Source organism: Protopterus annectens, chromosome 1.part1, assembly GCF_019279795.1.
Source record: "Protopterus annectens isolate FY-2018-M chromosome 1.part1, PAN1.0, whole genome shotgun sequence".
NCBI lineage: Eukaryota > Metazoa > Chordata > Ceratodontiformes > Protopteridae > Protopterus > Protopterus annectens.
The window spans coordinates 459,529,068-459,601,156 of record NC_056726.1 but is presented as its reverse complement, the minus strand read 5'-3'; positions in this window follow the sequence as shown (position 1 = coordinate 459,601,156).

Genomic DNA, 72,089 nt, shown 5'->3' with positions numbered 1-72,089 from the left:
GCTAATGGAAAGGTAAAAACTGCAAGGAACCACCATGAAAAATAAATAAAATACACAGTTTAATGGAAAAACAAGCGCTTTCACGCACACTCAGGTGCGCTTCATCAGGTTAATGTTTGAACAATAAAAGCCATTCCTTTATATACAAAAAGGATCTTCAATTAATCAATCAAATAAAACAATTATTAAACAGTTAAAACCAAAGCAACTTCAAGTTACGGAAGCAGAGATTACTTGAATAATCCAGCATCAAATTTTGATCACACTACAGATAGAAATATGTAATCTTGTCACCAATAAAAATATATATATAAAAATATATATAAAAAAAATATATATATATCGTAAATCAAGCAAGAATTTCATTATTTAAACTTGCCTGCAAGTTATCCACTAGACTATATGTCATTTTTGATCAGGCGATAAGTTCAACACAAATTTGTGTATAAATAAAATCAAGTTAAAACATTCATCTCATGCTATCGCTTACTGGTCAAATGCCTTAACACTGAATGTTGGAATTTGATGAAACGTCAAATCCAAAATCAACATTTGTTAGCCGTGTTCAGTTGAGCCACTAAATAATAAATGCGTTGATACTGTGTCTCATATTTGGAGTCCATACAGTTGATAAAGCATAAGACTCGCACTATTTCATTGTAGAATCTACAGTCATAACTAGGTAATGATACTATTATATGAATAAATATAGCGATGCCCTATGCACAGTCAAACAAGTCATATGTATAATGTGGATTGTTTTCAGTCAAGCCAAGCACAAAAACATTAATAATACATAAGGACAATGAAATATGATGAAGTGTAAAGAGATATAAGTCAGAGTATAAAATCATCCACCATCTGATTAGTATAATCTGTTCCCGTTCGAACAATAAACACTACAGCTAGGATTAAATGATGTCATACTATCTATGTAAATATTTGATCATTCCATCATATAAAGACATGGATTTTATCATATAAAGGGATATATATGGTTAGAGTACATCCGTATATTCCTTGATTTACAATCATGGCCACAAGTTAAAACTATAAGTGTATATCATAAAGTGTAAATATGGCTCATAACAAAATGAGACCTAAGTCATATCTAATGACCTGAATAATTAAGGCTAATACATAATAAATAAATAAATAATTAGACAGGTTATAATTATAGTTTGAACATTCTGGGCAAACCATGTAACAGCCTAAAAATTTTTTACATAGATAATCCAAGGTCAGGCTTATTAGAACAATAAATACAAGACATTTTATAAGGATCCCAAAAGAACTGGACGAATGCTAACAGTTGAATTAAGTCCTGGTTCTATATGTGCCTTTAGTCTCAGTATCCATCTGAGTTCAAACAATTCGAGGGTACCTATGTGGTCTCCTTCCCTTCTGTTGGGATTCACAACCTGTAATATCAAGAAGCTGAAATTGTGCTGAGGTTTATCGTTACAGTGCATGGCTAAGGCATTGGTAAGATTATTCTTCCTAATATCGTATATATGGTTGTAAATACGATCCTTAAATCTACGTGATGTCATCCCTACGTAATAGGCGTCACATAGATTACAGGTTGCCAGGTAAATGACATTGCGCGTGTCACAAGTAGCATAAAAGGTAGGTTTGAAAGTCATACTTATACCAGGAATCTCAAAATTTCGTGATGTAGAGATATATTTACATAGAGAACACTTTCTACATGGATAAGTACCTGTCTTATAGTTCACCCTAATATCAACAGGTTGGACATCCAATTTTTCTTTGCAAAGTTACCTCTTAAGGTTTAAACAATTATTAAACCTGAACGTGGGTTCCTTTCCAATTAATTGTGACAAAAACGGGTCCAAAAGCAGTATCTTCCAGTTATTTTTAATAATCCTGATTAAGTGTTCTACATCATTTGTGTATTTGATCCCAAAGGCCAAACACTTCTTGTTCCCTCTTGTATTAAAGGTATAACCTTCCTTCCTTTTACATTTTGGCGTTTCAAATAGTGTATTTGTTAGCCTGTCAATCATATCAGGAGGATAACCCCTATCAATGAAAAATTCTGCCTGGCATTTTATCAAGTCCATGGCATCTTGCTCATGGCTACAGAGTCTAAGTATTCTGGTCATTTGTCCTTTTACAATGTTACGAAACACATAACGTGGATGTAAACTATCATAATGCAAAATACTATTTTTCCAACAAGGTTTTTTATACAAGGTGGTGGTTATACTATTATCCATCTCCTTTTTAATAGTGATATCCAAAAAATTGACACTAATGGTGGAACACTCATATGTGAAGCTAAAGAACGAAGTGGTGGAGTTCATATAGCATATAAACTCATGTAATAACTCCATACCACCATTCCAAAATAACAAAATGTCGTCTACAAAACGCCTATATAAAATAACGTTCTTGAACCTATAATCACTGAAAATAAAATCTTTCTCCCATTGATGAACAGCCAGGTTGGCATAAGCATTGGCACAGGGAGTGCCCATAGCTACTCCCCATGTTTGGGCATATACCTTATTGTCAAAAAGAAAGATATTATTGTTCAAGACCAAATCAAGTAGACAACAGATTGTCATTTGTTCATTACTATCCATAGTGCCAAGTTCAACAAGGTGAGATCTTATAGCGTCAAGGCCATATTCATTTGGGATGCTGGTAAACAAGTTTTTAATGTCCAGTGTGACCATTAAAGTGTCTTCATTCATATCATTCCTTATTGAATCATGCTTAAAATCACACAAAAGATCATAAGTATTTTTTAGGATAGTGGGGACATCATTCACCAAAGTACCTAGTTTAGATTGTACATATAATGAAGCGTTTTCAGTGACCCAGTGTTTGCCAGACACTATGGGATGTAAAGGGGGAGGATCTTCATTTTTATGCATTTTGGGAAGTCCCTTGATTAAAGGAATCAGGGGGGAATCTATGATTAAAAAATCATATAAGATTTTGTCTATACATCTAGTCATAAGCATGTCGTATATCGTATCATGTACATAACTAACAATGGACCCTACTTTTAACTTATCTATTAATTTATAGGCCTTTTCATTGTTAAGCAAGTTGTGCATTAGTTCTAAATAAAGACATGTATCTAGGGCAACAACACCCCCCTCCCTTGTCCGCTGGTTTAAAGACAATTCCCGTATCACTGGAAAGATAATCAAGTGAGCATTTTTGTGCATGGTTCAAATTTACATAAATCCCCTTACGTTTTTTCTCTTCAAAATATGAATAAAAATCACACTCACAAGAGCATAACCAGAATACGGCAGAGGTCATGGGCATCTATGTCCATACCCCCAGCAACCCTAGCGGATATTGAAGTCAGCCAGTACCCACTCTGTAGTGGAAGCTTTATTCTATGAAGAAAGTTGGATATGGATGGGAAGGACTCCATTGTTCTGCTCACTTCAGCACTAAATCTGGCAGATCTGTGCAGGTCGGAGTTTATACTTGAGGATGGCACATTCCCAATACAAGCAGATGTGTGCCCTTAGCTGTACACGTTACATAGGTCTATTGGCACCCCCACTAAAGCCAGGATTGTCCCCCTGGTGTATTGCCTAAGGACATGTAAAACAGAGTCTGCATACAACAATATGTGGGATATGCTTATGGGTATGGCTGCAGATCAAGGATTCACACCACATCCATGCTACAGTATGACAGATTTCGAGACGGCAGCAATCCATACCAGCCATAAGGCATTCCCCAAGAGTATTTTGAAGGGTTGCCTATTCCATTTTGCCCAGATCATTTGGGGCCAGATCCAGGATTACCACCTTGTGGCCCTGTATGATACGGACACTGCATTCTCAATAGCCATTCACAAGCTGATTGCACTGGCATTACCAGTAGATGATGTTGTCCCGGCATTTCTGGAGATTGTGACTACCCTACCAGACTATGTTAAGCCCATAGGAACATTTATGAACCATCATGTGTGTGGCCAAACAAGGAAATATGCATCCCGCTGCTCAGCACCACAATGACTGCCATCTTTGTACCCTTTGAAATTCTGGAATGTGTGTGATGTGTCTGACATGGATTTCCCACAGACCAATAACCAGGTGGAAGCATGGCACCATCAACTGAAAGTGTTACTTGGATGCCCTACAGTAGAGTTTCCTGACCTTCTGTCTGTTTTGCAACAGGAACAGAACCTGACAGATAAACGAATGGAATCACTTTTGAGGAGGATGCCAGTGACACCGTGTAGATTCATAGATTCATAGATTATTACTAGGCTAATTGCCCTTGCAAGCCATTTTAAGCCTAGCCCAATTATCCCTTGTGAGACTTGAACCCTGCACCTTGTGTTTGTAAGGCAAACACCTTAACCATTAGGCCATCCTTCCACAATAGGAAGGCAATTGTTGTGAGAGAGCATCGCTTAAAACACATCCTGCAACACAAGTGTGACTACAGCAATGTGCAGGATTTCTTATGTGCTATAGCACATTTTTACAAGTTGTGACTATATCTGCATCTAGTACAAACAAAACACTACACACACCACTTTACATGTTGTTTTAATAAAGGCTTTGCCCAAAGTACACCTGTTTCACAGTACCACCTTCATGTCCCCCTGGCATCCAGTTACACCCCCTTGTACTGCAGACAGTGATATCTGTTGGCTTCCAGGGGTGCAGGATTTCACACTATTAGGATTTGAGTTTGCCACCTACGATCATGGTGCAGGGGGATCTACTATGCCCACAGGGAATTGTCCACAGCATTTGTCAGTGCAGCTAAACTGACATCCTGCCATGTGTCCACATCCAGCTGTCTCACAGGGGGGTTTCGCACTGTGTAGGTGCCTGAATCCAGTGTGTTATTTTGTACAATGCTGTATTATCTATTTGGATTACATGTATTCAGAATGCGTAGTTCTTCAGAAGCTGTTGGAGTGATAGATCTAAACAGGCACTGTTGTGACAGTTGTATGGTGTCCAAAACTCTGTAAAATTATGCTTCAGGTGTTTGGCTGTCCTCCTGCCTCTAGACCATCAAGATTACATTTCCCCATTTGGTGTAAACCATAACTGAAACTTGGATATTTTTTAAATAAGTCTTTCTCTTCACTGAAGAATTTATACTTTGGCCTAAAATTAGTGTGCAAGCATACTTCATTGAAATGTATGTTATTCCCTTTTCTGTCTGTCAACACATCTTATGGTTTGACCTCTTTTGAGAATAAAAACACTACCTGGCTTCAGCACCAGTAGCAGCTTCACCCCATCTGTAATAAATCCTTCCTTATTCATTTTGAAATTCTCCAACTCATCTTCATTTACATTGTTGAAGTTCTTTGTTATCATTCCCAGTAAGTCACATCTATCCTGACTTTACAAAGCTTGTAATGGTGTACCCTTACCTAAATGCCACCATCCACAACTAGATCCAGGCCTTTATGACTCTGGGTCCTTTCTGTAGTGCACACACAGCCCTGTTGTAGTACAGATTGTCTCCCATTTCAAGCTATTCATTTGTTGTGTAAAGTTGTTTCTGTGGTGCTCTCTGAATTGTGTCTGAACATTCAGCCTCAGAAAAATGCTCCTGTTGATGCAAGTGTTAAAAATATTTTCTCCATTTGCCATGTTCCTTGTAGTCTCTTCTAGAACAGTTATGTTATCAATCAAAATGAAGAGAGATTTCAGTTCTGAATAAGCACAACCTATATGGACTACAGTCATAGACAATTCTGCAAAGTATTTTTTGCCATCAGACTCCAATCTAATTCCATTTCCCAGTCACATCAGCTAAAACTTTTCTTTTAGCTGACCATCAGCTCCTCCTCTTGTTCACCTGGTCTACAGGACCCACCTTAACCTTGACTGTGCTCAACCTGCCCCATGTTCAGGACTAATGAGGATATCAAGGAGTCTTTGCCAGTGAGTGTGATCTAACCCCATCCCACCCTGAAATAGCCTGGCAAGTTTCTCAGTTGCTACCTATGGGAGGTGCATGCTCAATTTCTGGAATGTGTAACAACCAGACCAAGCAGTATATTACTTACAGAGTGAATATCACCTGGCTAATAATGCTGCTGCTGAAGCAAGCCTTGGTGGTCTCCCTTGCCAAAGGATGGGCACAATGAAAGAAAAGGTGAGACTCCGATGGATGTTCCACTGCTTTATTAAAATACACAAAAAGTTGTATCCAAAACTGGTAAGAAACTCCAACAAAATAAATATCCACTGACAAGTGCTTTCGGGTTAAAACCCTTCATCAGATCACATACTAAAAACACTTCCTAATATTTAAAATACATGTCAACCAATGAGAGTTAGTAAAAAGCCCGCCTTTTCTGCAAGGCTGGTTTAAAGGTACACAGTCATTTAAGCCCGGAGTTCTGTGGGCCATCAATTCCAAAATCCATTTGGACTCCATAGATTCAGTTAATAGTTTAACATCACCCCCCCCTATTGTTCATGACAACATTAACCACTGCTTTGAATTTAAAATTATGTGTGGGGTGGGTCTCAATATGCTTATATAAAGCATTATGTGCATCTTTATTCCTAATTGAAGACATATGTTGCAATATTCTTACCTTAAACATATTGTTGGTCTTGCCAACATGAAACATATGCATTCAGTGCACTCCGCTATGTAAACTAAATTACTTGTCCTACAGGTAGCTTTTGCTTTGAAATTAAAGACATGTCCACTGACTGGATGTGTAAAGGTGTGATCTTTATTTATAAATTGGCATGCTTTACAATATCCACATGGGACACTGCCAATTTTTTCTTTTAGGATACAAGTTTGGGTTACTGTTTTCTCTTTACAAAGGATATCTTTTAGATTCTTGTTTCTCCTATAACCAAATTGTGGATAAGCCCCCACTATATTTCTTAACTTGTTCTCTCCCCTCAAAATATTCCAGTTTCTGTTGACAATATCCCTGATGTCTCCTATATTACTACTATATGTAAACAATACCCTTGGTTCATTAAGTTTGTGTGTGGTATTAGTGGTTCTTATTTCCCCTTTATTACATTTAAGCCATGGCTTAAATCTATTATCTCTTTTTGTGTGATTGGTATCAACCACTCTATTAACCAGTTCTCCTCTATAGCCCCTTTCTAAAAAGTTGTTCTTCAAATTAACCATTTCACATTCAAACATCTTATCATCCAGATTCAATCTGGAAATTCTGCCAATCTGGCCCTGAACAATATTTGAAAACATATATCGGGGGTGCATGCTATCGAAACAAAGCATTGTATTTTTCCAGCACTCCTTCCTATATAGGCTTGATGAAAAGCCAGCTTCATTTTGTGATATACATACATCTAAAAAAATCAATATTTGTGGTTGAACATTTCTTAGTAAACTTCAGGAATGTAGTAGTGGAGTGTAGATAGTCTAAAAAAACATCCAAAGATGTAACATCATCCTTCCACAAAAAGAAAATATCGTCCACAAAACGTGTATATAAATGTATATGTTGCATCCATTCTGGCTTATTAAAAATCATAGCCTTTTCCCAATGCCAAAGGACCATATTGGCATAAGTATTGGCACAGGGAGTGCCCATGGCCACCCCCTGTGCCTGTCTATATGTATGTTGTGCTCCTACAAACACATTATTTTCTAGAACCAGGGTTAATAAAGTGCTGATTAATGTTATTTTCTCCTCATCAACATTCTGGTCTGCCAATACCTCACTAACAGCTTGAACCCCATAGTCATTACTAATTACAGTAAATAGGTTTTGAACATCTAAGGTAACCATCAAAAAATCTCTATTTATTTGTGTCATCCCTCTATTCACATCACCCAATTTAAGCAAAAAATCCCCTGTATCTTTAAGTATGGTGGACAATTTATCTATAAAAGGATGTAATGTATGTTCCAGCCATATGGAAATATTTTCCGTCACCCACCCTCTGCCAGAAACTATGGGTCGTAATGGTGGGTCATGAAGAGACTTGTGTATCTTTGGTAGACCTTTGAAGATGGGAATGACGGCCTTGTCTATCAATAAAAATTTATATGTATCATCACTGATTTTCATTTCAAAAGCAATCTTTTTAAACAATTATGTACTTTATCTACTATAATTTTTACACCCACAGGATTAATCTGTATATATGTGTGTTTATCTGATAGCAATTCTTCTATTTTTCTGACATACATAATAGTGTCTAATACTACCACCGCTCCCCCTTTATCAGCTGTTTTGATGACTAAATTTTTGTTGTTACTTAAATCAGACACTGCTTTCTTCTCTTTTTGTGTCAAATTATGGTATTCATTAAACACCCTATTCTTAAAATATTCCTGTAAGTCATGTTCACAGCTACTTATAAATAAATTAAGAGCTGGAGAGAAAGGTGGTATATAACAGCTTGGCTGTCTAAGGGTTGTGTTATATTCATTATTAACACCAAAAGCACATTTCAATGCTAAATTTCTACAAAAAAGCATGATATCAAGCATAACTTCATTAAAAGCATTAAGTCTGTCCGGTACAAAGGTCATGCCTTTGTTCAAGACATATAATTCTTTGCTATTCAAAATATAAGAAGATAAATTAAAAACAATACCATCATCATGGTTAAAAGTCAATCTAGTATCTTCCTTCTTTTGTTCGGGTCTCTCCCCTCGCTCAACGAGCGTTTCCACGCTCCTCGTTTCTTCATGGGAGCTGGCAACTGCTCCAAAAGACGTGTGGGACCTTGTGTGTGTTTTGGATGAGCTCCTAAACAGGAATTATCTTTCGTGGCAGTGTCAACTTGAGTTAATGCGGCACTGTCAACTGAAACATGCTCAGAGGAAATATCTGAGTGGGAACCCAATAATGTATGTATAGGTGCCTTGTCCTGAATGGACACATTAAAACCCTCTGCAGTCGACGAGTTGGTGGTTTTCTCTTGCCTGTCATTCTGTAAGGTGCCATTGCAGCCATACATCGTACTGCCGACTGGTGCTACAGATTCCCTTAACTCGCCCCTCCCATTCTGGTGATGTCGGGGCGCCTTCCTATTGGCCCCATCACTGGGAGCAGAATTCGAAGCATTAAACCTGGGCCAAACAAAGATGTTGCCTGTGGTAAAATCTTCATAATCTCTCCTTAGTTTACTGATCTTCTGTAAACGTAGCTTATTGTCATTATCAGATATAGTGTCTAATAGCTCTCTTATGCGTGCCTTATGGAACGGCTCACCAAATTGTGTTTCTAGTTGGTTACGTAAAGCTTCAACATCTTTTCTTAATACCGCCATCTCAGGGGCAAAGAAGTTATTTAGTATGTCCATGTACTTGAAACTTGTTTGGATGTTCAGCCTCTGCCACTGGGCTAAAAGTTCAGGGTAGCGTTCTCCCTGTGCAGGCATGCACATGATTCGCATGCCTCTTGGAACAATACCATAACTTTGACAGGCTTCAAAATGAAAAGTCTGCCAGCGTAACCGTTGTAGTCTCCCAGCCTTGTAGCTTAGATCACGAATCAAGTTGTCAAAACTTTTACCAGTCACTACAGGAACTTTATCTATAGTAATGTCAGTTCTATTAACTACAAAGCCCAGATTTAATAAAGGGTTATCTTCTGTAAGAAAACCTTTATCAGCAAACCGTGTAATTGGTTCACCGATGGCTCCATCACTGTTCAGTGCTGCTAAAGAAACAGTCAAATTCTCACCATCCATAGCTGGCATAGCAAAAACGAACCAAAAGAAATAAATGTCCAAATAATGTTCTTTGCTATGCCTCAGACTCACCAAACAGCCGAAAAATAAGTACAATGAAAGAAAAGGTGAGACTCCGATGGATGTTCCACTGCTTTATTAAAATACACAAAAAGTTGTATCCAAAACTGGTAAGAAACTCCAACAAAATAAATGTCCACTGACAAGCGCTTTCGGGTTAAAGCCCTTCATCAGATCACACACTAAATACACTTCCTGATATTTAAAATACATGTCAACCAATGAGAGTTAGTAAAAAGCCCGCCTTTTCTGCAAGGCTGGTTTTAAAGGTACACAGTCATTTAAGCCCGGAGTTCTGTGGGCCATCAATTCCAAAATCCATTTGGACTCCATTGATTCAGTTAATAGTTTAACATAACCCCCCCTATTGTTCATGACAACATTAACCACTGCTTTGAATTTAAAATTATGTGTGGGGTGGGTCTCAATATGCTTATATAAAGCATTATGTGCATCTTTATTCCTAATTGAAGACATATGTTGCAATATTCTTACCTTAAACATATTGTTGGTCTTGCCAACATAAAAACATATGCATTCAGTGCACTCCGCTATGTAAACTAAATTACTTGTCCTACAGGTAGCTTTTGCTTTGAAATTAAAGACATGTCCACTGACTGGATGTGTAAAGGTGTGATCTTTATTTATAAATTGGCATGCTTTACAATATCCACATGGGACACTGCCAATTTTTTCTTTTAGGATACAAGTTTGGGTTACTGTTTTCTCTTTACAAAGGATATCTTTTAGATTCTTGTTTCTCCTATAACCAAATTGTGGATAAGCCCCACTATATTTCTTAACTTGTTCTCTCCCCTCAAAATATTCCAGTTTCTGTTGACAATATCCCTGATGTCTCTTATATTACTACTATATGTAAACAATACCCTTGGTTCATTAAGTTTGTGTGTGGTATTAGTGGTTCTTATTTCCTTTATTACATTTAAGCCATGGCTTAAATCTATTATCTCATTTTGTGTGATTGGTATCAACCACTCTATTAACCAGTTCTCCTCTATAGCCCCTTTCTAAAAAGTTGTTCTTCAAATTAACCATTTCACATTCAAACATCTTATCATCCAGATTCAATCTGGAAATTCTGCCAATCTGGCCCTGAACAATATTTGAAAACATATATCGGGGGTGCATGCTATTGAAACAAAGCATTGTATTTTTCCAGCACTCCTTCCTATATAGGCTTGATGAAAAGCCAGCTTCATTTTGTGATATACATACATCTAAAAAATCAATATTTGTGGTTGAACATTTCTTAGTAAACTTCAGGAATGTAGTAGTGGAGTGTAGATAGTCTAAAAAACCATCCAAAGATGTAACATCATCCTTCCACAAAAAGAAAATATCGTCCACAAAACGTGTATATAAATGTATATGTTGCATCCATTCTGGCTTATTAAAAATCATAGCCTTTTCCCAATGCCAAAGGACCATATTGGCATAAGTATTGGCACAGGGAGTGCCCATGGCCACCCCCTGTGCCTGTCTATATGTATGCTGTGCTCCTACAAACACATTATTTTCTAGAACCAGGGTTAATAAAGTACTGATTAATGTTATTTTCTCCTCATCAACATTCTGGTCTGCCAATACCTCAGTAACAGCTTGAACCCCATAGTCATTACTAATTACAGTAAATAGGTTTTGAACATCTAAGGTAACCATCAAAAAATCTCTATTTATTTGTGTCATCTCTCTATTCACATCACCCAATTTAAGCAAAAAATCCCCTGTATCTTTAAGTATGGTATGCCAAAGGATGGGCAAGCTGCATTGCTGGAATATGGACATCATGGTTGTGGAGCTTAAAAGTATACAGATCCTATTTATTTAGTTTGACAATAACATTTCAGACTAAACTAGGAGCAGAAGCAGCACAGCCTATTTCTGACATGTGTGCCTGGAACTACCGCTCCGTCACCCCCCCCCCCCCATTAATAAAGTCCTAACAAAATGGCTTCAGCTATTCAATTCTCCTCATCTGCCCCTCCAGCTATTCAGTCTCTTCAGCACCTGTGATGATAGTCAAACCTGGGTTATCTGCAGTATATTAATGAATTCTCCAACATTGTCAATAAATAACATTTAAGATGGACCATGCTTGCTTATCCAATGATGAATATGAATATATACATATATATATATATATATATATATATATGTATAAATTTGTGATGGTCACTTTGCATTCATAATGCTTCCTAGCACTGAGACATGTAAACTGGTTCAAAAACAGGGTAAGTGCACAGTAACTGTCTCATTTTACTCAGAGACTAGAGGCATGCCAACAAATGAGCATAGGCTTAGTCCTGCTATACTTCAGGCAAACCTCACAGCTGTCAACAATTTGTTTCACAGCAGAAATACATTTATGGTCCTTGTTTTCTGACTACAAAGACATTTCTGTAGTCTGTCCGTGGAAGAATGTCCAACTGAAGGTGTAGTTGCTTTAAAACTTTCTGCTTTTCCCCTGGTCATGCTGTCCAGAACTGTGAGGGACTTTCCATAACATCCTTTTTCTAGAATGTTGACACAATGATTTTCAAAATTAGTGAATTTGAGAGTCACTGGTTGTTTAAATATCATAGAGTTTTTTACTTCTGGGACTATTCTTGCTTTTTTTCAAGGATGTCTTGAAAACAAAGCTATCTTATCTTGAACTACTTATGTTCCAATATCACACTTAACTTGTTTTATTTTTACATGTATTTTCATTCTCCTCGTAGAGCACACTACTTTTTTATCTCCAGACTCATAAGACAAACTGCTGGATGTAGCTGTTTTCAAGATCTTTTGTACCACAGTATTCTGGTGCCCTGTGTAGTTCCCTGATCTGACACCCATTCTCAACGTTAAGTTTATGAGCAAAGAAAAAAAAGAGATCATTTTGTACAGGAGGACCAAAAAACTCTTTCTTCTCTTTTAAAACTCTAGTAAACTATTATCTACAGCTTATACTACACACAAAGCACTGCTCAAGTGCTTTAGCCGTGACCACTAATGCAGTATCGGCATTCATTTTTGAATGTTGGTACTGCTCAACTGACAGACTGTCATCTGCCAATCATGTCCTCTAACACATTGCTCTGAGGGTGACTGTCCCTTTTGCCCCAACCTAGCTATGCAGTATCGATCACAGCTTATGCAGAAGATTCTACTACAAAAAAACCCTCTCTCAACAGTAACCAACTCTTGGCAAATAATGTTGTGCTGCGTTCTTGCATATCTAAAGGTACCTTGCTTTCATAGGAAGTTACTAGACTACTGGCCATGAGGCCTTTACAAGCCTAGCCAAAGTTTTGCAGCCATGTTTCCAAGGTCAGCACCTATCCTCCCTGTCAAGCAGGGACATACCCATCCAGTCATCCAGGTTACGCTTGAACAAGGACAGAGAAGTACTCTGCTTAACATGGAGAAGCAGTCTGTTCCACAAATGGACTAGACTCACTCTCCACATTATTCCTGCATAATTTTAACATGTTAGCCCAGGTATTGGTACTGTGACATACAGCATATACGTATCACCTGCCACACGTATCTTATGGATTCATACCTGCTAATGGTGGTCTCACAGAACATTGCCTGCCAACCTGCTACTTCATTCCTGCTTTGTGAAATATGCTGTGTCTTGACTTAGGATAATGCCTACAGCACTGGCTGATGCCTTTTCTCCAAAAATATGCTTTAGGGCTGACTTCAATCAGGCAGACGTATGTAGTGCATGCTGCTAATGCCAACTGTCTGTCTTTTGCATTCAAGCAGGCAGAATCTAACAGCGGAAAAGGAAGTACTGCATCTACGAGCACCATATTATGTCCACATATGACTATACTACTGCTAAAAGCCAGTTATATAAGCTGCCAGAAAAACTATGACTAATAATCCAATCAAAATCAGAGTATGCATCATAAAGCCAATCTTTTTCCTCTCTAAAGAGCGTATCATCAAGTCTTGTTCTTAAAGTGGACATACCTTCATCTGTGTTCAAACCCTGTGCTGAAATTTCCGTATCAATGTCACTTGTTCTCTCAGTAACTGAGACTGCAAATCCAAGGGCATGCTTTCATTTTTTTTCAGTTTAGTAATCACAGATTAAATCATAACCTCATTTTCCAGCTTTACTGGGCTTAGTTTCAATAAATACAAGCGGGATTCTATAACTAGAAACCATGCTCTACAATACATTAGCTGATTTTTTCAAGACAAGGAACTTTTGATAACAGCTTAGAACCTTAATCCTCTTCTCTGCCAGATCCCACTGAACAATGTCTAACATTCTAGTTCAGATAAGAACAAATTGGCTCAAACTGCATGCATCACAAACTATTACGATAGCTTTCCATCCACCTTAAGTTCTTCAACAGCTGTTGTTTTTTCTTGTAGCATCCCTGAGGGCAACACCTTGGAGTTTGTGTGCAAAATGTGTACTCCCAGCATGAACATAGATGATTAATAGTCTAAACTGCAGCAAAACATATATAGTCATTGCCAAGAGCTGCTGCAAACAGTCATAAAGTAAGTGGAAAGCATGTTGCAAAAATAGTCTTCTTCAACGCTGATCCAGCAGTGAAGGTCCCAAACAAAGGCAATAAATGCAGACTTAAAAGGTCATGTCCCCAAACTGGATAAATAGCCGATCAGTAGTGGTCCTGGGCCATTCATAATCTAAACTGCAGCAAAACATACATAGTTATTGCCAAAAACTGTTTGAAAACTGCCATAAAGCAAGTGGAAGACATACTGCAATACTTGTCTCCTACAAGATTGATGTAGTAAAACTGAAAGTACTGCAAACTTAACAAGTCATGTTACCAAACTGGATTCCAAGAGTTAGTGGCAGCCCTTAGGCAAACATGTGGAAGACTGTGAAGTCTATTAAGGAGAGGGTTGTACAATCACTGGTAAGTCTTCTGAAGAAATAAGGTGCTTCATACGGGTGATGTTCTTTGGATGGTTATGATTGAAATGAACAATGCTCACCCTGCCCTGAAAAGTCAGCTGGCTGTCAAAGATCATGCTGAGAGTACATGTCTTGCACACAGTCTCCAAGTTGTGTACCCAAAGAGAATATGGAGGGAAAGAAAAGGAGCTGTGGAAGAACTTAAGGTGGCATAAAAAATATTAACAGTTTGTGGGGTACACAGTTTCAGCCAAAAACATTTGGGTGGGTACAGTATGAGACAGTTTGTGCTTATCCAAATTAGAATATCAGCCAGACAGCACTCAGTGGGATCTGATAAGGTGGCATGCTGCTGAGGAAAGAACAGGCATAGCTGAGTGTCATCCACGTAGAAGAGGTACTGTCAACCTCTCTGCTGAACTAAGTGGCAACAAGTACATGATGAATAAAAGTGGACTCAATATGTAGCCCTATGGGATACTCCAATACAAAAGGTAAGCAGAGGAGGAGGAGGAGTGGCGGAGGAGTTAGCTTCTGGAACTACCCTGTGAGTGTGTCAGAAGAGGAATGAGGTAAGCTACACAAGATTTGTACTGGGACCCCCACAGTAGGTTTTTAAGTGCTCTGAGAAGTTCAGGTGATCAAATGTGTTGAATGTGGAAGAGAGCTTAAGATCCACTAATTCATAGGGAGTGGGAAAGCATGTGTTTCAGGAGACCACTGAGGAACCTATCCCTGTTTCCTAATTACCACAGTGCACAGCCTGGTTAAGTAACTTGCTCAGAGTCAGAAAGTAGGAAAATGGAGGTTGAGGGAACCATCAAACCTCTTACTACAGGAAGCAACTTGTTAACAGCTCACAGCCCTAATCCTGTGCATTAACTACCAGATTAAAGAAAAGGGCTAACCCCAAGTCTTCTATAAAATGACTTACAATGTCACTAAAAAGGAAGGGATCAGAGAGGTTAAGACCAGAATGGGAAGAAGGAATATATTAAAGAATACAAGAAGGGATGGGACATTTGGAGAAATGGGAAATAAAATGGGAAAGATCAAAGAAAATCAGAATGGTAAATCTTTAAAGGATATGCTAGACAGTCTAATTGTTTTTGTCTGCCATCACAAATGCATTCAAGGTATGTTTTGCTCTGCAATACAAAACTTCTAATCTTTGCCCAAACGTCACAGGGATTTTCATTTTGGATTCATCGAATCTCAAACATGTTTATGTTTAACATAATGTAAAGTAAGTAAGTAGTGGTAATTATTGTCTTTTGCATTCAAGCAGGCAGAATCTAACAGCGGAAAAGGAAGCACTGCATCTACGAGCACCATATTCTGTCCACATATGTCTATACTACTGCTAAAAGCCAGTTATATATTATGACTAATAATCCAATCAAAATCAGAGTATGCATCATAAAAGAATATTCATTAATCCATTGTCAAATCCCTGTCCATGGTTTCAACTCTATTCTGAAAGTACACATACGTGCACACCCACAAACATACATTATACACATATTCAAATATATATATATATATATATATATATATATATATATATATATATATATATATATATATATATATTATACAAGAATATTTGGGTACTATACTACAATTAAGGAGACTCTTTGATAATATGATATAATTAAAAAAAACTGTTAATCTACACATATTTAAAAGGGAAACAATCATATCATACATTTGTTGTATACCTTACAAAAGTTGTCTCTCTCTCTCTCGATATATATATATATATATATACATATATATATACCTTACAAATTACAAAATGTGTCTATATCTCTTAAATCCATATTGCAAAGGATGCAGACCTTCTGACCATTAAATCTTGTCTAAATCTGTGCAAAAGAACATTCCTGAAGAAAAAAAAAAGTATATAAAATGAACAAGCATCACTCATTTTGTAAAGAAGCCCCTTCTTCTTTGGTTTTAAGTTTATAAATATTAATCCAGTTAGTGTCTTGCATATACCCTGGAATACCTACCTTATCAGTCATGCCATACCCTTTTTTGTTCAGAATTACTGACAACCCTTAAAAATGCATTCAGGGCATGTTTTATTCTACAAAACAAAACTTCTAAACTTTGCCCAGTTTTCACAGGGAGTTTCATTTTGGCTTCATCAAATCTCAAAACACATAAGGAGATAGTGCTGCCTTAACTAAACCAAAGATTTCATATGATTAACTTTTAATTTCCCATACCTACCTAATGATTCATTACATAACTGGGCCTAAACAAATTTTCCAGATTAAACCTTAAATAATTACAACATATCACCATCCCCCAACCTGAGTACCTTTTATAAGTGGTACACAGAACACTTTGTTATTAAATGGAATTGATTTTACTCCTACCCAGTATTCTGCAAATGATAAACCTAACCTAGATTATGTGTTGTGGGAATTAGATCTACATTATTTTACTCAGTAAAAAAAAAACAATAAAAGTGTTTTAATTCACTCATTTTATCCTTTTTAGATAAATTCTGTTGCAACACATTCTTCAGTGTGGTTTCTCCTTGCTTTAGAGTATCCTACCCTTCTACAGTTCAACCAGTTTACAGTACACATAAAATACTCCATCAACCTGATAACAACACTAACCTCAAAAATATTCTCACCCCTCATAGTGCCCCCAGGCCATTACGCTCAGCTGATAAAATAATAATACTGACCCAAAAATCCAACAACTCTGCAGGCGATGCTATATTTACCAACTCAACCGGTAAAATCTGGAATCTTCTCCCTACTACCGTTACCAAGGAAACCTCACTACCCCTATTTAAAAGAGAACTCAAAAAATACCTCACATCTCATTGGTTGTGCTCTTGTTCTAAACCTAACAACTTCACGAATACATGTCTTGCTACCCAACCTGCTGTTTAGCCAAGTATCTATGCCTCATAGCATTTGAATGTCTAAGCATTGTGAATTATGAGATCTAATTGTATTCCATGTTCACATTTTCTGATACGTCTTTGCCAATCAGATGTAAGTCTGCACATTGTGCATATTGATATCTGCCTGTATTCTTTGTCTATATTTTTCTAAACATATCTGCCTGAGTTTATCACTCTGTGATGTATGTACTGTCTCTTTTTTGGTATGTGGAGCTTTTCTCCCCGGGCCTCCGCTGAAAATAGACATATAGCCAGTCGGACTATCCCGGTCAACAAATGTAAAATAAATAAAAAATAAAATAAATAAATAAAATCTCAGATCAGTCTTGCCAGTTTTTTTTTTTTGTTTTTTTTTTTTTACAGTGGATACTCTACAGTCACACATCCAAATCCTTTTCCTGTGATTCATTTATACTTCAGCCTACTTGTTTTTAGCAGTACATAAAAAATATATAATTCTACCCTGGTCTTCAGTTTATTCCTTCCATACTGTTAAATCATCTGCATAATTCATAAATTTAAATAAATTAAAGGCTGGCCTGATTTTTCCTTTTACTATAATATGGAGTAGCTTGCCTTATAACTGGAAAGGATGTTATTAAAATAGGAATTGACTAATTAGAAAGGTTTGCTGAAGATATTTAATGGCCTTTATCTTAGCCCCAATAAACCCATTTATCATACAACTCACATAAGCATTTCCTAGAAACCACAACAACCTAATCTTGTAAAATAATTCATATACTATCAAATGCTTTATCCATGTCAGTTTTTCATCCTCAAACATTGATCAGACCTCTAATTTATACAAGTAATGATTCATTTAACATAATACCCAGGCACTATAAATTCCTACCTCTTTTTTCTTTTTTTTCTTTGGGGGGGGGGGTTAAACTACTTTCACTCCCCTGTCATCTGATAACACATTCATGCTCTTGAGGAAGAGTCCATTGGGTCAGTCATTCATTCATTCATTCATTCATTTATTTATTTATTTATTCACCTTGGAGGTGGCAGCTAAGCACCAGGGAAGAAATATAATTTTAAGTCCCTATCTAGAATCCATAATCCCCATGCCATGGCTGTGATGCCTACATATGGTTTGCAGTGCTAAGCACTGATAACCCTGCTACAAGTGTCATAGTCCTCCACACTAAGTAGTACCTTCCACTATGGACAAAACTACAGCCCCTCCACTACAGCGCCTTCCACTATGGACAAAACTACACCCCCTCCCCGATGAGGGTGAGGTGACATTAGATGTTTAAAGCCACCCCCCTACACCAGTAACTCTATCATCCAAGATGCTAGTCAAAGTTACAGCATGGAACTGATGATAATTTTATTTTTGCACTCCCCCCAAAACTAAGCCTTGTAAATCTACTGAGAAATTTGAATTTTACTCTTATTACACAAGATCTTGATCAGTATTTTTCAATTTGAATTGCTTAAGACAGGCTACCTCCAGTTATCAAAATCCTTTCATATTACTTTCTAGTGGGCTAAAAATTATCCAAGTATAACACTAGTGTTCTCTCTGCTCGTCCAATAGTTCATTAAAAATGACAAGCTGCACAGTTTTGCTTTGACTGTTATGTTTTGCAAAAATGGAACCAAGTCTTCTCCTGACAACCACTTTTTTTAGATTTTCATTAACAACTTCCAACCTCCTATTTATCCTGTTGTACTAACATAGAGTATTTTCCTGTACTGTATAGTCATGTAGTCTTCCTAAGCCACAAAGTTTGCTGGAAAAAACTTTATACCAAATTATATGTTAACCAGGGTTTACTGTCATAAAGCTGAAGTGCACTTAATTGAAAATGGAATTCTTGAATGTATTGTGTAAAACATGTTGAAATGTCATACCTCATTATTTTGAATGTATTTTAATGAAGGAATGGATTCATTCAGTAATGAGAGGTCGACATTATGTCTGCTGCTGTGTTTTTGCTTGCACACCAGATGTTTTTGGGCTGAGTCATGATTTAATAATTGAATTGAATTATAAAAACAGCAAATGTTGACCTTTGCGTTATATAACTTTTGATATTTCATACATTTGGAACTTCAAAATGCATATTTTCAATTCATTCTTATTTATAAAATATGTGCTGTGATTCATTAATATGATAGTAAACTGCTGACCAGTCCTTACATACCTGCTACAGAAAACTGTTTTGCCCCTTCACCATTAATTGCATCATGTTTTTTCTACCTATGCTCTAATAACATTCAGAGGATCTAATTCCCCATCCACGAAACATATTTTTTCATATAATAACATATCTCTAGCTCTTCTGCATTGTATACATGGTGAGTGATGTGACAGGTGCATAATCCCTACCACTATCACCAGATTAATATGTGACAGTCTGCGGCTATGACTTCCATGATCCAGAACTCTGATCACCAATTTATATATGATGAATGGGTCTATAATCCCACTTTCTGGCACCCAAGTAATATGGAAAGGGTGACTAACTTTAAGAGTGTATGGTTAATGTGCACTGCTGCCTTAGGAAATAACCACACCCAAATAAGCTTTGCACTGACCAGCTGCATAGAAGAATTATAATCATTATCTCTGTAGGCTATCATCAACTTCAGAATGAGTCCAATACCTTCCAAAGCAATCTTATCAAGACTAACTGAAACTTGGTCACAATTATTGTTATACAGTTAACATTTTCTTCATGGGGTTAATGGTATTTCTCCAGTGCCAGTATTCCCTTCCCTGGTTCAAAGCAATGCTGCTACCAGCTAGACAAGTTAAGCATACCAAAATATACATTTACTGTTTACCCTTAAAAATGATGCACATACCAAACAGCTCCATGGCATTGCAGGCTAAGGTCCCAACTTCAACTCAGGTGACGTGAGTTTAACTAATGGTAAAAGTACCTGTATGAGCTAGCAAGTGAGGATGGGAGTGAATGGACTCTGACTGATTATCCATCTTGGGGGAAGGGATGGCTCTGGCTAACTACTTGGAAGACACCTAGTTGGAGCACGGTGTGTGGAACTTGTGAAGTACAAGCCTGTGAGTATGCACTGCCTGTGTGTATGCATGTAGGCCATAACAGCATGCAGAGACATGCTACATATGGCTTGCAAATCTGAAGTGGAGTTCAGTCAGTTGTTCCAAGAGAGAGGGGAATGCTTCAAGTGGGGGTAGGCCAACTCACTGGACTGATTAACTGGCCCACTCCAACATACCCAACTCTTGCCATGGGGGAATAAATGGGCTAATAATACATCACAAGATTTACAACCAAAGCTTTTATGAAAAAATGTAATTACAATACTTTATCTTATTGCAATTTCTTCACAAGTGATATCAGCATCTTGGCTAAAATGCATTTATAGTTCCTGCATTTAGTCCTCTCATCACATCATATCTCATTGTTCATATGTACCACATTCATTATTATTGTAATATATTTTGAGCTGTGATTTAAGATGCCATCTCCCTTTCTAATCTCTGTTGTCAGTCCAGAATATTCTCTGATATAACTTTGTGTACCTTTCAAATAACCAGTCATTATTTCTGCCTTCTCTTCTACCACCCAAATTCTAATCCTTAATGAAGATGAGTTTCCATGTCTCTACTTCCAGGATCCTCATACATATCTGCACCCCACTGAATCTTTAACTTGTTGACAGATTCTACATCTAGGAAAGCATTGTTTTTATTATAAAACAATATACTAAACATGGCCTTTTCTAACTTTGCAGACTTTTGAAAATAAAACCTATTTCTCTCATCTCCATTGTCACTGATGTTCATCAACCAAAATTTATATTGACTTAGATTCCAAAACCTTTTCTCTCTCTGTCCTGCCTATGTGTGTCAAGTCCCCAAGTGACAATTAATAAAGTAAGTAGAAAAGCCTCAATTTTATTTTATCCATTATTTTTAGATTTTCAACACCTTGTAAAATATATATATATATATATATATATATATATATATATATATATATATATATATATATGGATCTACTACCAGATATCAAAATTACACTATTTTGAAATCTGGTAGTAGATGCCCACTAACGTGAAAGTGCACTTCACTGAAAGTGCACTTTCATGAACACCACTTGAGCGAATGGTTACGGACCTTAGGGTTAGGGCTTGGGTTAAGTATAGTGGATAGCTAGTAGAGCTATCCACTATCCTTAACCCAAGCCTTAAACCTAAGGTCCATGACTACCGCACCACAGTGGAGGAAATTGTATGTCCTCCATGGTGCAGTAGTCACGGACGTATGTCCTCCACTCTGGTGCAGTAGTCACGGACCTTAGGGTTAGGGCTTGCGTTAAGGATAGTGGATACCTAGTAGGGCTATCCACTATCCTTAACCAAAGCCCTTAGGTCCTTGACTACCACACCACAGTGGAGTACATTGCTCGTTCATTCTAGTTCGGTGAAGTGCACTTTTGCGTTAGTGGGCATCTACTACCGGATTTAGATCTCCGGTAGTAGACCTATATACATATATATATATATATATATATATATATATATATATATATATATATAGCTAGCTATCCACTATATATATGTTTACAATCAAAATTCTACTTGATCTAGCTCATACACCCACAGGCTATTCTAGTGAACATTAAAAACAGTTTATACTTTTATACAAACTCCATCTGTAGAAAATATCAAAAGTTGTTGCCACAAACCCCAGACTTTAATCTAGACATGATCAACAGATTATGATGCTTTGCCAGACATGGCCAGCATCTGTCTCCCTTGGGCTTTAGGCTTCTGGCAAAGGCTCTTGCCTCCCCCATATTGCCTTTGTTAGGCAATGTCACGAGGTCAAAACTACCAACATGAAAATTTCATCAAAACGCAAATTAAAGGTCATACTGATAAACGCTATGGGCGGCCCATTGGTGCAGAGTTAGCATTGCCACCTCACAGCAAGAGGTTCTCTGGTTTGATCCTCAGTTGGGGTGTCTTCTGTGCGGAGTCTGCATGTCCTCCCTGTGGTCGTGTGGGTTTCCTCCGGGTGCTCCGGTTTCCTCCCACATCCCAAAGACATGCTGTAAGTGGATTGGACACTCTAAATTGGCCCTAGGTGTGAGTGTGTGCATGCGTGTGCCTTCTGTGGAAGGTTGGGTGCCGGGCTGGCAACTCGACACCGTAAAACTCCACTGCCAATCATGAGCGGACAGGTGATCTGCTGTGGCGACCCCTAACCAGGAAAAGCCAAAAGAAGAAGACTGATAAACGCTATGAGTCTAAATATGAAATTGCACTCATTGAAAAGCATTCTTAACCCTGGAAGATGCTGACATTTATGCAGTCAGAGAAACCAGATTCAAAGCTGCAGAGAGCACCCCAGCCATACAATGTTACTCATCCTATCATGCATTCAGACCCCAAACCGTGGGCAGCTTCAATATATATTAAAGACATACACATCTCCAGGCTAGTCAAACAGTATGATGCACAGGAAACACTCCAGGTGCAGTTAACCATTGACAAGACCCCTATTCCAATCATAGTTAGCTACTGGCCCACAACTTTGACTCAGGGTGCCCACTCCACCTATCTGGACCTCTTTGAATCTATCAAGATTCAACCCTTTACCCTGATCCTGGGTGACTTTAACTATCCAACCGCAGATTGGAAGAACTTCTCATGCCAAAACAGAAATGCCCAGAGATTCCTTGATTTCTTCAATGCAAATGCCTTGGACCACCTACACGAGGTAATGATATTCTGGACTTGGTAATAACTAACATGAATAACCACTGCAGCATCCCTACAGTGTCATCCTCCCCTAGTAGGATCTGACCACAATGCACTCACTTTCGAAGTCACCATCTCCCCTGACTCCCCCCATAGTTAGAGTCAAACAAAAAAAAAATTCTTCAAAGCTGATTACAACCTTCAGAGGGAAGGTATAAACAGCTTCACAGCCCCCTCCACCTCTGTAGGAACTGGCACAAATGTCCAGACCTACACCAAAGTACTATATGAGCATTTATACAGTTGCATGAAATCAGGAATACCAGACAGGACAAAATCCTCCTCCTCAAGGAAGAGTAAACCTGTCTGTTGGACATCTAAATAAATAAACTCTGTAATAAAAGGAAAAAAATTGCTGTCCAGGACCAAGAAGGAGCAGATGCCTAATTGGAAACAATCTATCCTTAGCCTGAACAAGCAAATAAGAGCACTAGTGAAATCCTCAAAAGCAAACTTCGAGTCCAAACTGGCCACATCTACTAAAGACAATCATAAGGCCATCTTCACATATGCCCTCAGTCTCAAAGGAAGCACTCAGATCTGCTCAGAACTGCTGGTCAAGGAGACCACATACACACATGCCGTAGATATAGCCAACCTGCTGGCAGACAAGTTCAGTGAAAACTTCACCCCTCTGTCCCCCCATCAGTAAATCAGGACATCCCAAGCACCTGCCCCCTCGCCTTATCCCTAGGAAGCAAGTCATCACTGTCCTCTCAAAGGCAAACAAATACAACCTCCATAGGACCCAATAACATCACAGGCTGCATCCTACTTGTACTCAGGCAGGAACTTGCAGCACCATTAGGCACCCTATTCAACCAAAGCATGAGTACTGGCTTCATCCCAGCTGAATGGTGGACAGCCATTATCATCCCGTTACATAAAGGTGGAGCATCCACCAATCCAGGAAATTATAGACCCATCAGCCTAACTAGCCTGATCTGCAAGGCCATGGAGTGGATTATCATGGACCTCTTTAACAATGACACTGGCGACCTCCATACACTTGAAACCACAGTTTGGTTTCATCAAGGGAAGGTCATGCCTGTTAAAATTGGTTGGCTTCTTTGAGACAGTCACCAAAGCCATGGATGAAAGGAAGACAGTGCACCCTGCCAACCTTGACCTGGCCAAAGCCTTTGATACTATTCCCCTCGGGTATAATAGATAAACTCTCATCTAGGCAACAATCCATATGTTACTAGATGGGTAGCAAACTGGCTCATTGATAGAACCAACCTAGTCAAAATGGGGGAAGCCATCTCAAGCAGTAGACACGTAACAAGTGGTATACCCAGAGATCTGTCTTGGGGCCTCTGTTGTTTGGGTTATAATTTTCTGAGGTGCAGGCCAAAACCAGTGGGCTATGGCTGACCAGGTTTGCAGATGACTGCAAGCTGGGCGCTGTCATCAATTTCACTAGTGATGTGGACATCGTCCAAGAGAGTCTCAACCAAACAAATGATTGGTGCCAGAAACATGGCCTCAAACTGAATGCCAAAAAATGCATCATCATCCCCTTTGGGGAGAGTGACATCACTACAAATTATCACATTGATAACAAGGTGCTAAGCATGTAATCAGTCATGTGAGACTTGGGCACTCAGTTTAATAGCAACCTGACTTCTGACCATCAGAGGTGATCTCTGCTTAACATACAAGGCCATGTCAAACCCAGAGCTGTTGGACAAGAAATCCCAATCCCTCAGAGCCACACACTCCATGGATCTAAACTTTGTCATCACAATAAACAAAACATGCTGGAGGGATAGGTTCCTGACCCAGAGACTCCCCAGACCCTGGAATAGATTGCCCATACATGTCAAGCAGAGTGCCTCTTTGGCCCTCTTCAAAAGGAACCTTGATGATTGGATGGGAGAAAGGAAATTCACCCCAGGGATCGTGTCAGTCGCCCTGCTAGACAGGGGTCCAGGGAAGTAAATAGTGTGGGAAGAAATAGCCAGGGAATTGTTATGGCTAGGCTTGTATAGGCCCTAGGGCTGCTAGCCTAGTACCACCCTATGAACCTATGAACCTATATTGCCTCTGTTGTATGGAAGGCTTTCTGTATGGCCCACCTCATTATAACATCCCTGTATTCTTCTCTTGTAAGACCCATTATTGAGTACAGTGCCCCTTTCGGCATGTACCTCACAAAGCACATGCAGCAGCTGGAGAAACCACAGAGGTTCCTCACCAGGAGAATCCAGGGCTTCAAACATCTACCTTACACAAATAGGCTAAAAGCCCTGTACCTCTACTCAGTCTCATACAGACTCCGGAGAGGTGACTTCTGTCTGGCATACAAAGCAATCTCAGACCATGCCTTGATGGGACTGCTGCATATCCGCAAGTCAAGCTCCACTCAAGAAACCGGCACGCTTGAACTCAACCTAGTCTATGACATCAGTAGAACTTATTGGCAGAACAGATTTGTGTCCCAGAGACTCCCCCTTCTGTGGAATAGACTCCCTCGCCATGTCAAGCAGAGTACTTTATTATCCTTTTTTAAGCACAACCCGGATAAATGGATGGAGAGCAGAAAATACACCCCTGGGGTTCCACCTATGCCCTGCTGGACAGGGGCGTTGTGTGCTGACTTGTCAAAAGATGGTTCAAATTCTTGGCTAGGCTTGTAAGGTCCTCAGGGTCAATAGCCTACTAACTTCCTATGTTCTTATGATCCTATGACTCTATTTATTTTTGCGTTCTTTTTGCTTCCCTGCCTGCTGAACATCTGCCCCATCAAATGTTCTTCAATTCATTCATTCATTCCTTGGGGAGAAGAGACTTGCCTTGCAGTATTAGATTGCCCACATAGACAGAGAATAGCATCATTATCAACATCACTCCAATGAGTTAATGGTCTGCCCTAACTCTCCATAAATCAAAGCAACCCATTGTTCCCAGGCATGAGAACTACCTGATGCCCCTGCCTCTACAGATTTATCAATCTTTGAGGCACAGTTTAGGGGCACTTTTAGTTAGTCTAAACCTGCTCTGGCAGTTGGTGTGCACACCTGCATAATCACTGGGGCTTGCAGTTCCCCCTATCTGTGCATGTGTACTTCCACATGCTGCTCATGGTGTGCACTGTTGCTAAGAAGACAGTGCTTTCTGAAGGTCAAGGCAGTTACTCTGGGTATTGTTTCAAAGGGAAGAGTAGGCCTGTCTGCTGAGATCTGTAGCTGGCCCATTTCTTACCACCTGATTCTCAACATAGTGAAAACAAATGGTCTAATGGGGTTCCCCAAACAGAAACTAATGGTAAGTAGGCCTTAGGGTCTCCAAAAATATCCAAGTGCACATTACTCCTTGTTCTTAAGTACTGTAGCCAACTTCTCAAGCTTTGTTTTCTGGGTGCAGCATTTTGGAAGAGGCTGAAGACCCCTTTGGATATTTTCCTGGACATCTGTGCACTCCTGTTATACTTGGATGACCTTCAAAAGCTCATGTAGGAAAACCTGCTGTTTAGATAATAGGGCTCTCAGTCTCCTGTGCCATGCTTTCACAGAGTTTTGCATGCAAGGCACAACAGACATGACACTGTGAGATACATTCCAGAAGGCAGGTGAAAACAAGGAAGGGAGGTGTTGTGATATTGAGAAACATGTCCTACACTACATTTGTCTTCCCAGTAAATAGCTGTACTCCAGCCACATATGGAATCCAAAGGCACTGTCAGGGAACTTGTCTTTTAACTGCTCAAATGTTGGACCAATTTCATCTGGACACAGGAAAGCTAGTGCCAGCAGCTATTTTACAAATGCCTGGAGACTTATGCTTAATGCCAGATTATTTGGCCAAAATGGACAGTCTAAAGATGATGAATAGTTACACTGTCTTAATGGCTGCCCTTTCAAGGTCAGTAACAACATAGGCTGGGTAATGTCTCAGTCAAATGGACTTTGCCAAATCACACACACTGTTTAGAACGGTTTCATAGGCAGTCTCTGACTTTCTGCTCATTAGGGCATACACCATAGGCGGCACTCTGGTATTACTTTCCATGGTTAGTTTTCCAATTATATTGTATAGTTGTTTGTATATTGTAGCTCTGATTAGGAAAGTGCTATCCATTAACCAGAAACTGAAAAGTTCCAGGTCTACCAGATTCTGTCTGGTGGTAAGCAAAAGCATTTTAATGTTGTCATTTTCATTATAGCCTTGGTGTACAAGGAAATTTCCCTTTCATAAGGGTGGTCTGCAGGGTCAACATCTGAGATGGTCGGCTGTTTTGCAATCATCTGGAAACTTGCAATTTGACCATACTCACAAGCTAAGTCCTGGTTTGTCATCACCGCTTGCTATTTCCTGATGATTACCTGTTTCATGGCATGTGTTGCAGGAAAGTGTTGCACATTTTTGTGGTCAGCTTTAGCAGTAGCAGTATATATTATTGCTGATGGAGCACCTGTTGTTGTAGCAGATAGTTTCTTCATGTTATTTATTAGTCACCCAGATTGCACACTGGCTGCATCAGGGCATCGGTGGTGCTGGCAAGATCAGATTAGTTCCTCTGTTTGTCTACAGTTAGTGTAATAAATCAACCATGACTCTTCAAACCACAGCACCAGTTATCTTTTCCTATTAACCTCATGCTCTGTATGGTACTCATAGCCATCCACAATTAATTTAGGTTTCATTCTCTGGCTGACAAAGGTCACATACAATTGACCAGGAAAAACGTAATACTCTAAAGACAGTGAACACCCTGGCAAAGTCTCAACTTCGTCTTCTCACTCAGGAGTGCCATCTATCCTGTCTGCACATTCCATCTTCTGTCTCTCTCATCTCAACACCTTCTCTCTTCCAGCTCTGTGCACTTCTGTTTCTGGATAATACCCCTGTCTGCATTTTATTGTACTCAGGGAACTCAGAGGTTCTTAGGTTCATATGTATTTACTAGACTAATGACCACAAGGGCCTTTTTAAGCCTAGCCATGCATCACAAATGTCTGACTAGTTATGATACCCTTGATAGGTGTAAGCATGGGCCTGGGAGATGAACCATTTACAGGTTACCTGTGTCCATTAGAGACACGTGCCAAACCAGGGATAATTTCCAGTTTTGCATCCAATTGTCCAAGCTGCACTTGAATTGGGTTAGGGAGGAACTCTGCTTGACATGGATGGGGAGCCTGTTCCATAGATGGGGTAGTCTCTGGGATACATACCTAGCTCTCCAGCAGGTCCTATTTATATCACAGGCAAGGTTTAAGTCATTAGAATGGGCAATTCTGGTGCTGTGTATTTTCTGGACATACAGGAAGTCCATCAGATTGTGATCTGACAATGCCCTGTATGCCAGGCATAGATCTCCCCTCAAAAGCCTGTAGGAGACATAATACAGGGATAGGGTCTTGAGGTGGTCTGCATAGGATATTTTACTTACGCCCTGTATTCTTTTAGTGAGGAACCTCTGTGGATGTTCCAATTGCTGGATATGCCTCTTTAGGTACATACCAAAGGGGACATTGTACTCAGTGATAGGTCTGATGAATGCCGAATACAGTGGAACAATGACTTCCTTGGACTTCCTTACCTTTGTTTTTAAGTTGCACAACATAGAATGATGTCCTCACCACTGTAGACATGTGATGATCAAAGGCTAGATTACTATCTATGCGTGTCCCTGAGTCCATGACTACTGGGTCACCTCTAAGGGGAGTGTTGTCAATATGGTAATTACCAGGGATGGATGATTTCCCAAAGGATACTATTATGCAGTTGGCATTTAGTTTTAGTCCATGGCTCTGATGCCAGTTGTTTGTCTGTGTCAGCCCCTCCTGGAGAATGTTTGTGTCAGTGTGGGATTCAATGACAGCTCCTAATTTGCAATCATCTGCAAATTTAGTCAGCCAGAGACCACTGAAATTGGCCTTGACTTCTGAGAAGTAAATGCCAAAAAAGAGCAGTCTAAGGAATGAGCTCTGAGGGACTCCACTTGTGACTGGCCTCTTTGTAGAGGTGGACTCCTCAATTCTAACTTCATGGGTCCTGTCTGTGAGCCATTTGGCTATCCACAGGGTGACACACCGGTTTGTACCTAACCTATTGAGTTTGTCAACAATCCTCAAGTGGGGTATTGTGTCAAATGTCTTGGCCAGGTCAAGATAGGTAGTGTGAACAATTTTACCCTCATCCATTGCTTTGGTGACCTACTCAAAGAGTCCACCAGGTTGAGTGGGCATGATCTGTTCTTGGCGGAACCAAACTGGGTTGGGTCCAGTGTCTGGAGGTTTACTATATCTCTATTCCATGACTTTACATATAAGACTAGTGAGACTTATGGGTCTGTAGTTTCCAGGGTCTCTAGATGGCCCACCTTTGTGCAGAGGGATGACTGTTGCCTTTCTCCATTCATGAGGCACGAAGCCTGTTTGGAGGTTACAGTTAAACAGTAATTCCAGAGGACCTGATAAGTCATGTTTCATGCTATTTAGAAAGTATCCTCAGATATTGTCTGGAGCCATTGAGCCACACCTGCACAAAAGACCAACTGGGAATTCTGGCACTTGGGTAGGTGAACAGTTGGCTGAAAGCAAATGGGATGTCAGCAAATGGTACACAGGCAGTTGTAGTAGATGCCCTGAAAAAATGTACCCAAAGTACTATTGCTTTTGCAATATGTATTACCTTTGGACAAAAAATGTATCTTTGTTTACAGAATACAAAAGTACATGCATGTTGTAAATAAGAAATGGACCCTTAAATACGTTTTTTCCTTTTCACTTCAGATCTTAGTACACAATAGCCCTCTCTGACATATTCTGTTAATGATACAATTAAAGTCACACTCTTAAAAATGGTTTTATACCGAACAAAAAGAAGGAACTAGTACAATTTGTTATTCTGACCTATCATATTTTACTGTGGTGTTAATTATATAAAAGCCTTCCTTTAAATCTCAAATCAAGAAGTAGTAGGTATCCTACTTTCTTGAAGTAAAAAAAAAATAAATTTGATTATTTCTAAATGCATCAAAACAAGTATTTAACCAGATATGCCTATTCCCAATGACAGAAAAGACAAAATGGGAGGGTATTCAGAAAGCAGCACAATGCCACCAAACAGTAGTAAAAAGGGTAATGAATTTAGCATGGTGATTCAAAGCGGATTACGCATGTATGAGTGCTGGCACTGCACAGTTATACCAGAGAGAGAGCTGCATAAACTTCACAGCTGTGACAGTGGTAGTAACCACACTGCTGACCATGCGAAGTAGTCATGTGGCCCAAATGAAAGTATTAGGCCGGATGCATACCCTATATTATGTGTGTTCAGCTGTGCATCAAAGCACCCCATAGTTACCATGGGCAATGCAGGTAGCCCATACAAGTGCACCGTAGCAAAGCAGCAAGCCATTTTATCACATAAATGCAGTGGAAAGGAGGAGATAGTTCAGGCAGTAATGTGAAACAGCAAGCAAAAGAAAAAATAACAGGAAAGGAAGATGGGTATGGTGGACAAAGGTGTAGTTTTTGTGGGTAAAGGTGCCCTATTTTTAGGAAGTAGTATAGGGGATAAGGTAGCAAGAGAAAAGCGCAGCTAGAATGGAGAGTAAGGGAAAGGTAACCGGGGGAGACAAGAAAAGTTTTAATGCAGTCAAAAACAGACAAGGGATTTAGTGACAAAAAGTGGGGCAACAGTGGAAAGATACAGACTGATAGAGGGTAGAAAGCTGGTGATGGAGTGTTTAACACAGTGATGGGGGAACTGATGATGGAAAGGGAGTGGTGGGTTTTGCTTGCCACGCTAACCCCGTGGAAATCCACCCAGATGTCAGTCAGCTCCATAACTGACATCATGTAAAGTGACAGCTTCTGATAGTCCAATGGATGGGACCAGCTGGCCAAGCATCTCAATCATCTTTACAAGGAAATGATTCAAGGTGCCAATGGAGGCATAAATCTGCTGGTCCACCTTGATCCTCACCAGCCAATGCACTTTTCACTGGGTGATCCAGAAAAGCTTCTCTGCACCATTTTCAGGTGAAGAACCTATGCCCCCTCCTGACAGCCCTCCAGGTCATCTTACACAGTGTGATCGTCATCAAACTGCAGATGGGCAGGCCTAGGGATGGATAAGGGGTATGCATGGTGAACAGAGCTTGGTGGCTGCTGTCTCACCACAACCTGAACTGTGGTTGATCTTGTAGATAAAGAAAATAAATGGAGAGAAAAAAAACAACAAAGGCAAAAAGACAAAAAAAATTGAATACAACAGATTAGTAATATGTGCAACACTGCATTAAAATTGTACAGCATTGCCAACAATATACTACACTTTCCGCACCATCTGGAGAGCCTGTCTCACCTCCTATGATGGATCATTTGTTTTCCCATACCTCCTGAGCCACTGAAAAACATAAAACAAGCAGTAATTAGTACAACATATCCCTGGCAACAGGAGTCAGTTACAGCTACTTGTACTAGGCCTAATGTATGACACCAAACCAAGAGCAGAATGCTTATAATGATAAGATAGTTCCTTCTCCCTAATCTCTTCTTCTGAGTAATGCAGGTCTCGGGGGACCTCTGCAGCTCACCATGTTTGAGATTGCTCTGCTCACCAGAGTCGGTGATTACAGTGGCATCACTCAACACCCTGGCAAATTGGTGCCAGGCATCATTTTTGTTAAGATGACCCTCATACTCTCCTATTAGGCACTTGTTACAGTCCCTGTGCAGTAGATGAAGGAAGATCTTAACACTTCATGTTGCACCATGCAAGAAACCTATCAAACCCAGATCTTCTACAGGCCATGACCACTCTCTAGTTCTTAATCAGGAGAAAAATAGTAGCCTGGTGTACACATCTGTAGGGACTGGACACCAAGTAATGTGCACTGATGGGCAGCATATAGCACAATGCCCATAAACAGTAGTATGATGCAAATAGTGAATAGCACAATGTAAACAGATGCTAGGATGGCCAGGTGTCAAAGTGACTGAACATCTGCATGCACTATATATAATCGCCTAGCAAGAAAATGGGTAGGCATGAGCATCATAGCTCTGATTATGGCTGATAATGCATTATGTTTTAGGCTTGATTCAGAGAAGATCACCCTAAGTTAACTCATTATCATAATCACTATGCTATGAAGCTTGTTTTGTGAGATAAAACCATGGTCATCATATTTCAAGATACCATGTTATGGTAAGAAATTTAGAGAATCAGAATATAGTGGATATCAGCGTGTACTGCCAAATAGGCAAACTGACAGCAGACAAGACTACAGGTAATAGGCTTCAAGGCTGCAGTTATCACACACGGTGTATGTTAAAAACAGGCACAGTAACAGAACAGAATAGATGAATGTCTGCAGTAACAGTGAACAGACCATGACAGGGGACTGACATGCTGAAGGGCAATGCAATGATTCTTATTAGATTAACTTGTAATTGCATGACATTATGAGTCATTAGCCTATAATGCACAGTAGCGTAGCTAGGGCAGGGTGAAGGGGACAACTGCCCTGGGCAAAATGTGTTGGGGGTGTGATGGACCTCCTGATCCATCCTCGTTGCTCTTTAAGTGTATACTGTGGACTAAACTGTGAAAATTGCCTGCTACATTTATGGCAAGCAGTTTGCCACAGTTTAAAACAAAATTATTTTTTTTTATTAAAACCTGAGGCCCATAATGCTTCATGTAAGGTTATAGACTATAACAACGGCTTGCTACATCTTTAGCAAGCATTTTGATACAGTTTAAAAGAAAAAAAAGATAGATTTGTTTCTTTTTTTCTTTTTTTTTTAACAAAAAATGTGAGGAAGGTGGGTCAGGGCAAGGTACAGAAAATAGGATCTTATTGACCCCTGCATTGCAGCAGCCTTGGGTATCTCTTCTTGGACCTTTTTTTAAACTTGCTTCTCAACTGAGGAGGGGCAGGAGTGGGATGCAGAAACAGGACCTGGTTGGTTGGCTGGGGTCTCCTGCATTTCAGGAGCATCAGCCACCAGATGATGGACCTTTTTTTTTGCTCTTTGGTTTAAGAGCTGAAGGAGTGGAGCACAGTTTCTTGGGACCAGCACAGGGTGCTATTTGATCCAGCTATGCCTCTAATGATGCATATCTGTTTCTTTGGTAGCACAGTCATGCCACATGCGTATCTACATCATTCGGTCCCTGTGCATCGCCATTCAACACACCATTTCACATAATGTACTGTGCCATTTGTTTCTGGATATTCCCTCAATATTTCTTCTTCTAGCTTATTCTCTTTGTTGTAACATAGCATGGTGGTTCCACTAAGAGCATCCTGAGTGGCAGGGTAAGTAGACATAAAAAGAGTTTTGTAGAGAGACATCGCAGGAATGGGAAATAAATGGAGTATCTGGAAGAGGGGAATAATGGCATTGTACTGGGAGAATGCAGAACTAGCATGGAAATTGGGACTTATCCCTTTGAAGTAACACCTACAGCTGAGATAATAGACATCAGTTGTACCTGTGTTTTTTCAAGGCCAGGATCGTTTTAATACTGCAAAAGTTGATGGAGTGAGAGTCCAGAGGAGTCTGGAACAAATTTGTTTAAGGAGAGATTTTAACTGAGGCCAGCGCAGTTGGCCCTGAAACATATCTCTCAATATCTCAATGCATTAAATCTGGACCAAGGCAAAAATCAGGGAAAATTTTAATTATTGCTCTAATAAACTTAGAATGTTATTAGAATAAAAGTTTCTGTGTTATCATGCATTTTTATGAAGGACAGAAAGTCTAAAACTCAAATGTCTGTCATTTTTAGTGACATCAGTCCTCAGCGATTTGCCCAAACACCACAATTGTTAAAAGGAATAGGCCAAAAATATGAGGTATCACATAGTATGCCATATACACCTACTGCCTGACATATTTTTCCCACAGGTGCGCATGTGCTGGCATGGCCAACCATGACAGGCAATGCCTGTAAAAGTTCAACAGCCAGGAAAATGAAGTGTTCTGCAGGACCTCTGCACACGTAACATAAATCTCCTGGACAAAGGCTCCAGAGACAATCATTAGCAGGACCAGATTTAGAACGAGCTAGTGTAGGGTGTTAATGATGTGGACAGCTATAATAGGTCTCTATAACAGGTATTATGATAACCACACCTCAGGATATGATACTCAGTGCAAAGGAAAAAGCATGGGTGACAATCAGGTCCACCATGGGAGATTAACATGAAACACTAAATTGGCTCATTAAGTAAACATACACCTTTGGTCTTGCTCACTGACTCAGGCAGCAGACCCTAATAGCAGAGGTGGCTTAGATGTGGGAGATGGGCTTGCACCAACTATAGATGTGCCAGCAGGAGTAGCACCAGGTTAATAATGTCTATAACAGTACAGTACAACACACTCCAATGCATATTTGATGGGAAAGACTGAACAGTGAAAGTCTGCATATCCGCCCTTTTAGACATGCCTGGTATGTAAATGCAACAACATGTATGACAAAGTATGTCTGTCTGTGTATGCTACAGTTGTATTTTAATGAGTATTATTCATATAATCATACTCAAGCCATCATGTAACTTGGTTACATTAGGTAAACATCTGCAAGTGAAACAGTAATCACAATTTTTAAACTAACGTCAGACAGCAGCAGCCATAGTGAGTTAATTATGGTCAATATCAAGCTGTCAGGTTGAGCTTTTTAAAGGACAACAATGGGATTATTTTATTAAATGCTCAACCTCTCTGTCCTTTTTCCTCCCTATTTACTGTCCTTGCTATGAATAAGCAAAAATACAGCATTTAAAATATTTAACATTGGCTGTTTCTCTCCACTAGAACAGTAACTTACTGTAGTGTGGTGGTTTCACTTTCAAAAAACTTTTATCCCACCCTGGAAAAGTTTGCTGCAGTCTCCAATTCTTTGATGTCATCAAGGCCACTGAATACAGGTAGTTTTCTGGCCAATTCCCTCCCCAAACTGACATCACCATAAACCCACCCATGCTGTGATGTCACAGCTCCCTGGTCCTTCCTCAACCCATACATAAAGCAAAGGCTAGAACAAGGAAAGAGTATGTGAGTCAGGTCTTCTGCTGTAAGCTTCCAATCACAGCAGGTAACAGCTCAAATTACCCTTAGCACTTTGACATCTAGGGAAGTTAGGTGTGAAGGGGGATGGGAGAGGAGTCAAAGTAGTACAATTCAGGCTTCATAAAAGACTGCAGTTCAGCTATTCTAAAAGAGGCAGCAGTAAAAAGCACTTTGAAAGTCTGTTCTGTGGCATTTGCACTGTTTGCGTTTTAAGTAGTCAGTGAACGGTATGAAATGTTACTTAAAACTGACTGAAAGACAGCAGTGTATGCATGTAAAATCAATGTAGTGACAGGAGCTTTAGGAAGAAAGAGGCTTGAGTAATGTAATTTGTTACAGACAAGCACTGCATTGTGGGATAAACAATCAGAATTACTTCAAGATACCAGGCCCAATGTGGTCAAATTCAGAAATTACATATAAAAATATTTAAAAACCTGTAAATAGTATCCGAGTAGTGTTAAAATGTAGGAAACACAAAACCCTGATGAAATAAACATGTTTTTTTGAGTCTGTGTGTGCGGTTCTCCTTTAATAATATTCTACAACACATTTTACAAAAAACTCTTATTAGTCTTGCTGAATCACATCTATCCAACTCAACTGTCCATATTTTGTAAGGTCACTGCTGATGTTTCTCGAAGTGTTGTTCCATTTCTCCTAAATCTGGAAATAATTTTGAGAATTTCTAAGATAATAGTGCCCTAATCTGGGGCCATTTACTAGTTATTTTATAATTTGCTTCAAATTTTGTTGGTAAAAGTTGAGAGCTCTGCACAACCTCCTATACTGAGCTTTGATTATTCTTATTTTGTAACCAAGGCAACCTCTTATTTAAACATTTCAGTGAAATTTTCTCTGTATGCATTTTCTCCATCTCTGAAATGTTGTTCATGATACCACATATATTCTGGGGTGTGGGAACTATCATAGAATTCCCCTTCTTTGTCATTTTATTCCTGGCTGTTATCAATACTAATTATACTGGACCATTATTCCAATTAGGAATATCAATTTCCTAATCAAAACTTAAAAAAAAAACTTCTCATGAGATCAACTGTTTAATCAAACAGGTTGGTTGACATAACCTTTACTGCTTGTCTAAGACACTAGGTAGGTGGATTCTCAAAAATACGTTCCCATGCCCCTCTTTTGACCTTGATGAGAGACAAATACACTGGTATGATGACTTCCCTGGACCTAAATGCCATGGCATTACTTATAAGTTGAGCAACATAGAAGAATTTTCTTACTACCTTGGACACATGTTGGTTGAAGGCTAGGTTACTATCTACATGAGTTTTCAGATCCCTGATTAGTGAGTCAGCTTGTAGGGATGTTTTATAGACTTCCTGAGGTGGACAACTTCCCAAAAGGTTCTAACATGCATTTCTTAGTACTGATTTTTAAGACGTGGCTTTGCACCAGTTATTTGTGTGTGTTAGGGTGTTTGCATCCTGGGGGGATTTTATGACTGCTCTCAGTTTGCAGTCATCTGTGAATGTGATCAGCTGGAGGACTTTAACATTGGATTTGACTTCTGAGAAGCAGATGCCAAAGAGTAGTGGGCACAGCACAGAGCCTTGGGAAACTCCACTGATGATTGGCCTCTTTGTGGAGGTAGTCTCACCAATCCTATCCTCCTGGGTCATATCTGTGGGCCAGCTAGCTATCCAGTGTATTATACAGGGGTTTATGTCCAAGTCTATAAGTCTGTTAACAATGCCTGCATGGGGTACTATATCAAATGCCTTAGTCAGATCAAGGTAGGCAGTATGCACTGTTTTACCCACATCCATTGTCTTTGTGAATTTTTCAATGAAGACCACCAGATTCAGTAAGCATGACCTTCCTTTGAGAAAGCCAGATTGGGATGGATTCAGTGTCTTGAGGTCTCCAATGCCTTTATTGATCATTTCCATAATAATTATTTTCCTTGCTATTGAAATAAGACAAGTCAGACTAATGGCTCTATAGTTTCTAGGATTTGTTAAAGGTCTGCCCTTATGAAGGGGGAATGACCATTGCAGTCCTCTGTTCTGGTGCATAGTCTATTTTGTGACTATAGTTAAATAGTGACTCCAGAGGCCATGATAAGTTATATTTTAGATTATTCAGGAAGCATTCTGGGATATTTTTAGGGCACATTGAGACTGTGTTCTTGGCCTTAGTCACCTCATCCAGGACATGTTCTCTATTTCTCTTGAAGGATGGCTGAGGGTGAGTGGGGAGGTAATGTTAGAAATGAATTTGTCAGCCATCAGATTTGCTATATCGCCCACCTCAGTGAATGTGGCACCATTAGCCACCAGTTCAGCACAATGCTGTGTGCTGCTCTTGAGGTTTCTGACATGGCTGAAGAAGGCCTTATGGTTGTTCTTTGCTTGTGAGGCTATGCTAACATTAAAATTGGCTTTATTTGACTTAATTGCCTTTTAGCCACCTGTTTAGTTTGATGAGAGAGTTCTTACCTTTATGAGAGTTACACTTCTTGATTTTACCCATGATTTTTTTCTTTTGTTGTATATTCTGTTTAATTTGGGATGCCACTAGAGCAGTTTGTTTTTGGAGTTAGTTTTGGGCTTACTTCTTGTACGTACAGCAGCTTCTGTGTAGCCATTGACATGGTTGCACAGCGTTTCTGTGAAGAATTCTACATAGGCTGCTGTTTTCTCTGAGTTTGGAGCGGCATTGAATTTTGACAAACTATCTTTTAATAAAAGGTAGTTTGCCTTTGCTTAGTCCCTAACTGTTACTTGGTTTATCAAGTTGATTTTGATATCAAAGAAGACAGCTTTATCATCGGACCTTACCAGGGAAGACATAACATTGTGCGTGGGGAGGGGGGGTGAATCATTCTCCCATATTCCCATACTTGTCAGTAGAAGATCCTATAAGCTGGAGCCTCTAGTGGGCATATGCACTAACTGGTCAAAGGTGTTTGTATTTACAAAGTCCAGGAATCTCTGTACTGCACATTTGAGGCCATGTAGAATTTCCAGTCTATAGAGGGGTGATTAAAGCCTCCCATGAGTAAGGTGTTCAGTTGCATAGTAAGTGTCTCCAGTCGCTCTTATCACATTGGTAACATTTCCTGCCACTGCTAATTTCCATCTTTTGCATTGGGGTATACTTTAGGGACAGAGCTTAGGATTAAGTTTCCTTTAGAGTATACCCACAGCATTTTTGGAATTCGAATAGTGTCTGAAACACAAGGGGGGGGTAATATTCTGGGTCTGAAAGTCACATCAAAACATCTGCAGTAAGGACTATTGTTTCTTGCCTGTCCTCCCAAGTGTATCCATGCATTTGTGATATCCTAACCAAAGCAATGAGCAGTTCGAAATATAAGGCAAAAGATGACATGGGACTCAACTGAAAAGTCCCTCTGTATAAGGTAAAGTCTGCTTATAAATGCCCTCCAGTCTTAAAACTGGCAAATGAAAATTTTATATAGTTCCTTTATCAACTGTGAGTAATGGGAGGATCACATATTGTCATTCTATTTAAGAGTGAATGATCTCCAGGAGGGTTCTAATGTTCATATATTACCCAGTAGGAAAAAAAAAAGTCTGCCTGTCAACGGGAACTTATTAAAATGCTGTGAATCAGGAACTGAATAAAGCAAATGGCTTCCATTTTTTACACTTGTGAAACACGGCTTTGATGTTTAGTGAGCTTAAAATAAAAAGGTAAATAAAAAGAAAAAATCAACTAGCAAAAGTAATTGCAATTTACTTACAACTTGCAAAGTGCCATTTAAAAAAGATGCATTTAAAGAGGTGGAAACATTTCTAAAAAGTAATGCTGTTGTATGACAGTGTGTGTATGTGAGAAACAGAGAGAGCTTACCTCTCAACTTCGTAGGTCAAGCATTCAGATCTACTTTTTATCAATAGGCATTTACAGTATCTGAACAATGAGAAGCATTAAACTAGCATCTAGGCGTATTGACTGACTGTAATTCTTAGCAATTTACCAGAAAATAAAGTTTATTCAAAATGGAAGCATCAGGGATTGTTTGTTTGTGTCTTTCGGCTTTTCCCGGTTAGGGGTCACCACAGCGGAACTCCGGTCCACTAATGATTGGTAGTTGATTTTTACATGCCGAGTTACCAGCCCTGACGCACAACCTTCAACGAAGGTACACCCATTCACGCATGTCTCCATGCAGAAGACGCCCTAGCTGAGAAGTGAACCAGACAGCTTCTTACTGTGAGGCGACAACGCTACTGCAGCATCAGGGATGTTCTACAAAATCAGGGACAATTTGGTGGAGATTGCAGTGCCTTGCACTGTAAGATTTTTTAATTCATTATTTGATCACATTGACAGGTGAGGTATATTCTGTCAAGAAAGTGGCTGCAATCACTGAGTGCGTTTGAGGTAGGTAGGTATATACGTTTCTGTGTCTGTGTGTTTCTATGTATATTTATTTATTTATTTATTTATTTATTTATTCATTCATTACTTTTGTTTGCAGGGAAAGTCTGACTGGGCGCAAGTCCCATTTTCAGAAGAAACCCAGGGAGAAATGTTCCATTTTACAGAATGAGTAGAAGGCAGTTGTGCAGGATTTACATAATAAATGTATATACATAGACTAGTAATGATATGACAGTTAATCAAAAAAGAAAAAAAGTACATACATAAAATAGTAAATGTAACTGCGGTGGTGGTGCTGCGGTAGTGTTGTTGCCTCACAGTAAGACATTGTCCTGTTCGATTCTCAGCTAAAGTGTCTTCTGTGTGAAGACATGCATGAATGGGCGTACCTTCATTGAAGGTTGTGCATCAGGGCTGGCAACTCGGCACGTAAAAATATACTGCCAATCATTAGCGGACCGGAGTTCCGCTGTGGCGACCCCTAAAAGCCGAAAGACACAACAACAACATAGAATAGTAAATGTACATATGTAGAATAGTAAATGAATATAAATAGAATTGTAATGTGACAGTTAATGAAAACATGACAATTAAATGAAGATTACAGTAAATATTAGCTGATATTAAGCTTATAAGATTCTAGTTACTTTCAAAAGGAATCATTTGAAAACAGGTATTGAGTAGGATAGAGTGAAATAATTACAGGATGAAGATGGTTACAAATTATGCAGGAGTGTTGAGAAGGTGCAGGTAAAAGGACGACAGAGATAGTAGCAGAGAGGAGTAGATACAGTCAGATAGTTAGAGAATGTGAAGAAGTAGCTGTATTGTAGCCAGATACATAAAAGAGTGGTAAGTAAGTGTAAGTAACTGGTAAGTAAGCATTCGGCGATTATCCAGGAACATCACATATACAGAGCTAGCAACTGAGTAGGTAGGACTTTAGCGGAGTATTATTTTGTGGAGTGTTCTTGCCGTATTGCCAGTGGGATGGAGTTCCAGGATTTAATGAAGTGGTGAGAGAGATTAGTGATTTGCCAGCAGAATTGTTGGGTTTGGACACATGCAATAGGTGTTTGTCCAATGAATGTAGTAGCCTGGAAGGGTTATATATTGGATGGACAGTTGTCAGGTTTATACACGGGTCTATATTAAAACATAGAACACTTAAAACAGTGAATGATGTTTCATCGACCCTTTTTCAGCAAAAGCTGAAAATGTCGACACCTCAGAACAGCAATTTTTTTCCTAGGGAAAGAAATCACTGTTCTAACCAAAAAAAAAAAAAAAAAAACAGTAAACAGTTCCAAACACATACACACGTATCTTAACCCTAATTCTACCCCCCCCCAAAAAAAGTAAACAACTGAAAACACATATGCACGTAACTCAACCACACATCTAATGCAAAAAAAAAAAAGTAAACATTTTAAAACATATGCACTTACCTTAACCCGCACCCTAACCCTAAGGTCAGTAACTGTTGCACATTTACGTAAACAGTTCCAAACACCTACACACTTACCTTAACCCTAATTCTACCCCCCAAAACAAAAGTAAACAGCTTAAAACACATATGCACTTAACTCAATCATACATCTAATGCAAAAAAACAAAAAAGTAAACAGTTTCATATATATGCACTTACCTTAACCCGTACCCTAACCCTAAGGTCAGTAACTGTTGCACATTCATGCTTGGGAGCTATACTGGATGAGGGAATCCCTGAGACCACACTACAGTGCAGAACACGGCAAAGCAATGAAGCGGTCAAGTGACTTCTTTCCCAGGGAAAGAATTCGCTGAACAGCCACTTTGCTGTTTTGCCTGTTCGTTCTTTAGGTGTCAATGAAAACACATTCGACAAAATGCGTTTTCGTCATTCTAATAGGAGCAATTTATACACAGTGTTATGGATTTGTGGAAGTTGTGAGTAGGTTAGATAATGCGGGAATTCCAGTCACTGTAATTTCCTTTGGGCAGCACAGTGGTGGGTTCTATTTGGAAGGTTGGCAGCAAATCGTGCTGTTTTGTAGTAACATTGCTTAAGTCTGTTTAGCAAGGTCACTTGGAAGCTGTTAAGGATGGGAGCAGAATACGTTACAGTAGGCAAGAAGAGAGAAGAGTTAATGTGTTTTCTTACAGTGTCCGAGAGGAAGGGTTTGGTTCTATAGAGAGAATACAGTTTTTGTTGTATTTTTCTCACTACAGTGAACTCTTGGTTAACTGGCACCCATGGGGATTGGTAGATGCTGGATAACTGTAGTTTTTGGTTGCTTGAGAGTTACTATTAAAAATAGGCCTGAATAATACAGAAAGTGCAACCCATGAAAATTGTACTGTATTTCTTTGATTTTTTTTTTTCTGGTTGCTTGAGTTCCAGTTAACTAAGAGTTTACTGTATATGCTGCATCTGTGTGTCAAATTTTAGGTTCTCATCTACACAGATGCCTAGCAGATGAGTATGTGTGACAACTTCAATTTTTGTTTTGTTGGATGAAGTGACTGAGAAGGAGGCTTTGTTGATCGTAAGCTGTTTTGGAGTAAATAAGATTAGTTTGGATTTACTTGGGTTTATAAATAGCTGGGCAGGTGTCAGTCAGGTTTCTTGAGAGGAGAAGGAGTCCTGGATAAGTTCTTGTAGCTTGTTGATTTTTTTGTGATACAGGTAACTGTGACATCATCTGTATACTGTACTAGGATGCAGTTTTATAGGCTTTAAGTAGGTCATTGATGAAGATGTTAAAGGGAATTGGTTCCAACTTCCAAGACGGATCCTTGTAGTACACCAGCTGGGATGAGGAAGAAGAATGAGATGTTGCTTTGCTACTTGACAGTTTGATCTTTATGTCTCTCTGTGTGTGCCTGCATGTCAGTGTATCTGTCTGTGCTTCTACATGTGTATCTGTTTGACTTTCTGTGTGTTCATAGGTTCATCTGTAAGTAATAGGCTAGATGCCTTTGCAGGCCACTTTAAGTCTAGCCAATTTCCCTTTTGGTGCTTGAGTTACTCTATCCCATTTGGTGTTAGAATGGCCTTACCCATCCCTTGTGAGAGTGCGTTATGTGTTACTTCCTCCAAAAACAATTATATATGCTACAGCAACTGTGCAACATTATGCTGAGGAATTGTTTTACATCAAAAATGTAGAAATAATGTATATACACAAATATGGACATTTTAACAGATAGCCCATTATTTAAATCCTGTGAAGCTGAGCCTCACTAAACCTCTGTGTGGGCACAGTGGAATACCAAAGGTGTGGCAAAGAGGACAGCTGCCTTGGGCACAAAGTGTTAGGAGTATGAACAAGAGCTCCTGTATTGTTTATCTTTAGTATATTTTCAGTACCAAAATGGCTGTATAGAAAAACACTTCACTTTGCACTTCAGGGGGTGGGTGGGTTGGATCTGTAGAAAAATGGGTAGAAAAACACCAATCAGCTTTGTACAATAAAGCTAAGTTGTTTATTTTGTTTTATTTTTAATTTTGGCTGATGTAAGAAGGGGGAGAACATAGGTGGATTTCTACAAAACCAAAGTCCTTTTTTCTTTTTTCAGTTGAGGGGGGGGGGGCACTGTTGCAGGGACCAACACTGAGCACTACCTTAGCCAGCTACAGCTCTAGGTGGGTGTTATTTCCCAAGGAATATCCATTCTAGCAAGCATTTATGTTTTGCACAAAATCTTCTTAAGAATTTGAATTTATTCATAATATCTTTCAAGAAGATCCCAAGACCTTGTCAGATGTTTTTCTACATCAAGATTTATTGTAAGTAGACGATTTTATCTTTGCTTTGCCACTTTTGAAATAAGTGTTTTTTTTATAATATTATCAAATATCTATTTGCTTGAAATAAAACCACACTGAACAAAGTTAACTATATTTGATAATAATTTGCCAGCTTTGCTGCTAGTATCTCCATAAATACCTTACAATCATGATGTACCACATAAATCGGTGTGTATGACCCCAGGTTTAAAGATTCTTCTCCTCCTTTTGAATAACTACTATTCCTTCTTTCCAGGATGTTCTTCTTCTCACATAATGTAAGTAACGTTAGCTATGCTGCCAGCAGTTTAAACCTCTCAACTTCCAGTAGTCTTTTTGGAAACTATCATTTCCTTGTGGCTTTCTTGACTACCATTTGAATAAATTTCATTTGACTTCTTGTAATGCTATAGGGAAAAGCAGCATTGACCTTAAGTCACATTTAGCTCAGGCAGTTCTGATTAATATTTGATGAATGGAAACATTTGATTGAGCTCAAAGAGCGCTTTCTCGTTGAAATTCCATGGAAAAAAGCTCCAGACTAAGTACAAGGTGCCTAGGGAAACTATATAATACTGTAGAACATTTTTGTAAAGAATGATTGATAAGTATAGCAATGCTCAATTAATTCAACTAATGAAAATAGGAGAGGCAAAAAATTAAGAAATTAAATTAAAATAATAATTTATATATGCATTTGCATTATATTTAAGATAAGAAAAGACAGACTAGATGTGGTCTTATCAATATGAAGGGAGTACATATTCAGTTATCATTGGTACTTGATTTAGGACTGAGTTAATATAAGGAGAACAGTGTTTGAAGTATTTATTAAGTTAAATATTGTATAGTAGAGTAGTAACACTAGAGTAGAGGGGAATAGTTTTGGTAGCTAGTCTCGTTGGTTTATTAGAATGACAGAGACAATTTATGTCATTCACTCCAAGAGAGTTTAAGATGATTTTTAGCTTACTTTGAAAGGAATTTGCATTATGTTCTAGTCTGGGATTGAATTTCATACTTTGGATACTAACACTGAGTAATGTATCACCATAGCAGTTGTTAGATTTTATGCTAAGTAGAAAGTTCTGATGCATTGATCATAGATCTCTGATTGGTTGACACTTTTTTGTTAATATAAAGCAGTTTTATTCACGGGCAATATGTTTACAGCTGTGCAATTGTCATGCATGGTGCACACTATTTTTCTATAGTTTGATCCATTGCTGCTTATGTAGTAACATTACTTTATGGTCTTCTTAATTATACAACTGGAATCAACTCAATACCCGGGGTAACATTTTTCCTTTCTTTTGTTCTTTGTACACATTTTTACTATAAGATATATGTATTCACTTATAGCAGACCTTCTCTTATATCACTGATCATTGTCCTCTCATGTTGGTGTTTTAAGTAATAGGTTTTAATGTATTCCCATCTTATTTGCTGCCCAAGTATCTTCAAAACTATTTTACCATACTTTTAATTCTAAACACTCCCATATCCTCAATTTTTCCTATGAAATTTTCCTTTGCTATCGTTTAGTGATTAGAGTTCCAAGATCCTATCTGTGGTTTCTATTTTCTAGTAATGGGTAAGAGAGAAATAAGTGTTCAGAAATATGGGGAACCTTGTTTAAAGTTTGCCTTCCTAGGAGAAAATAATTCCCTGTCATCCATTATTTACCCTCAGACAAACTGCCTACTAAATCATATAATTCTAGTCTTAATTCAGCTAGTTTGCTGCATTCACAGAACATGTAATTCTAATCTCCTCTTTCATTAGATATACATCTCCAATAGTTTTTGGGTGGTATTGTACTTATGGCATAATCTATTCCGGGGGTAAAAGTACATATGCAAACATGTCCAACCAAAGATTTAGAACTTTTTTTTTAACTTTATTTTTTAAGTTCTTCCCATAAACTCACCCTAGTTTCTTCAAGCTTACTGGCATTTGAAAAAGCTTCCCAGTTCTAGATCTATCTTTGCTTTGCTTGGCTGACACTTTTCTATTAGGTGATTGAATACAGGATATTTGCTTGATCTATGCAGTATTTTTTGTACTATATATAATTGCAAGAAGATACAACAAGATACAACATATAATTGCAAGAAGGCTAAAGTATTTTCCAGTTCAAGGTAGTTAGCTTTTTAGAGAGCTAAGCAATAATGAGTTTTACTGGGTAGATGTGTGGCAAATATGGCTGTTTGTTGTAAATTTGTGATTCTGTGCCAGATTTGTAAATCTGACTGTCTTCTTATTCAAAACCAGGATAAACTAAATCCCTAAATATGAACACGTATCCTTTCATTTACTCTCCCTTCTTCACTTACTTCCTTAGTTCCATCAAATTCTCTTCCCAGACTTTCTCTCTAAATATACCATACATCATGTTTTTCTCTCACTTCATATTGCAATTCCTGTTTGTATTACACTAACTTACCTTTAATTTCTCTACAAACTGTCTAAAATGTCTGTAAATATTAAATGATTGTTATATAATTTGTAACCATTCTTAACCAATGTTTTTATATTATCACTAAGTTTCTATAATTATTTAAACTGCAGATGTTTTTGTTGTATTTTTTTAAGATTGAAAAATTATTGTTCTTAAAATGGTTTGGAATAATTTGGAGCGTTCCTTCCTGGGCCCCTCTGAAAATAGGTTTCTATCCAGACTTTCATGGTAATCAAATGTCAATACAGTAAACTCTCAGCTAACCGGAACTCAAGCAACCAGCACTCTCAAGCAACCAGCAAAAAAACTGAAGAAATACAGTATAATTTTCATGTGTTGCACTTTCTGTTTTCCCCCAAGAAACATACCTTACATTTTTAGGTTTTAGAGTTTTAAAAAGGAAGACAGGAATAAATTCCCTCTCTTCCCAACCTGAGAACAAGTCAAACCAAACAAATAATATAGGATGCAGTATTAGTCAGGCCAATTTTTAATAGTAACTCTCAAACTACAGTTATCCAGCATCTACCAATCCTCATGGGTGACGGTTAACTGAAAGTTTACTGTAAATAAATACATTTGTTTAAAATTTCTGTGTCTGACTTTCTCAATATTGAGAAATATAGAAGCATAAAGAAAAGTGGCTTGCTCAGTTAAATATGGTTTTGTTTTTTAAAGCATGCCAAGTTTGTTGTGAGTGTTTGCTATGGAGCAGTCTATGTGGAGATCAAATGTTTGTCAATAAGTAGTGAAACTAGTTTTATCTTTGTGTTGTTTACAGATGAGATTTAAAAGTGCAAGCTGCATTGTTGTAAACTATTAAAGAACATTAAGGAGTAAATTAGAATCTACAGTTTATTTTTCAATATCATGTAGGCATTGTTGGATAGTTATTTGGTGTTGGTTTAGGGATATAGATCTGCATATTAAGGTGTAATCATCTGCAAAATGGACAGCAGAGGCATTTGCTATTGCTCTGTGCATGCCATTAATAAAGACATTATAATGTAGAGGCCTCTGGGTTATATTTTTGTTAGATTATGCCCCTGACTATAAAGTGCCAAATAAAATCTTCTGAAAATCTCCATCATTGGTGATGTGAAAACAACCTTTTTAAAATTTGTAAAATCTCCTTCTGTTCACTGTACACTTCTAGCTCTGACACATTTAATAAATGCAACTAGCATTTGTTCTGCTGTGTTGTGCTCTTCTTCTTAAATATCCAGAAAGAAATAGGAAAAACATTTTAGTTACTATTTGACAGTGTCAGTAGTGCAACATATGCTGCACTAACCTTTGGTGCAGAAGGCTATGGGTTATATTCACACACCAAGAAGGTCAATAGCTGACACTGCAGTGCAGCATGGGAGGTGCTGCATTCCTGAATATGCTGTTCTTCATATGAGATGTTAAACCAAGGTCCCATCTGGTTGAGTGGGTGGATGTAAAAGATCCCATGGCACCTGTCAAAAAGAGTAGGCATTCTTTATTTCACACAACACAGAAAACACATTATTTACATATTTAGAAAATGTATGTATTTACAGACACACGCGCCCACACATTTTATATATATATATATATATATATATATATATATATATATATATATACACACACACAGACACACACATTTCTATTTTTTAGTATTTATACTTTTTCTTATAACATCTTCACTATTATTCCATAATTGATCCTACTCCTTCTTCCACAACCATAATCTAATTTTTTCAATATGTCTGCCAATATCCATTTTCCATTAAACAAAATTTAATTCAATCTTTCATTTCAAATAACCCATATTATATAAAATAAATTATCTACCCCTCGCATATATTCTTTCTTCTTACTCTTATAATATCCATAAATAATTATATTTATATCTTGTTTGTTATTAATAGTCTCAAAAATTTTTTTTCACACAACTTTTAATAGTTTTAACATTCTTGTACATTTAAAAAAATCCCATGTTGTCTCTTCCTCCCCACAAAATAAATATACCCTTTCAACTTTTTTTTATATGGCATATTTCCATTTACCTGTAACTTATTTATTACTAGTCTGTGTAGGAAATCCTGACACTCTGCTATCTTGGTATAATGCTTTTCCTGACTTTAATGGCTTTAAATCACTTCTTCTGGTAAATTTTCCTATGAATTTACACAATAATACTGTTTCATCACATTATTATACCGCACCCATCTTTCCCTATATCATTAAGTTTTATTTTCCGTGTTCATATTTCTTCTTGACAGTCTTGAATTTCTTTATTTATGTATTCTTTTTTCCCTTTTTCTTATTCTCATCATCTGCCCAAACTTTTTGTACTTATATTAGGTTCATAGGTTGGTACCAGGCTATCGGCCCTAGGGCCAATGCAAGCCTAGCCATAACAATTCCCTGGATATTTCTTCCCACAATATTTACTTCTCTGGGCCCCTGTCTAGCAGGGTGACTGACATGATCGCCAGGGTGAATTTCTTATCTCCCATCCAATCATCAAGGTTCCTTTTTCCTCTGCTTGACATGTATGGGCAGTCTATTCCAGAGTATGGGGAGTCTCTGGGTCAGGAACCTATCCCTCCAGCATGTTTTGTTCATTGTGATGACAAGGTTTAGATCCCTGGAGCATGTGGCTGTGAGGGATTGGGATTTCTTTAAGTGGAGCATGTCCAACAGCTCAGGGTTTGACATGGCCTTGTATGTTAAGCAGAGGTCACCTCTTAGTATATGATATGCCACAGAGTATAGCTGGAGTTTTTTTAGACAGTCAGCATATGGCGTCTGCTTTAGGCCTGTGATTCTTTTAGTGAGGTATTTTTGTGGCCTTTCCAGCTGTTGCAGATATCTTGTGAGGTACATACCAAATGGGGCATTATACTCTATAATGGGTCTAATGAGGGATGAGTACAGTGAGACAATGACCTCCTTTTTTCTGGATGAAAAGCCCTTAGTGATGAGGTGTGCCACATAGAAGGATTTCCTGACTGTTGTAGTGATGTGGTTATCGAAAGTGAGACCACTGTCCACCTGTGTCCCTAAGTCTCTCATCACACTTTCGATGTTTAGCGTCCTGCCACCTATGTGGTAATTCATGGGTACGTGTTTTTTTTTCCAAAGGGGATAACTATACATTTCTTGGCATTAAGCTTGAGCCCATGGCTCTGGCACCAGGCATCTGTTTCTGTAAGGCCTTTTCGTAGAATATCCACATCATTTGGGGATTCAATAATGGCTCCCAGTTTGCAGTCATCTGCAAACTTTGTTAGCCAGAGTCCCTTAGTGCTGGCCTGTTCTTCAGAGAAGTAGATGCCAAACAAGAGTGGTCCCGGGACTGAACCCTGAGGTACTCCACTTGTCACTTGTCTGGAGCTGGATTTGGAGTCGGCTACTTTTACAGTCTGGGTTCTGTCAGTAAGCCAGTTGGCACCCCATCGAGTGGCATAGGGATTTATGCCCAGCTTAGTAAGTTTATCTATGATTCCAGAGTGGGGGATGGTGTTGAAGGCCTTGGCTGTGTGGACCACCTTACCCTCGTCCACAGCTCTGGAGACTGATTCGAAGAAGTCAATCAGATTCAGGAGACAAGATCGGCCCTTCACAAACCCAAACTGGGTGGGGTCCAGTGTTGAAGGTTGCCAATGTCTTTGTTTATAAGTTCCATGATAATGCGTTCCATGCCCTTGCAGATCAGGCTTGTCAGACTGATGGGACGGTAGCTCCCGGGATCCAAGGTGGATCCTCCCTTGTGGAGCGGGATAACTGTAGCTGTGTGCCACTCAGTGGGCATGAAACCTGAGGTGAGGCTATGATTAAACAGGACACTTAGGTGAGGTGCCAGTTCATTTTGTAGTTCATGTAGTACACAGCCTGGGATGTCATCTGGTCCCATGGATGCTGTATTCTTTGCTTTGGAGAGTGCGGTTTCTAACTGTGTGGCCATGATTATTGGAATTTAGCAATCTTTTGGTACTGAGATGGACCCTTTAGGGGGTGAGAGGGGGGTGAAGTTGGCACTAAATCGATCTGCCAGGATATTGGCAATATCCTTGGGATCAGTATATTTAATGCCATTCTGTTGTAGCTCAGAGCAGATCTGAGCATTGCCATTTAGATTCTTGACATAACTATAGAATGCCTTGTGGTTGTCTTTGGAATCTTTGGCAATTTTATTTTCATAACTGGCTTTTGAGGATTTTATGAGGGATCTCAGCTTCTTACTGAGGCTGGTGAGGGAGGTTTTTGCATCTTGGGATTTTCCTCTTTTCTGCAACAGTTTTTTCCTTCTGTTGTATAGTTTGTTTATAGCAGGGGACCACCAGATCGGCTTCCTTTTTTTGGAGAAGAGCATCTTGGTTCTATTTGGGATGGCATGATTCAGGCACGAGTGGATGTGCTCGTACAGTGCCTTAGTGTAGGATTCTGCAATCGAACTTCCAGATCCCGTCTGCATGGGTGTTGTGAAGTTTGTCACTTCTGACTTCAGTAGCATGAAGTTGGCTTTGGAGAAGTTTTTTAAGGAGGTTTCCTTACTGGGGGGTGGGGGTGGGATGTGGATGTCAAAGGTGATTTGCTTATGGTCAGACCTGACCAATGAGGGGGTGACCACTGGTATGGAGCATCTGTCTCCCATGTTGGTAATGACCAGGTTTAGGATATTGGCTCTCCTGGTGGGACAATGGATTAGTTTATCCAGGGCGTTGGAATTTATGAATTCCAAGAACCATTGGGAAAGGGAGTTGGTACCTGAGTAGTTTTCCCAATTAATGGCAGGGTAGTTGAAATCACCCAGTATTAGGGTGTTTGGTTGTATCTTAATATTTTCCAGTATGTTTAGAAAGGTGTAGTGAGAATCCTGGGGCATGGTTGGGGATCTGTAGCAAGCTACAGTTTGGATTGCAGTCTTACCTAGTGTTAGCTGCACCTGGAAAATTTCAGATGCATTGTGTTGGGCAACTAGCCTGGAGGTGTGAATAGCCTTGGTGAATATGGACACTCCTCCACCTTTAGTGTTTCGGTCTTGGTTTTGTGGCTGAAAAGTGTGGTAAGAATTGTAGCCTGGTATTGTAGGGGTGCTCTCTGGAGCCTTGAACCAGGTCTCAGTTACTGCACAGATATCAATGTACTCCATTTTTAGGAGTGCCTCAAGAGAGTGCATTTTGAGGTTTAGACTTCTAGCATTGAGTAGCATTACCTTCAGATTTTGCATGCTTGTATCTGTTACGGTGGTTGTTTTATCCTTTGAACCTTGCCTAAAAAAGGCACTATAGGGGTGGCAAGAGCTTTAGCCAATAACCTGAATCCCAGGGATGACAGATGCAGACCATCTCTGGCAAAGCATCGTGGTTTGTCGAACATGTCTTCCCAGGCAGACAAATACTGGATCCGCTTTGAATGACACCAGAAGCTTAGCCAATTGTTGAAGTCAATCATTTTGTCCTTATACTGTGGTATCATTCTGGGCGAAGGCAGGATGCTACTCAAGGCTAGGGTCATACCTGCCTGGGTCACATGCTCCAAGAGCTCTTCCATGTCTCTTTTCATGTAGTCCAGGGAGGTACATCTCAAGTCATTCACTCCAGCATGGACAATGACAGAGTCGTATTTGTACTTGTGGAGTGACTTGAGTGCATGCGTTATGTGGTGGATCCTGGCACCCGACAGGCAGCTGACTGTACTTTTCTCCTTGTTCAGCCTGGTGAGTGGGACATCAGTGTGTCTGACTATAGATTAACCTTTGACTAAAGTGTTGGGTACTTTGTCTTGCCTTAGGGGCTGTTGTTGGGTGGCACACTGGTGTTGTGAGCTATGTGTCACTTTGGTTGTGACTGGTGTTTGTTTGCGTTTCGGCTTCGGAGGTCCTTGTTGCTTGGGCAGGTTAATGTTAAGGGCCTCCACATATCTGGGTTTAGTGTTGCTATGTGTGGGTGTTGATGGTGTGGATTTTGAAGGGCTATGAGTTGCTTGAGGTGTAATGCAGGTGTTAACCTTCTCCTCTTGACTGTCTAGCACAATCTTGGCCAGAGATAGCTTAGCTTCCAGTTTGGCTATGTAAGTGCATCTCTCGCAGGTTGTAGTGTTGGGTGGTAGGAGGAGAGGATTGTCTGTGTACATAAGGCAGTTGCCACACTGCCCCAGTATGCCCAGATTCACCAGGTGGACAGGAGAAATCACCGGAAGCTGACCCTTGGACATGCGTGTTTAGGTACTTTTTTGTAAAGTTTAAGAGCCGTTTTCCCTTACCTTTGCAATGTACGCTGCAGTTATAGGCTGTTTAGTGCCTATGATTTATATTTAAACATTCTCACTATTAACTTCTCATTCTCTTCATTTACTCACTTTAATATTATATACAAGTTTAAAGAAGCAGAATGCACAACTGGATTTAGTAACCCCAATCCCCCTTCATCTTCACTCATATACAACACACCTCTTTTCACTGGGTTTAATCTTAAAGACCATATGAATGAAATCACTGACTGCACAATTTCTTTTCACAATTTTTTGGGGTCATATGTAGTGCTGTGTGACTTGCTGTCCTCTGCCTGACTATAGCTGATCTCTGTCTGCATTTGACTATTACTGATCTGTTTGCATTTGATTTTGGATTGAAGTTATTCATTTAATGTTTGGTTACTTCCATGTTTTACCTTTACTCTTATATTGCATTTTGTTTCATTTTATCTGTTGCTCTTTTTGGAGTTTTAAGAGGTCTTGGTTAGGGTCAAATAGAAAGAATTCTTTTGTAGACAGTGAATAAAATCCAGTTAATTAGTGGGAGAAGCTGAGAAATACCTTTCCTCATTTAACTGCACATATTTAGTGAAGTCTTTATTTAGCTGTAGTGCAGTGTGACGTGCTCTCTGTCTGACTGTTGCTGATCTCTGTCTGCATTTCATTTTTCCTACCCACCTGTCCTACTCCTATTGTGCTTTTAAACTTGGTGGCTTTTGAGTTGCCCTCTCTTACTAAAAATCTAACTTTGGGCACTCCTCTCAGTCTCATTTCATCAGCTCATTATACTGATCACAGAGAGATTAACTGGAAAGCCCCCCCCCACCTTAGTCTCTTAAACTTGAATTATCTTCTGTTTCCTACCTTCCCACTTACTTAAACAAATTATTTTATTCAGCTGCTTTTATTGTATTCAAGCTTATTCCTGTTTTATTTAGCTTTTTCCTGCACATTCTTACAGTGTGCAGTTACATTTAATCTATTGCATTTCTTAGTGTTTGTTAGTAGCCTGATTATATTTTAACTAAGCCTTTTATTTCTGATTTAAGCACCCAGGCTTAAAACTAATTATCTTACATGGGAAGGCTTGTTCATACATAAGGCAACTATGTTAACCATTGCCATTCTCCCTCTTGGGTGGTCTACACTCTTTTGGAAGAAGAGGTAGCTTATATCCTTCTGCTTTGGGAACTGTTGGTTGAAAGCTTATTGTGCCTGTAAGCCTACGTGCCTCTGTTCTGGGTTAAGGACTTGAGCTCCAAACCAGTTATTTTATATTAGAAAAGGTATGCAGTCTACATTCTTGTGGCAGGAGTAGTTAGCTGGTGCCATTATAAGCTTGGACTTGCTGGTCAAAGTCTTATTGTGCCTTTATTTGATTGGCTAGAGGACTAGCTTGTTTAAATTTTGAATCTATGTGCCTGAGGCATTTGGTGACATTTGGTGACCATGCTACTTGAGAAGAAGAGTGCTGATGGCTTCTGCTAAACTCTACAAAAGTTAAGAATTTCATTACCATATCCACTGTTTTGTCTCTTGTTTTTCACTGCATTAACTGCATGTTTCTCTGTTGCATAGCTACACTTTTGACCTTTTTTCCAGTCTTTAGTTAGAACTACCTTGGTCCCACTTTAGTGAGAGTAGAGGGGATCTGAATCATTTCCTGACTGGGATTATGTAAAGGAAAGAAGAATGTGCTGTTTTTGATTGGTCACAGGGTCTTGTTTGAGTTTTTTTATTGACTCTACACTGCTATTTAACATCACAGTTGCACAACTCTTGGCATATAACCTACGAGCTCCAAGGCATTTGGAGATGTTTGGTGACCATGCTACTTGAGAAGAAGACAAGTGTTGCTGATTTCTGCTAAATTCTACAAAAGCAAAGACTTACATTACCATAAGCATCATAGTTGCACAGTGCTTGGCTCATAACCTATATGCAAGCTACGACTTACATTACCATATCCACCGTTTCAGCACTTATTTTTCATATTGTTTTTGTCACAGCTGCATTAATTGAGTGTTTCTGTGTTGAATATACTCATGTTTTGACCTTTTTTACAGTCTTTAGTTAGAAGAGCTTCTCTCCAAGCAGTGGCACCTAGCAGTAATCGGTATAGATGGCAATATTTCGCAGAGGAATTCCCGCTTGTAATCTGTGTAGATGCTGATCTCTCACAGTGTAAGTTTCAGTTAAAATACCTTTACTGTGTAGAAAGATTTTTTTAACTACTAGCCCATAAGGCAAACCAGCACACAGCCAAATTTCCTGGTTATTGGTGATTTTATAGTGAGGCACACTGATGTTCCCCTCACCAAACTGTGTATGGATAGTCTTGGTTAGCTGACTTTCTGGGGCTAGGATCTGTCAAGTCAGACAAGCACTTAAATTATGGAACCACAGGTATCAATATGACTCTGTCGTAGTCCATGTGGGTGTTAATGACCTGAGACATGCCTTCCTTGACTACATGAAAGGAGGCATAATCGAGCTTGCTGATTATATGTCTCAGGCAGGTATGCGCCTATCACTGTGAATTATATTACTTTCTTCAAGGATGATGCTATGTTACCAACAGAAAATGACTGATTTTAATAAATGGCTTAGGTTCTGGTGTCAATCCAAGGGGGGTATAGTATTTGACAGCCTGGGAGGACATGGTTGACAGACCATGATGCTTTGCCAGCTATGGTCTGCACTTATCCCCTCTAGGCTTTTGGATATTGACAAAGACCATTTCCACAACCATAGTGCCTGATTTAGACAATGCCAAATTGATAAACATCTCGACTTAACTGAACCTACAAATGAATATCTGAAGGTGGTACTGCTCAGTGCTAGAAATCTTAACAAGAAACTCCACTCCCTGCAAGCCTTCCTCTCCCTGGAGAGTGCAGACATCTATGTAGTAACTGAGACATGGTTTAAAGTCATGGAGATTACCCTGGCAGTGCAAGGTTCTAATGCCTTTCACACCTTTAGACTAGCTACTACAAAGGAGGGAACTAAAGGTGGAGGAGTCTCAGTCTATATTAAAAACAACCTCACACCCAGACTAGTTAATCATATAACCCACTGGAACTCATTCATGTGCAACTCACCATAAATAGGGTCTCATGCCATATAATTGCAACTTATAGGTCCCCCTCCATGTCCCAGAAAACCCATACTGCTTATCTCAATATACTAGGGTCCATCACCATTCTACCCAATATGATTTTCATGGGGGATCTCAACTACCCCTCTATAGATTTCGAATCCTACACCACTTCCAACTCATAAGCCCAGTGATCCCAAAACTTTGTTAATACCAACATCCTGGAACAGTTGGTCCATTCTCCTACCAGGGGTACAAACATCCTTGACCTTGTACTCATGAACATGGGAGGCAATACTCTTCACACAATGTAATGTCCTCACTCATCAGATCTGACTACAAGGTGATATTGCTTGAAATAAAAATTAAATCTGGGGACCCGATGAAACCAAAAACATTTAAGAACTATTCCAAGGCTAGCCTCTCTCTAATGATACCTTGGCTAAATTCCAAGCACCCCCAAACCCAGCAAAAACACCACAGCATATGCTGAACTGCACAGCCATATCGATAACTGTATAGACTGATCTGTGTCACTCATATTAAGAACAACACAAACTCAAAAGTCAAGACACCCTGGTGGAATCACAATATCAATCGGTTATACAACAAAAGAAAAAAAAAATCTTGACCAAGCGTAGGAGGAACAAAGCCCAACATACTACAAGCCCCACTGACCAATCTAAATAAGAGGGTTAATTAATACTTCAGACGCTAAATTTGAAGACAAAAATACCTTCTCAGGCAAAGGACAACCACAAAGCTTTCTACAGCATTGTCATAACCTCAGGGAAAATACACAACAATGCACAGAACTTATTGTAAATGGCATCATTTACACTGAACCGGAGGCCATTGCCAACCATCTGCCCTCACAACAGTCCACAGAAAATAACCCATACCACAATTCTATCAACCATCACTATGGAACAGGTCATCAATGCACTTTTCATGGCCAAAAACACTGCACTGATGGGCCCTGATAACATCCCAGAATACTTACCAAATAGCATGAAACATGACCTCTCTAGTCCACTAGAATCACTTTTCAACTGGAGTTGACAGTCATATTTTGTGCCCAAGGAATGTAAAATGGCTACAGTCATTCCCCTGCACAAAGGCAGTCCCAACCACTGATCTGGGTAACTACAGGCCCATAAGTCTGACCAGCCTCATATGTAAGGTCATGAAAAGAATCATCATGGACATGATAAACGAGGACATAAGTATCCTGTAAATTATGGACCTATCACAGTTAGGCTTTGTTTAAGCAGGATTATGCCTACTAAATCTGGTGGACTTCTATGAGTGGGTCACCAAAGCAATGGATGAGGACAAGACCATGCATACAACTTACCGTGACTTAGCCAAGGCTTTCGATACAATACCCCAGTCAAGCATTATATACAGGCTCACTAAATTAGGTATAAACCCTTATTATCCACTGCATAGCCAACTGGCTTGCTGATAGGACCCAGGAGGTCAAAACAGGGGAGGATATCTCCACCAAGATGCCAGTCACTAGTTGAGTCCTCGAGGGCTCGGTACTGGGCCTGCTCCTTTTTGGCATCCATTTCTCTGAAGTAGAAGCAAATGCTGAAGGTTTATGGCTGACTAAGTTTGCAGATGATTGCACACTTGGGGTAATCATCGATTTCCCCTTCAAACACTAGCATTCTTCAAGAAGGCCTACCTCTGACTAACAAATGGTGCCAAAACCATGGTCTTAAACTCAGTGCTAAGAAATGCATAATTGTACCCTTTGGAAAGTCAACCATCCCGGCTAATTCCAATGTCATAATATGACCCTAAAAGTCGACCTAGTGGTCAGTGATCTTACTATGCATGTAGACATTAGCCTTACCTTTGACCACCATAGTATGGCATCTAGGTCCAAATAGGTCATTATCTCACTGTACTCTGCCATTATCAGACCAATCATAGACTACAATGCTCCCTTCAGTATGTACCTGACCAGGCATATGGAGCAACTACAGTGAACTCAGAGGTTGCTTACAAAAAGAATACAAGGTATAACAAACCTGTTTTACCAGAGTGCCTTAAAGCTCTTTCCTTCTACCTGGTCTCCTATAGATTGCTGAGAGGCGATCCATGCCTGGCTTACAAGGCATCCACAACCCACACTTATGAATCTCCTGCATATTTGTAAATCAAACAGTACCAGAAATACAAGTTCTAGGGACCTGAATTTAGTCTATGACTTAAACAGAACACGATTTAGACAGATATGTGTCCCAGAGACTACCCCTCCTATGGAACAGGCTTTCCATCTGTGTGAAGTTGAGTTTGTCAATTACTCAATTTAAGTGCAACCTAGACCAGTGGATGGGGAATAAGAAATGCACATCAGTTCTGGCACCCTTGTCTCTTATGGCCAGATGTGGCTTATAAATACCTGATCATTAATATCCTATCTGGATGAAGGATGTGATTATTCTTTTGGGAAAACTTGGATAGGCTTTAGAAAGGCCCCCTCAGATCATTAGCGTAGTAACAATCTATAAATCTATGACTATAAATATTTGACATATATGCTGTTTTTGCCATTAACACAGAATTAACCAGATAAACCTTTTTCCTGAATGCTAATTTATATATCCTCCACAGAAGACATACTTCTTTCATTTATTTTATCAAATCCCTGACAGTACATCGTAAGTACATCATTTTCCAAGTAACAAAAATGGAATGTGTGACTGTGCAGTCAACAAATTCAACAAAAAACAACTCTAAAGACTCATGTAGCGTCTGTGACCAAGAAATTTTCACCAACGACTGATAAAACATAAATCAAGTATGTTTCAAGTATATTAAAAATACACACTTTAATGGTTTAGTGCTTTCATCCGTAACAACAGTGGGACTTCATCCCAACATTTGAAACCCACTGACTTCCTGATTAAATAATGTGTTAGATCATGTGACCATCATTATTGCCCATAAAAGGATGTAAAACATTTAAACAAATCTACTATTACTAAAATTAAATAATTCCTTTCTGAAAAACTTTGCAAAACACATATTATAAACGAGCAACATAAATTAACTTAAAATGCACGAATAGTGGAACATACATAAATTATTTACGAGCAACATAAATTAACTTAAAATGCACGAATAGTGGAACATACATAAATTATTTACAGTACAGAGTCGATTATCCAAAACGTCAGTTATCTGAACTAGCCTTCCAAAGTTTTGGTGTAGGAAAAATCATAAAGTCTGAATATGTAAACATTATATGTATTTGCTTGAGCATGTTTTTTGAGCTTGTAGCCAGCTCGTGTGTGAAAAATATTCATTAATGTCCACTGGAGTTGCTGAATGGTTGAAAAGTGTATTCCTGCATGCAGAATAAAACGAGATTTTAGAAGTTTTTTTTATCCAGCTCAATTATATGTTTGATTATCCAAACTACCCTAGGTCCCAATTAGTTCAGATAATCGACTCTGTACCATATGTAAAATTCATAGTTTAGCAGATCTAAACTTTAACACCGGAAGTATAGAAAGATGTAATTTGAGACCCTCGACTCTGTACCATATGTAAAATTCATAGTTTAGCAGATCTAAACTTTAACACCGGAAGTATAGAAAGATGTAATTTGAGACCCAGTGAAACTGAGGCATTCATTCTAAATTGCCAAATAAGTTCCCTGTATTCAATCTTGTTTTCCATGCACCTCTTCACTCATCATGTGGGATCACTTCAAGTATTCCAAACTTGAATTTAATAAAGCTTGGACAGTTCAATGTTTAAACAACACATTATTGGAATTTGATTTTAAGATGTCATAATTATGTTCATATATTCTCCTGTGGAACTGTGTCTTTGTTTTCCCTGTATAAAATGCTGGTTAACCTTGGCAAACAGCAATGTATATGGCCCATTTAGTCGCAGTACATCATTTTCCCCAAATTGTATCCCTAGCAAAGGCACCTCATTTATTGAACAATACATACTCCTAATTTTCATCACATCACCCAAACCCTTACTTTTAACTTATTCACGGTCATTGTTATTTTCTTTAACATACAATTAGATAAGCCAATATTTCCCTGATCCATATTTTGTTCTTAGCAACTATAACTATATCATCTGTGTATGTGAAAACTACTGAAATCCCCAGTTCCTTTTAAATCGCATATCTAGCATCTTTCATTTTATAAGCTATTTCACTCACTATCACATTCCTTAGCAGTGCAAACAATATACCACTCATGGGACATCCTTGTCTAACCAGACTTCATGCATACTTCTTTACTCAGCCACCCATTCACTAACACTCTCTCTCTATTATTTTGATATACTGATATACGAACTCTCATAACTCTGTTACCTATTCCATACTTCACAACATCCCACAAAGCATCACGTTCTACCATACCAAATGCCTTGCAAATATCACCTACCATTAGTTTCACATCCTCCCTTTACTTATAATATCATCCACTATTTCTCTCACAACCAATAACAATTCTTGACGTCCCTTCCATTTTTTATACCATATATACTTTCTTCCATAATATCCCTCATCCTTTCTTCCATTCTCCTCTGTATTATTCTCATAAATTTTATAATCTGTATATGTAGTGTGATGGGGTCTTAATTTTTTTATTTTATTCTTCTCATCTTTCACCTATATAAATGTTAATACCCCACTACATAACCCTTCATAAATAAAACCTCTCCTTCAACCATTTATTCAATACATTTACGAAACACTCTCAATGCCAATCCATTAATTTCTTGTACATTCCATATCCTGTATCATCTAGGCCTGATAGGAAATTTACTTTCCTAACTACTTCATCCAATTCATTAATAGTAATTTTTTTTTCAAAATTTTCCCTAACTCTTTCTGAAAAATTTTTTTTTACTTTCCATTCTCTCTTATTTTCCTTTTATACATGTTTTCCACACGCTGTACTACAATACTCATAATATGCTCTTGTATGTTTTTTTCTCTCTCCTTTTACATGTATCATTTCCTGGCTGGTACAGCAGCACAGTAGATAGCATTGTCACCTTCTAATACCTCACTAATACGGGAGAGTGCTGCACACCCTCCTACTGTAATGTCTTCCCTGGTAAGGTCAGACCACAAAATGGTCTCCTTTGAAGTAAAAATAAAACCTGGACTCCCAGCTAAACCTGGAATATCCAGGAACTACACTAAGGCTAACTTCCTGCTGTTAAGTGATAACCTGACACAATTTCAAGACCCCATAAACCCTGAGAACACTTCTGCCTATGCAGAATTGTTCACAGAAACCTTGTACAAGCATGTTAATAGCTGCATAGAGGCATCTGTACCCACCAGGAGGAAGTACAGAACTAACTCAAAAAACAAGCCCATCCTGGTGGAATCACAAAATCAATAGGCTGTATAACAGAAGGAAGACGATCATGGCAAAAATTAGGAGGTGCAGCACCCAGCAGGATAAAAGCAATCTCATCAAGCTAAACAAATAACTTGGAGGACAAATAAAGTCTACCAAAGCCAAATTTGAGGTAAGTATGGCCTCCCAGGCCAAGGACAACCACAAAGCATTCTTTAGCTATGTCTGCAACCTCAAAGGCAATACACAATTGTGTGCAGAGCTCATTGTAAATGGAGCCACCTATAATGAGCCAGAAGATATAGCAAACCTCCTGGCTGATAAATTCAAATCCAAACTTAACCCTCTCTCCCTGTCAACCTTCCCTCAGGGAATACCATCAAGTATAACTCCTCCTACTATCACTAGGGAACAGGTCTTTAATGCTCTCTCTAAAACCAAGAGCACTGCATCAATGGGTCCAGACAATATCCCAGGATGCCTTCTAAATAGCATAAAACATTACCTATCAGGCCTCTGGAATTACTATTTAACTGTAGACTCCAAACAAGCTTCAAGCCTCATGAATGGAGAACAGCAACAGTCGTCCCTCTGCACAAAGGTGGACCATATACAGACCCAGGAAACTACAGAACTATAATTCTCACTAGACTTATATGTAAAGCCATGGAAGAATTATCATGGAAATGATCAACAGAGATATAGTAAACCTCCAGACACTGGACCCCAACACAGTTTGGTTTTGTCAAGAGCAGATCATGCCTACTCAACCTGGTGGATTTTTTTGAGAAGGTAAGCAAAGCAATGGATGAGGGAAAATTGGTTCACACTGCCTCCCTTGACCTGGCCAAGGCATTTGACACACTACCCCACGCGAGCATTGTTGACAAACTCAAGAGGTTAGGTACAAATTTGTATGTCACCAGGTGGACAGCCAACTGGCTCACAGACAGGACCCAGGAAGTTAGAATTGGGGAGTCCACCTCTACAAAGAGGCTAGTCACATGTGGAGTCCCTCAGGGATCAGTACTTGGACTGCTTCTTCATTACATTTACTTCTCTGAAGTCAAGGCCAATTTCAGTGGTCTCTGGCTGACTAAATTTGCAGATGATTGCAAATTAGGAGCTGCCATTGAATCCCACATTGACACAAATGCTCTCCAATAGGGGCTGACACAGACAAACAACTGGTGTTAGAACCATGGACTAAAATTTAATGCCAAGAAATGCATAATAGTATCATTTGGGAAGTCATCCACCCCCTGGTAACTGTCATATTGATAACACACTCCTTAGAGTTGACCCAGTAGTCAAGGACTTAGGGACACACATAGATAGTAATTTAGCCTTTGACCATCATGTGTCTACAGTAGTAAGGAAATCAATCTATGTTGCACAACTTACAAACAAAGGTATGGCATCGAAGTCCAAGGAAGTCATTGTTTCGCTGTATTCAGCATTCATCAGACCTACCATTGAGTACAGTACCCCCTTTGGTATGTACCTAACTAGGCATATCCAACAATTGGAATGTCCACAGAGGTTCCTTATTAAAAGAATACAGGGTGTAAGTAAAATGTCTTAAGCAGACCGCCTCAAGGCCCTATCTCTGTATTCTGTCTCCCACAGGTTTTTGAGGGGAGATCTATGCCTGGCATACAGGGCATTGTCAGACTACACTCTGATGGAACTCCTGCATATCCACAAAACAAACAGCACAAGACTTACCCATTCTAAAGACTTAAACTTTATCTGTGATATAAACAGGACCTGCTGGAGAGACAAGTACGTGTCCCAGAGACTACCCCTTCTACAGAACAGGCTCCCCATCTATGTTAAACAAAGTTCCTCCCTAACCCAATTCAAGTGCAACTTGGACAATTAGATGGGGAACATGAAATTCATCCCTGGTTTGGCACCTATGTATCTAAATGGACACAGGCAACCTGTAAATGGTTTATCTCCTAGGCCCCTGCTTGTAAATGTTTCATCTCCTAAGCCCCTGTTTACACTTATCAAGGGTAGCAGAACTTGTCAGAGATTTAGGATTCATGGCTAGGCTTAAAAAGGCCCTTGTCATTGTTAGCCTAGTAAACACCTATGAACCTCACAACAAGAGGTTCACAGGTTCCATTGCTGACAGGGGTGCCTCATGTGCAGAGGTGTGTGTGTGTGTGTGTGTGTGTGTGTGTGTGTGTGTGTGTGTGTGTGTGTGTGTGTGTCTTGCAGAAACACTACCATGGCAGGGCTAACTACCCGATGGTGTAAACTTTGGCTCTAGATGATTGTCACTGGTGAAGTGACACCCTGATCCCATGTGCAAAAATGGGAAAAGGGGCTGTTGGGTAATTATACTAATATTTTCCTTTGCTGTTTTACCCAAATATGCAGATACATTTTCCCTTCTCCCCTGTAAATAATATTTCTGCATAAACAGTAATGCATTACTTTTTTGCCAGTTTCTTTTACATATTTCTTTTTTCATACCATAATACTCTGTTGTATTTTTATCTAAATTCTTTCTATACATTTTCTCATTCTTCACTTTCTCTTCCATTCTTACATCATCCTGCCATTTAAAAACACTTTTTATACTTATTTTTAATTCAATGCACCATTCAGGCCATTTTTTATAGAAGTCCTTCATGGTTATATGATCCTTCCAAAACTACACTACTTTCTACTCTTCAGTTTCACCCCATAATCTCTGATTTATTCTTTTTAATCCCTTTCCTATTTCAATAAATTCCTTTTCTTCCATCGCCACCATCCACATTTCTAACTGGTCTGAAAAGCATATCACAACTGTATTACCATCTCCTGTCCTCAAACCGTCTGATAATAGAAAGTAATATATTTCATATCCAAGTGCCTCCTTCTACAAGTCTATTGGCTTTTGTTCACACAGTTAATTTACCACATTTTATCATTTCTTGTATTTCTTACACTTTTCCCTTTCTTTTTACATTTTCCCCTTAAATCCCAATTAAAGTCCAATGCAATTATTAACTATTGTTAACCACTGCATAGTCAAATATGTTGCGAAACAGATTTTCTCATTCCTTGCTAGTTATATATACATATAATGCTATAAGTCTATACACATGTTCTTTCCACCTCACATGCAAAACAGTTAACCCTCCCATCCTTACCAATGTTGCATCTAGAATTTTCAGGGTTTTTTTTACACAACACAACCACTTCAGAACATTCACTTGCTAAGTTTCATATTATATTTCCACCCACACAATTTTTCTGTTTGCAGTCTTTCTTTATTTGTCAGTAATCTTACATCCTCTAACACAATAACATTTATATCACATTAGCACACCATTCTAGTATCCCCATCCTTTTTACAGTGATAATAATACTGTTCACATTTACTGAAAATACTCTAAAGTTGTTACTTTTCCTTCTTTTTAAGTTAATGGGAAATATTTTAAATTTTTTTCACTCTTTCCCCAGCTGAATATTTTTTTCTTGGGTTTATGTACAAATAACTCTTGATCCTCAGATTTTTCACTGGCTAGAATTTTAAAAAGTTATTAGTATCAATCCCTTCTCTTGGCCTCGTTTCCTGCATGAACACTCTCTCTCCTCATTTTTCCCTTCGTATTTTTTTCAACAGTTTCTTCTGCACCTATTTTTACCCTCTCCTCCAGTTTCTTGTTGTCCGTCTTAGTGTATGTTTTCTTCCCTTTTCCCTTCTTTTGCATTATTTACAGCTTGTTCTTGACAATCCATTCAAAACTTTCCATTTTTTACACATCTTGCATTTAGGCACACACCTTCTTGACATATATCCTTTTTCCCCATGTTGGTTACATTGTTCTTTGCCATACTCATTAATTAACTGAGAAAAGTCCCCATAAAAGAAACATTATTTAGGCTGGCCAGAATATCTTAATGTCCCCCCTACTACCAGCCACAAAAATAACACTTGGCAAGTGTTTTACCATGTTTATTTGGTACTTACATATTATCGCAACCAGATCTTTCATGGCAATTGCGGCTGCTGTCTGATCCTGAAATAGCTTTGTAAATGTTGTGAAAAAGTTGTTTTGTGTATTTTCTTTACCACTATGTCTTCTTTTCTGGACTGTTATCAATTAAATGTCAGAAAAAAAGACTATCACTGCTTAGGTATGCTTCTTTATATATTGGCTTACTGCCGCTGCATTGCAATGGAACATGAGCATGCCGTATAGTACACTGAGAAGTTTAACAGTCAAGTCACACAAGTTAATTTTGAAAAGAACAAAGGCAGTACAAAGGCTTCTCGCTTCCCTTGAAAGTCACTGACCATAACCCTGACAGTGTCATGTACAAAAAAGGAAAGTAGTTCTGAAAATGTTTCCCTCAGTACACGGAGCTGTGTGTGTAAAACAATGACATCAGCACAGACAGTATACATTAACATTTATTTGTGCAGAACCAGGATGCTTCCAGGGTTTGAGAACTACAATTTAATTACAACATACACACAAGCTAAATGAAAACACTGACATGGAAATCATCCCAGTTATACCCTCAGATTTTCTGTCTTTCACCTGACAACAGCAGTTAAGAAAGAATACAGCCCAAATTATTACCGTTACTTGACAGCATTTGCTGCCACGAAAAAAAGGAACGTTCAGCGGGCGGACTTGCAAAAAGCAACATAGTGGCAGTAAAGTGCATACACAAGTACAGTAGTTTTTTTTTTTTTTTACATTTCTTGGATCACACTCCCGAAACCAGCCTGCAGTGTGAAAGAAAACACAGTAGATAACTTCTGTAAAACATTAACAAGCATATGTCATGATCGGGAAGTGGACGTAATTGCCGTGAAAAATCTGGTTGCGATAATACTTTACATTTCAAAATAGCTTACAACCTCCACCCCTCCTTTCCATAAGTTTCTCTCATCTCCAACTTTCACAACATTATTAATAGTTTCATACAGACCCTGCGTGCATTTTTAACACTGTCGTCTTCCAGTTCATCAGTTCTATAATGCAATGTAATATTTTTTAACATTTAAGTTGCTACCGGAAAACCAATAATTGTTCCTTGGATAAATGTCCTTCTTTTTGTTATACAATTCCATCAGTTTCAAAAGTTAAGTCACAAAAAAAGTCTCTGTCCCAGTATATATAAAAGACTCAATTTCTTGAGCTATAAAACCCAGAACAGTCAGCAAATTATCACATACATAATATCAATCTATTACAGTGCCATTTTTTATCTTATTCTCACAGCTGGTCTTCTCTTCTTTTTAAAACCAGTTTTACTTACAGTTTGTTTATGGTCTCCTTTTTTGCCTGCTGTCACTGCTGCATAAGTTGTAATTACTGCATTACCTGCTGCCACAAAACCAGACACCTTCTCAGTTTGTTGCTCTTTCATTTTCAATCACTACTGCATATGTTTTTAACTGCTGCATTCTCTGCTGCCGCATTGCCTGGTTCCTTTTCTGGATTACCATCCTCAGCATTTCCCAAAAATGTGATCTGCCATCTCACCCCATAAAACAGCAGAACTGACACCTGGATAATCCTGCTTGAATATTTTTAACAGAACATCATCTGCAAGCCCTCCTGATGCCATCTCTGTTATCTGCACCTGTTCAACAGACTTGCTTACTTCCTTTTCCATGAAGGCAACTAAATGCTGCTCATTTGTAACATCTACCAGATAGGAATCTTTGTTTACATTATGAAGCTCCATAACAAACACATTCTTCCCCCAATTTCTCACTTTCCACCTCCTAACTCTCCATAGTTTCTTCTTCTCCTCCTTGTTGCTGCTTCCCTTAGACCTCGTCCTTGCTGCTGTAGGAGCCCTCTGTTACCATCTAGCTGCTCCAAACAGTAGTCAAAGTTTCCTGATGCCCTGGCCAAATTTCCCCTAGTGGTATAAATACCACTTCGACTTTCCCCTGAAAAGAAGCTACAAGCCAAGTGATGCTAACTTGGTCAACAAAAGGATACATGAATAAATAATCAAATAAATAAATAAAATCATAATTTTTTCTCTATACTTTCTCAATAACTGATACCAGCTCTTAAAATGATTGTGTTTGTGTTTCTGTGTTAATGTCTCTAACGCATTTGAAATAACATAAAAATGTTCACGCTGTCCCTTTAACTCCTTTCCTTCACAGTCAGCTAAGCACTTGGCATTAAATTGACATAGTTTGCAATCTAGGCAGCTTAAATTACTATCACATGTACTTGGGACATAATTTTGTTCTGTCTAGGCATCGACTCTCCTAGCCAATCACAGAACATAACTTTCTTGCTGCCACTAACCCCACATCTCATATAATGAGCTGAGAGATCCTTATTCTTTCTGAGCTGCTAATACCACAGCTTTCATACTGCAAGTCTCAGTTAAGAATTTTTATAAAATGTGTGCAAATTGTAAATAATTAAACAATGAATTTTTAACAAAGAACTCATTTCTTAATGTCAATGTGTTGTAATTACTTAGATTTTTCTGGTTAATATTACATGAGAAAGCCAGAAAGTCATTCTGATGAACCACACTTTCAGGACACAGCTTTAAGTTATTGCCTCTGTTCTGACATGATACCTCACAGCTGTCCAGATTTTCGCAGAATGTCCGGATTTTGACTCATATTTTTGGTCTATTTCTCATAAAACTGTGGTTTTCTGATGAATCACTGTCAAAGTATTGAGGACTGAAGTCAGAAAATAATGGTAGATGACTGAGTTTCAGACTTCATATCTTTCAGAAAATTTAAGCTTATGCAAAACCTATTATTCTAGCAACTTCCTAAGTTTGTAAAAGCAGTATTTAAAAAGTGTCCCTATTTGTTGGGCTTTGTCCCCCATTACTTGTGGCTTTGTCCAGATTTCCTGCTCTAAGAGGTTGAGAGGTATGCATTTCACTTGGCTCAAATAAGAAGATGATTGCCTCAATCTTCATTTTAATAGAACAGGGTTTCGCAGGCAGTTTTTCATAATTTTTTTCTTTTTATCTTTTCTTTCTGTACATTTCTTGTAATGGATTTTTTACTATTTGTTTGGGTATCTAAATCTCTGACCTGTCCTTAAGTATTTTTCTTGTGCTGTTGCAGAGTGTAAATACAGTATGTGTTTATTCCTTCTGAGTAAAAGCCCTTAAAGACAGCTGAGTAGTGCATTTTAAAACACTCTCTCTCTCCAGCCCTCATCAATAGGGTGAACACATTTCTATTCTTCCTGGTAGTTACTGAAAAATCACTATCCACAAAGATTCATGCCACGCCAGCTGGTTGCTTAGCCCTTTGCTACAGTTTTGAAAGTAACAGTTCCTTCTGCTGATACAACTGTTGTTTTATTAGTGTAAGTCTTGGTTGTCTTTACTTCCAACTGTTCTTGGCAAGAATACTATGTGAGCTCTTTCTAGCAGCAGTTTCCTTGTGAGAATACCAGTCCTTTCATTCAAGTGTTCTCTCATACAGTTCATGCAATGATTCCCTTCTGATTTTTTTGGAATGCATAGAAATATCAGGCTCTTTCTTCTGCCCCCTTCTTCTAATATTATTTTTTTTCCCTTGGAACTCTTCTTAACTTCCGTTTCTACCAATCTGAGATTAGTTTCTTTAGTCTTTTTTTCAAATGACTGTACTACATTTGATTGTTTTACTAGGGGGCCTTCAATCACTTCCAGCTTTTTATTGGTTTCTGCAGCAGGGATAACCACTAGGCAGCATGCACATTGGCTGCAGGCGATGGTCACTATGGATGTGTCATCCCTGACCCCATGTACAAAATGATAAAGGGGGGGGGGGCAATTGACACATAATCTTCAAATTTGCCACCTATTCTCAAAAGGCTATTTTAAATCTTGTCCATTTTGTCTTCTTTATTCGTTTTTTCCATATTTGGCACTGCCAGTCATTCACTGATACTTCTGTGGTAAACATTATGTGGACTACCTCCTGGAATTCTTCTCCAGTACTTCCCCCTTCTTATTAATAATTTTTTTTTTTTTCTTCATAGAAGAAATGAACTCAGTTGTTGTATTCTAATCTATGGCTTCAGACCAAGTTTTTTTGCTTGAACACCAGAAATTTATTTTAGACAATGGCCCAGGTGATGGGAGCTCAGCTAACTGCTTCTAACTGCAAGACACCATTCAGGAATTTCCAGAATTTCATTAAAACTTTTTTTCCATGTAGCTGTATTTTTAATATGTAGCAATATGTGGTAAGAGTGTGTATGTGTGTGCGCGTGTGTGTGCGCGTGTGCATGTGTGTGTGTGTGTTTCTGGAAATTGCTTTCATAGGTCTCACTGATAGGGCGGTCCAGGACAATAAGTCAATATATAGCTGACATCAGCAAGGCACCTGTGACTGATGACAACAGCAGCATGCAAGTGGCATAGTCCAATGACACAGTGACACTGTCTGCAACACTACAATGGAAGGGAATACCCAGATCCACCAGTACTGAGGCTCATGCAGAGGTACATGCTGAGCAATGAGACACACCAGGGCATGATAGGTATCTTATACGTGACATCCCCACATAGACTTCACCAGTGTCCCCAGCACATACAGCACCCTAAACGCACACCACCTTTGAGGTGCATTTATCCGCCATAGGGGACAGATGGGAATGTTAAGTACTACTATGACTTCAGAACCATCTCAGATATGGCTGTGATACTTGGCATCATTCAAATGGTATGTAGGGCAATGATTAAGGTACAAGCAGTTGTTACCCACAGCATTGTGGAGATGGATGAATATGCTCTGAGGCTTGAGGGATGTTGTACAGCAACTATACAGTGGCATGGAGTACAGAGAAAGGGAGTGCGCAATGCTGCTGAGGATGCTGGAGGCAAATGCTGCTTCCATGATATATACTGCAACCACCATCTGGTCCGTCTCCACAAGCAATGTCTTTCATGACCATGGAGCAGTCGAGATGAGGGGAATGTGGCCACAGACCATCTTTAGTCATACTGAACAGACCATTACTGTTATGGCATCACTGTAATCAGTGGGTACACAGCCTGCCACCCCCAGCTGTGGACACTGATCAGGCCATCAGCAATTGTGTACATAAGGATCAACTCACAGTACACACCAGCAGAGTGGACAAGAATTTGTCCAATAGTTCTACACCTTCCCTGTCAAGAACCTCATCAATTCCTGACCCTGCTAGCCAATCCAGTGGACACTACCAATGATCACCTTGTGGCTACTTAATCCTTCGAGGATGTAATCCCTGACTCCCCACAATTTTCCTTGTGGCCTTTTCAAATGAGACTGGGTCCACCATATCCTCTTCCAGGATGGGCACACTTCTTATCATTTGCTGGTACCTTCAACTGCCCAAGTCAGTAACTAAAGTCTGGTCACCTGGGCTGCAGTAAGCAGTTTATCCCTATACACCACCTGTTCTGGCCATGTATTGTTTATATTTTCACAATAACTGAAGTGAATTTTGTTTCTGTACTCAGGCACCAAAAGGCCAACAGCTCCATGAGATAAAGACTAACACATTATGGTATGAACTCATTGTCTTGAATCCCAACATCTGAAACAATGTTTGGTTAATAAGGTGGGTTAAATGGCCTCTCCTCTGTTATAAAATATTGTAAGCTCATATTGTCATCTTGTGTTTGGGCACTAGTGGTAGTCTGACAGTCATCTGCATTTGTAACCACCCACCCCCACTCCAGGGATGGGGACATTCCTTAGTTCAGGGAGGAAACTCTTGGCATATTTGTTTGTTTGCAAATCAAGTACATTGCTCATCTAAATATTCTTTTGAGTCACAACTCGAGTTCAAATACTAAGCATACATAAGAAAAGTCAGGTAAGTACACAGTAAGTATGCAACAAATTCATCAAGAATATTTGATGTTAGGATGAGTATAAATGAAAAGGCATATGCAAGTATCAACAGTGCAACATTATATCTGGTTCAACATCATATAAACCTTATATTGCATTATCATCTTCCTTGGCAACTAGTAGTATTTTTGAATATTAGGTCTATAGACCTTCACTTGGCCAGCAATCAAGGTACAATGTTCTGTTACTCCAAAGACAGGAAAGATGAGTGCTTCTGTGTAATTATACTGCTCAACTGGGCTGTAACCACTGCTTCATTACCATTCTATTGCTTCAGAATTCTTCCCTCTTTTGTTACATTTTTTCTTCTAGGTTCCTCTGATACAGCCTCTTCATTGTAAATCAGGTTCTAATCCCTAGTCATAAATAATATTCTGAGCTGAAGGCTAATTATTTCTCCCAAAATGTTCTTATGCTCCATAACAGTAGTTTTAGGTGGAATACAAATACATGTTAGTGTGGTGTATTGCTCCTTCCCTGCCAATAACCCCTTATTACCACAAATATATTTATTTTTATTTTATTTATTTTACATTTGTTTACTAGGAATGTCTGACTGGACAAAAATCCTTTTTCATCAGAGGCCCAGGGAGAAAAGCTCCACAATTAACACAAAGAAATGTACACATTTACATATACAGGCACTAGATATAATACAGAGTAGTGTACATAAATACATATAAATACATATAAATCTACCATTATTATTTTTCTTCCCATCTTCTATCACTATTGGAACCCCTCTTATAATCAGTATAATTACTCCTGTTTCCTTTATCCATGATATTCTGCTGAATATCCATCCTGAATTCTTTTCTTTGCCAAATTCACATGCTTATTTCAATCCAAATGTGTCTCCTATAACATATCAGTTTGCTCCCTACACTTCTTAATATAATTCAGTACTCTTTGCATTTTGTCTGCATTTACACCTGCAATACCATTTATGTTTCATATTAAAATTGATAAGGCAGCCGTTCTGATAAAAGATATTACTGTCACATATTATGCATGACAGTTCTTTTGAAAATCTGTTTCTAACTTAGGACTTACAAGCACATGAAAACGCTTGGCAGGATGATCTTGTATGCAGATTCTGCTTCCCATCTCTGTTTGAACCCATATCACATGTTTCCAGACTTTTCTCTTAAAACACTCAAGAAACAAATATTTAAATACTGCCCTTGACTAATTTTAACTTGCAACACAGATACAAAACTATGTACACTTTCCACAAAGGGAAATTATGCCTCAGTATAGGTGTAGTTGCCCCAAAAAGACAGCTATACCCACAGGGTTTATCTGTTCTAAAGTTAGGTTTAATCATGTTGGAAGAGTATGCTAGAGCCGGTGTTCCCTCTTGCACAGATACCATCTCTGCTTGTCCTATCCTTTTTTTCCTTCCCAGATGTGAAAAACAACTTGCATGCTCTCAGTTAACCGACTTTTAGTCCTAAGAAAAAAGTGTGCTGGCTACCTTTAAGTGAATATAATAAACTGTGCAGTATTAT